Source organism: Ursus maritimus, unplaced genomic scaffold (genome assembly GCF_017311325.1).
Source record: "Ursus maritimus isolate PB19 unplaced genomic scaffold, ASM1731132v1 scaffold_19, whole genome shotgun sequence".
NCBI classification, from domain to species: Eukaryota; Metazoa; Chordata; class Mammalia; order Carnivora; family Ursidae; genus Ursus; species Ursus maritimus.
The window spans coordinates 28,398,927-28,470,680 of NW_024424341.1; the positions used below are offsets into that span (position 1 = coordinate 28,398,927).

General features: G+C 43.6%; 2 protein-coding genes and 1 pseudogene across 3 annotated transcripts in view; all 3 read right to left on the minus strand.

Moving 5' to 3' along the window:
• Positions 1-6,649: 6,649 nt before the first annotated feature.
• On the minus strand, positions 6,650-49,389 carry RFWD3 (ring finger and WD repeat domain 3). Of its 2 annotated transcripts, XM_040633581.1 has the most exons (13): positions 48,602-49,389; positions 43,211-43,736; positions 32,780-32,982; positions 27,974-28,041; positions 26,101-26,292; positions 25,910-26,001; positions 18,588-18,702; positions 17,856-18,081; positions 15,138-15,288; positions 13,787-13,963; positions 11,873-12,087; positions 11,011-11,222; positions 6,650-9,120 (listed from the first exon to the last, which is right to left on the minus strand). In XM_040633581.1, the coding sequence occupies exons 2-13, from the start codon at positions 43,732-43,734 to the stop codon at positions 8,977-8,979; spliced, it is 2,319 nt and encodes a 772-aa protein (XP_040489515.1). In that variant the 5' UTR covers positions 43,735-43,736; positions 48,602-49,389; the 3' UTR covers positions 6,650-8,976. The 2 variants fall into 2 exon arrangements, with proteins under 2 accessions (XP_040489515.1, XP_040489516.1); XM_040633582.1 differs by lacking the exons at positions 27,974-28,041; positions 43,211-43,736; positions 48,602-49,389 and having other exon boundaries at positions 32,780-32,912.
• Positions 34,648-39,777, minus strand: LOC103662107 (annotated as a pseudogene).
• Positions 49,390-65,211: 15,822 nt separating the features above from the next.
• FA2H (fatty acid 2-hydroxylase) overlaps positions 65,212-71,754 on the minus strand; it is a 49,185-nt gene continuing 42,642 nt past the window's right edge. Inside the window, exons 5-7 of the mRNA XM_040633583.1 lie at positions 69,875-70,047; positions 68,053-68,305; positions 65,212-66,672 (exon numbers count right to left, since the gene is read on the minus strand). Of these exons, the coding sequence (XP_040489517.1) occupies positions 66,593-66,672; positions 68,053-68,305; positions 69,875-70,047 (506 nt within the window). The 3' untranslated portion in view covers positions 65,212-66,592. The remainder of the gene's footprint in view (positions 66,673-68,052; positions 68,306-69,874; positions 70,048-71,754) is intronic.

Consider the following 71,754-nt stretch of genomic DNA (forward strand, 5'->3'; position numbering starts at 1 on the left):
TCTCTTATTTAATACCGCATCCTGAAGAATGGCACCCCAGTCTTTGATGAGTGTTTCTTCTCAGCTACTGCTTCGGCTGTGCCTTTAGAAGGTCATTACCAGTATTCCATTAGCTGGCTGCTTCTGGATGGTGTAATATATGATATGACCAGCAGATCCAGTGGTCATGGGCTCACTTCTGCAATCCCTTCACTGTAAAGTGGGTCCCCTGGGTGAGATGTTACGCCGTGTGGCAATCCGTGTCTCAATCAGACATTCTGCTAGCTGAAGCTCTGAGAGCAAGAAAGGCAAATCCATACCCAGAATAGGTATCTAGCCCTGTAAGGATGAATTGCTGGCCTTTTCGGAAGGAGGGAGCACATTGCAGCTGACTTAACCTGACACAATTGCTTGATCTTCTCTAGGAATAGAGCCAATCAGAGACCCAGTGTTGTTCTCTATTCCTGACAGGGTGAACCTTCAGAGGCAGCCTTGGTAAGCGGGAGTCCATTCTTCCATATGGACTTTGGGTCCATATGTTGCCTCCATCTCTGTCACCATGGCCGCTGTGTTCATGTGCCCAGCCTATCAAGTCTGCAGGGGCTGAAGACTGGCTAATGTGACTTGATCTATCATTTTGCCTGCTTGATTGTTCAGTGCCTCTTCCATGGTGGAGGCTTTCTGGTGGGCGTTGTCATCTGATAAAAATTACGTATTGTGCCTTCTTCCATATAATTCATCCACAGCCACCGTGCCGTTGAACCCTGCCCAAGAACCTGTCTATATCATCTCACCTTAGACCACTCGTCCTTCCATATAAAGTGGAAAACCAAGGGCACGGCTTGCAGTTCCCCTCCTTAGGAATATCTTTCACCCTGCCTCTTTCAGGGTCACACTTGTATCCTTCCGGTCTTTAATGGTGGCACTAATCACCACCATCCTCCATCCCCTAGTAAGACATTGCTTTTAATTTGCTCTTTTGGCCAGTGATGAGAGCAGTCTCCAAGGTTCACATTTAGCCTTCCCTGTTACAATTCTTACCACACAGGCCAGAAACACAATGTGGTATTATTCTAGATTTCCAGTGATATATTTGGGGCCTGGGGAAATGATCCCCACCTATCCATTGGGGCCACTATGAGCCATACCTTAGCCAGGACTCCATTTACTAGTGAGCCCCAGAAGCCAGGGGGCTGATGATGCCTTTGGTCTCTGAGTGTCAGTGTCAACTCAGACCAAGTGTCCAATGGTCCTCAACATACTTGGTTATTTCCCTTTTGCCAGTGTATGGTCACCCAAGTAAATGGCCATGAGTCTCTTTGGGGGAGGGACAGAGGGAATCATAGTTGGGGTATATATCTGCCATGGTGTTGCAGGGGCTTTGTTCCTAGGCTCCCAGCTCCTTATTCATCAATGGGTTCTGGTCTGAAAATTGGCTCAGGTCTCGAAACTGAGCATGGGAGCATGACTTACTGGGGATAGCTACCCTTAGCCTCCTGCTCCTCCATTCTTGTGGGCTTTTTTTGGTTATGGAGGTTAAAAATCACCCTTCTTAACTGAGTCTATTTTGCCCCTAGGGATGCTATCTTTTATTAACCCTCTCCACAACTCCCTGCTGATTGGCCCCTTGGTTGCCTTTTCAGTCTTGCTGGTAATAATGGTAATTGTGGTCTCCTGGCTCTTATTATTCGGGGTCCCATCATCCCCATCTTACTCCCTGTTTTCTGGAACACTCCCAGCACTACTTCTATTACTCTGGGTTTGCCAGGAAGCAGACAATAAAAGGGAATTAGCCATCAACAAAAAAACAAACAATCCAATTAAAAAAACGGACAAAGGACTTGAGTAAACATGTCTCCAAAGAAGATATAAATAAGCGCATGAAAAGATGCTCAACATTAATAATCACAAGGCAAATGCAAATCAACACTACGATGAGATACCTCCTCACACTCAGCAGGATGGCCACCATACCAAACAAAAAAAAAAAAAAAGAAAGAAAGAAAGAAAAGAAAACTGGGAAATAAGGGAGCCTGTCTGGCTCAGTCAGAAGAGCATATGTCTCTTGATCTCGGGGTTGTGGGTTGAGCCTCATGCTGGGTGGAGAGATTACTTAAAAAAATAAACTTAAAAAAAACCCCAGAAAATTTAAAAAAAGGTGGGCGAGGATGTGGAGAACTCGAACCCCTTGTGCACTGGTGGTTGAAATGTAAAATGGTACAGCAGCTATGGAAAACAGTATGGCAGTTCCTCAAAAAATTAAAAGCAGAATTACCGTAATCCAGCAATTCCATTTCTGGGTGAAAAACACTGAAAGCAGGGTCTCAACGAAGTATTTGTACACCCACGTTCATAGCAACCTTACTCCCAAAGGCCAAAATGTGGAAGCGGCCCAAGTACCCACCGACAGATGAATGCATAAGGCAAAGGTGGTCTACTTATACACCAGAATATCTTCCAGTCTTAAAAAGGAAACTCTGACATACTCTGCCACATGGGTGAACCTGGAGGAAATTGCACTAAGTGAAATAAACCAGTCACAAAAAGACGAATACTGCATGATCCACTTGTATGAGGTGATTAGAGCAAGTACAGAGACAGAAAGTAGAACGGTAAAAAGAAAGAAAGCAGAATGGTGGTCGCCAGGGGCTGGGAGGAGGGAAGAATGGGGTGTTATTATTTAAAGGGTATAGAGTTTTGGTTTTACAAGATGAAAAATTATGGACACAGATGGATAACAGTGTGAACTTAGTACACGGAACCGTACTTAAACCCATGTACTAAATACACTGAACTGCACTTAAAAATGTCTCAGAGGGTGGGACGCCTGGCTGGCTCAGTCAGTAGAGCATGCAACTCTTGATCTTGGGGTCATGAGGTCAAGCGCCATGTTGGCCATAGAGTTTACTTAAAGTAAATGAATAAATATGTGTAAGATGGTCCATTTTGTCATATGCATTTTACCACACACACACACACACACTCTCACACAAATTGGATGAAAAGGAAGGGGAATTAGCCATGCAAAAATTTATTAAGGGTAACACCTGTGGGAAAAATTGGGTGAGTGAAAGAGCCATTAAACATGAGGCAGGTCTGACCTGGACTGAAACATAGAGGGAGGGAAGGTTGGATGGGTGGAAAGAACTTAGACTGAACTTAGACTGCACTTCAACTCTTAAGAAGGTTTGGCTCAGGGGGCACCTGGGTAGCTTAGTTAGTCAAGTGTCCAACTCTTTTTTTTTTTTTTAAGATTTTATTTATTTATTCGACAGTAGAGACAGCCAGCGAGAGAGGGAACACAAGCAGGGGGAGTGGGAGAGGAAGAAGCAGGCTCATAGCAGAGGAGCCTGATGTGGGGCTCGATCCCATAACGCCAGGATCACGCCCTAAGCCGAAGGCAGACGCTTAACCGCTGTGCCACCCAGGCGCCCCAAGTGTCCAACTCTTGATTTTGGCTCAGGTCATGATTTCGGAGTCATGGGATCAATTTGGCTCTGCCCTCAGTGGGGGGTCAGCTTCTCTCTCTTTCCCTCGCCCCCTGCCCCTCCCCCCAGTTGTATGCACCCTCTCTCTTAAATAAATAAATACATCTTAAAAAAAAAAAAAAAGGTTTGGCTAAGGCCATGGGAGACTCCTCAAGCTAAAGTTGCCTGTCAGGAGTTCAGCCTCTCCTAGAAATGGGCCTGCCTCAGTAGCCCTGCTGTTCTCGGTCACTGGCTGGAGCAACCCTCAGGAAGGGCCCTCTAGCTGTGGAGGCACTAGCGGATTTTCAGGGCTTAGCAGCTGGAGCAGCAGGAGCAGTCGGTTCTGCGCCCCTCGTAGGGAGTTCTGAGAGGCTCATTTTCACGGCCGCCACACCTGGGCCAGTCTGTAACTTCTCTGGGCATTGCTTTCATATAAAAGCTGTACCGCACCATTAGGACTTAAGGGATGAAAAATGTACTAACATGCTTCCGGGCACCCCCAAATTATGCAGCTAAGGGACCTGAACATGCCTGTCACAGAAACATCCGTTGATTATCTACGCTGAGAATCTAAGACCCAGAGAGGAACTCAGCAGTTTAGAGTTTGGATGTCCTACCTCCCTTACAACAATTTGCCACATTGCACAAACTGTGGTCCCTACTGTAAAGGAATTTCATGCCTTTTTGGGGAGAGGGGTCTTGATCAGAGGCGTAAATGTTAGCATCTGATAAGGTAGGTTTCCTTTCCTTGACTCAGGTAGGAAGTGACTCATGTGAGTTGGGCGAAGAGGCATATTGTTTGCCTAGTGCAGTAGTCACTAGCTAAACAGGACACCGTCCTCATGAGCGGCCTGGTGTCAAGGCCAATTCTAGAGCTTCCATTGGGGTACAAGTCAGGTTTCAGCACTTTGAAGGGCTTAAGTTTCTAGAACAATTTCTCCTCTCCTGACCTCAACATTCTTTCTTAGGTTAGGCCCTCATTCCTTCCTATCTATTGCTGGCTAATGATTTTTTTTTTTTTTTTTTTTTTTTTTTTTGAGAGGGCACAGGGCACCCAGATATGAACCAGGGACCTCTTGATGAACAATCGATTTTCTACACCATGTTTAAGAGAAACAATTGAGCCACACCAACATGCAACACCCCTACCATAGCTCAAGCCTAGGCATTTACCAGGACCTTTCTCGAAGCACTGCTTTAACCTAGTGGTGGCATTTTATTTTATATTTCTTCCCCTGGTGGTGGTATTTTAATCAGATGGCAAGGTATTTATCCAGAGGCAGATATTCCCTCCTTCCTTCCAGGAACAGGTGGTCTGCCAAGCCCCCACTTTTATTAACCCACAGTCCGTCCAACCGTTGGCAGCTCACACACAACTTAGCTTATATAACAGAACCTCCAGGTCTTTTTACCCAATCATGTTAAGTTCTGCACTTCCCGTTTTCCTCTCAATGGGTAACATTTCGTTTTAACCAAACTCAGATATTGTTAGTTTCGGCCCATGTCCAGCTTCTAGGTGAGCCCTTCCTAGTGTGGCTGTATTTGGCTAAAGCTATTGTTAACTTTTTAGGGGCGAGTGAGGGTTCATGGCATCCCTCCTCACATCCCATCTCAACAGCAGCTTCCTTATTCAGCCGGCCCTGCACCTGCTTTCGAGAGCAGACAGAGCAGCTCCACCACTCTCTTTCCCTCTTCAGCTGACCTATGAGCGCTGAACTGAGCGGTTCTAGCCATGGGTCACGGACCCTTGTACCGGGCAGTGGTGTTCGCAGCTTCGGCATCCACAAGAGTGGAAAACTATGATAATATTCGGGACTGTCAGCTTTATTTTCATTTTATTTTATTTACCTTTTAAAAAAATTTTATTTGAGAGACAGAGTGAGCATGAGCAGGGGAGAAGCAGGTTTCCCGCTGAGCAGGGAGCCGGACTTGGGGCTCCATCCCAGGACCCTGGGATCATGACCTGAGTCGAAGACAGATGCTTTACTGACTGAGCCACCTAGGAGGCCCTTTATTTTCATTTTCAATGTAGGAGAACTGAGATGTGGGGAACCAGCCGAGGCTGCTGTGGAGCTGGAGATGTCAAGAGTGGAAGTGAGCTGTCACCGCTTTCCCAACTCCTGCTTCATGATCGGTAACGCCAAGTATAGGATGTAAACATGAGGACATGTAAAATTTAATTAAATGCTATCTAATGCCACTCTCCTTTAATAGGATTTTTAACTGCTTCTTTCCCTGTAAATTAGAATAACAATACTTATTCCATAACATTGTTTAAAAATTAATCAATAGATTAGGAAGGGACTTTATAAACCCTAAAGGGATAAAGAGAAGCAATTGTTACCAACGTACCAAAGTTGACTCGTTAAAAGACAAAGACACACAAATGTCTGTTTCCAGAATTTCACCTGACAGCCGATCGGAGATGGGAAACGAGTACTGTAGAAAAGAAAAAAATGGCGTTGGGGTTCTTAGTAATGCAGGGGTTCCTTCCACCCCAGGACCTCTGTCATTTACTGTTGGAGCACGAGGCTCCGTGACAAGAGCAAGCCTCCACATATGGGTCCGGTCCTCCTCGAGTCTAGTATACTCCATTTGTTGTTCAGCCGGAAAACATTTTCAGCCTTTCCAACCTAATCCCAGAAGCATGATTTATGGCAACAGAAATTCCTGAACTAAACAGAACAAAGACACTGAGGCAAGAGGCCAGAACTGTGCAGAGCAGGAACCCGGAGTCCAGGCTTGCCCAGAGCTGCTGTCCCTGCCCCAGTGCTGCCAAAGACTAAAAGAAATAAAAGGGTAAGTCCTCTCTTCCACTCCCCCCTCCCCCACATTATGGTTTTCTGGCTTCAAAGAAAATACCAAGGAAGCCAATGGGCAAAGGGAGTCTGGGAAATGTAGTTTCCAAGATTAAGCCCCTTGGATTTGAGAGCAAACGGACAAATAACCACTGTAGGTTAAGTTCTTAAGAAACAAACATACAGTTTCCCATTAAGCAACAGTAGAAAAGAACTGCCAGTTAAAGCACCTCACCAATTTAAGTAAGATGTTTACTTCAGTCCAGAGACCTATCCTGTGTAATCTGGACCCAGTACTGCATGAAATGACGAAATCTACCAGGCTGAGATCGTACCACTTTCCCAAGAGGCAGACATGCTCTTGCCTCTGGCAGTCCGAGAGACAAAAGACACCAGGAGCTAGTACACATGGCAAATGCTTTATTTTCATGTTAACAGTAACACAAACATTAAAACACAGAACATGAACAGAGATCCGACTGCCCTGTTTGTCAAAGCAGGTACAAGGATATATACATCAATAAGGTTTCTGGAGTCTGCTTAACTCCAAACCCTCAAATGGGAGAACTACCTTAGAGACAGGGGTGAGGGGACATGTTGGGGCAGAGCCTGGTGCTGCACGAGAGACTGGAGCCTGGGTCTACAGAGGGGATCTCCTGCGGGCTATGGGGGGCAGGGGTAGGGTGGCTGGGGGCAAAGTCTTTTCCTTTGGAGAAATCAGTTGAAGTTACATAAATTGGTTTCTGAAGCATTCATATTTACAGGAGGAATGCAAGAACTGGCAAGACCTGAGACTGATCCAGCCTCCGTGGTAATTAGTTCCCTGGTTCCTATGCTTGGTGTGTGTGTGTGGGGGGAATCAATCAGCATGAGCTGAGTGTACTTCCAGGCCTAGTCAAATCCTAACCCCACTCCAGGTTTGTCCCTGCCAAAGACAAAGGCAGCCAGGACCGGCCCGACCGCATCCTCTCTGACAATCTGCTGAAACCAGATGAGTTCCGCTTTCAATTCAAATCCCTTCCTGCCACTGATGCTCTAGGCCCAGGCAGTCATTCTGAATCATCGACACAGTGAAAGGAGTATCTCCTCTGAGAAAACAGGGCTCTCTCCCAGGCTCGGGAAGCTGGCTTTTTGAAAGATGTACTAAAATAGAAGGAGGCCCTCTTTAAAAAAAGGCACAACTAGAACTTGGAACTCTGGGGAAATCTGCTGCGATAAGCCTTGCTGGTGAGAAATGCTGGAAACAGCTCAGGACTTGTCAGGCCAGAACTGTGCTACAATAAAAATAATAACATTTCCAGAACAATTATTTAAGCAAGTCACACTGCTGGCCATCCTGCTTCTAAGAACAGGGCACTGGCCACCCACACCTGTAGCACGTCCTGCCGTGGACTGCGGTTTAGCAGAGCGGCCTTGGGCAAAGCAAAGAGACACCAGCTGAACCCTCTCCTGGAGAGAAGTGCAGCCCGCAATGTTGGACAGTCCACGGTCGGAACGAAAGCTGGTGGGCTTCCCCCTGCAATCCACGCAGGTCTCCAACCACTCTTATCTTCCTGAGATTAACTATTTTTCTAACAACTTTTAAAAAGGTTAGGAAGGGAGGCAGATCAGAGGAAGTTGAAGCCAAACCTCAGTTTCCCGTGAGGAAGGTTTTGCCTGGGAACCCCAAACACGCTCAAGAACAGCCCCCACTCTGAGAGCTTGGCTTTATTCAGATGGGAACTCTTTCCAAGTGGAAGAGACAGGCCCTCTCCCGTTCTCAGCAGTGGCCTGACAGCTTCTCTTTTGTAAGCCTCTCCTGGTTAGCCCCTTGCTCTTGATCTCTTTTACTGGGAGAGACTCAAGTACGAGCTTTCACGTATCACTCATCTTTTCCTAGTGTCAGGGAAAAGGAGTGGTTTTCAGAGCACTGGCTTATATAAAACCAAGTCTGAGATCTCAAGCTAGCTAGAAAAAAACGAGGCTTCCCCACTGCTCAAACAACCGGTCTCTTTCCTCGGCTCCCACAATGTGATGAACTTAATGCACTCAGCATTAGGGAAGGCTCATCAGCCGCCTCCATCGCTGGGCTTGCCAACATCCCAGCACTGCACACCTGGAATGAATCTGTCGCTGCCACAAAGCAGACCAGATGTGCTCTACCACACACTTCTGTGCAGATGAGACCAAGTCACTAAAGCATTGTCAACACACAGGGTCAGAAGTAGATCAAATCCTCACCAGGTTGTATAGCGCCCTCTTGTGTTCAAATGAAGATTCGCCTGCATCCACGCTGCATCCAAGCAACACGAAGATGGTTAGTCCTTTCCGGGATGCAAGCGTTCATCCGCAAGTCACATAGCTCCAGTGACAAGACCACTTAGGTGGGTGTCACATCCTTCAGAAAATGCCTGGTGTACACTCATATCCTAAATGACTGCTTGGAGGATATTCTCTCAGGTCCAGCAGAATGTCTCATCAGAAACAGAGATTCTCAACAGATTCATGAAGGATTTTACCCCAAGACATGAATAAGATGGGAGAACCAGTCACTTACTCTTTCGATGGACACTGCAAATACACAATCTGTAGTGTTTCAATGACTGGAGTCTTTGAGTCACATCAACCCAGAGGAATCATGATTCCAGAAGTTCTAGGCCACAGACAATAAGCAGGGATCTTGCTCAGGGCTGCTAGCTGCTGGCAAACATTTAATGTAAACCAGCAGCATGCCTGCCAAGTTCCAGACACAGTCACTCCCACCTATAGATGTGGACCATCTTCTCTGTTAAGGTAGCCAAGTAGCTGCTGTGGTTCGCCTCAAATGGGCAGATGTCCAAGACAGGCTGATCGGCCTGCAGTTCCTGCAGCAACGAGCCACTGCCAGCGTCCCACAGCTACAGAAGACAGAGAGAAGGGTCAGGAGTCATTCAGTTCAGCGGGGGGACTCGCTTGCTTGGTCATCAGATAGCTTTGTGGGTTTTTTTTTTTAAAGATTTCATTTATTTATTTATTTGAGAGAGAGGGAGGGAGGGAGAATAAAGAGGGAAGGGAGAAGCAGGCTCTCCTCTGATCAGGGAGTCCCACGTGGGGCTCGATCCCAGCACCCTGGGATCATGACCTGAGCCGAAGGCAGACGCTTAACTGACTGAGCCACCAGGCGCCCTTTTGTTAAGTTTTTATTTAAATTCCAGTTAGTTAACATACGGTGTGATATTAATTTCTGGTGTACAATAAAGTGATTGAACCATTCCATACATCACCCCGTGCTCATCACAAGTGCCCTCCTTAATACCATCAGACAACTTTGAGAGAGCTGCAGAGAGGGCACTGCTGGGGAGGAAAACTGACTGTTCCTAACCCTCACAAAGCCAGGATACGCGACATAGTTTAGGCGTGGCCTCTGCCACTGTGATAGGCAGTTAGTCTATCTGTGAGTGGATCTGAAAACCAAGCTAGCACTCAGCCCTTCAATCAAGCCCTTCCACCGAGGGACGGAAGAGTCAACAAGACAAAAAGTCCCTGTCTCTGCCCTCATGAAATTATCATCTTTTTTTTTTTTTAAAGATTTTATTTTATTTATTTGAAAGAGACAGCCAGCGAGAGAGGGAACACAAGCAGGGGGAGTGGGAGAGGAAGAAGCAGGCTCATAGTGGAAGAGCCTGATGTGGGGCTTGATCCCAGAACGCCGGATCACGCCCTGAGCCAAACGCAGACGCTTAACGACTGCGCCACCCAGGCGCCCCTCATGAAATCTTCTAACTAGTGCTTTCTTATCCTTTTCACAAACTTTTTATTATGAAAAATTTTTATTATGAAAAAATTTTTTTCATAATAAAAAGTAGGGTAATACACTGAACTACCCATCACCCAGATCAGTAAGCTTTTTACCATATCTGCTTTACTGATTCTTTGTTTTTTTTCTTACTTCATGTCATTTTACCTTTACTCTACAGTGGTGCTACCCAATAAGGTGACCACTAGCGACATAAGGTTAAAATTAAAAAAATATTTAAAAATTAAGTTAATTCACACTACTCGCGTCTCAAGTGCTTACGGGCTAGCGCAGCGATACTGGTCGGCAGCACTCTAAAGCCTGATTAGGTTTGGGCTCAAGGGCATCTCGTAGACAGTGCCATGCGCTTCATAGGGTCTTACATTAAGAGGCACATTATTTCTTGTTAACCACTTACAGTCACGTTAAGGTTGATCAATGTGTCCAGGTCGTCGTGACAGACTGACCCCCCCCCGCCCTGTACAATTCCCCATCAACCATTCATTTGTCGGTTTCACCCTGAAATGATGGAATTGGTACCTGAATCAATTTATCTATCTCTTTATTGTAAAAGATTTTACTTATTCATTTGACAGGGAGAGAGCACACAAGCAGGGGGAGTGGCAGAGGGAGAAGCAGGCTCCCGATCCTAGGACCCTGCGATCATGACCTGAGCGGAAGGCAAACAGTTAACCAGTTGAGCCACGCAGGTACCCCTGAATCAATTATTTTATAGGGGTTTCAGCAGTTCCTTTTCTTTTTTTTTTAAAGATTCACAAGATGCCCCACAGGACACTACAGCTCACATAAAAAAGACTGAGGTGAATCTACAGATATTTAAATGGAAAGCTATCCAAGCTAGGAAGTTAACGGGAGAAGGACCAATTACAGAGCAGTATGTAAACTGTGACTTGTGTAAAAGTAAACAACCCCCCCCCCACATGTACACAGATACGTGCACTTACGGACAACTTTGGCTTATACACTTCAGTATAAAAAATAACAGGCTCACCAGGGCAGAATTTGATGCTTCATCCCCAGTACACACCAGGATGCTGCCATCATTCTCTGGGTTTTGGAAAATGGCACTTTTGGTGAGTAGTTTGCAGGTGGGTCCGCCAAGGAATGTTTGTACAGGACGGCAGGAACAGACTGGCTCTCCTGCATCGTTCAGCTTGTAGGACATCTCCATCAGCACACTTCGTAAAGTGTTGTGATTTTTATCTACGGGACACAGACATCAGTGTTGCTCCATGGGGATGATCCAAAGAAATTAATGAAGTACCTGAACCTCAGGTGCTTACAAACTCCCTGAGTGGAAGGGCCACAGTTTATTAAACCATTAACAATAGATACAGAGCAACCACAGTAACAAGTGACACAGCACACACGAAATTCAGAACCCCAGGCTAAGAGAAAGCAAGTTAGCTACAATAGATTTTTGCCTATGAGGGAAACAATTCTGAGCATAAGTTATCCTTTTTAGTAAAATCACTGTATCCTGCCAGACCCCGGCTCAGGTTTTCATCTTCCTTAAGGGCAAGCAGAAGACACGAAACTGCACTGGGGGTGACTCACTGGTCTCAATACATGAGGCCTCCTCATTCTATTACTGTTCTAAATCACAGGGGCTCCTCAAGTGGCTGACTCACTGCACGGAGTACCTGGCAGAATCCTCCGACAAGTGAGAAGCAGAGGCAGGCGCCAGGGAGGAATGTAGGGCCACCAGCCTCCATGCAGTAGCAAGAGCCACTAGTCTGTGAGGGCCTTCCCAGTGCCACCTGAGGGGTAGGGCACGCTCTCCTTTCCTCCCCTGAACCAATCCGCTCCCGGACAAACCACAGGAGGTCCCACAAGGACGTCCCAACACTCACCAGGCCTATAGGTCACAAGACAGTGCCGGGTGCTGCTCTCTGTCTGAAAGTCTACGCAGCCCCCTGGCTCCATGGGCAGCACATGAGGCCAATGGGAAAAGCCCATTTTGAGCTCCCAGAAGGAAGCGTTCTCCAAGGTTCCGGCCAACACCCCACCATATGGAAATGCAGCTGAGGCAGCTCTCGGTATGTATGACAGGGATACCAGCGGGCATCTGAAGGGGAAGAAAGGAAACCATGTTTCACATTTCAATACTTGTACTGCTCCAGACCCCACTGCCAGGAGCCCGAGCACAGTCCCACCTCTACAGAAGAGGCTGAAGACCTTCTGTGGGTCACTATCCTGTGACATTTGATACAAACTACCAACCCACTCTGCAGAAACAAAAGAATATATACCTATCATCTCTGCACTCAATTTCAGAGGAGATATCACATGTGTAAAAAACAGTTAAAAAAAAAAAAAGGACAAGGAAATTTAATAATACAAGATCACAAATACAAGGAAGAGTGACCGGTGTAAACTTTCTAGTAATGGGGTTAGCCACATACACAAGAAAGTCAGAAAGGAAATGCAGCTTACACATCTAAGAAAGCTTCCAAGAGGTAACTGACAGGCCCTTCAAATATTGCCTGAAGCAACTGCTTTTTTTTTTTTTTTTTTAAGTAACCTCTACACACAATGTGGAGTTCCAACTCATGACCCTGAGATCAAGAGTCACATGCTCTTCCGCTGAGCCAGCCGGACGCCCATGAAGCAACTACATTTTAATTCAGAAACAAGATGGTTCCTTTAGAAATTTTCTAAATCTCTCTCTGCAACCGTATGACCAGAACTGTATGCCAAGAATCCTGTCAGAAGTGTCAGCCTGCCAACTCTGTTCCAACGAACTTTGTTGCTGCTGGACTTGCCAACGTGGCCACTTTGCCTGCTTTCCTTCATCGTCCTGTCACAGGGAAGCAAACTGAAGCAGAGATGAACGCTCCATACAAATACTCTTTCCTGGCTCGTTGCTGTCTTACTGCCTGCTCGGCCCGGGTCCGTCAACATCAACGGCAGTCCCCATGTTGGCCAGGAGCTCACATCTGTCATCTTCAGGCCCAGAGGCCACATAACTGAAGTATGAGTCTACCCACCTGAATGAGAAGACCCCAAAGTGTGGAGCCGAGGTTTAGTAACCTTTATTGTATCATTACTATAGTGCTATCTTTATGTTTAGGTCCCCATGCTCCCTTTTTAATATATATTCACAGTGGAAATGTCAATTATCTTTTAAGATACTTCTCATTTTGACCTACGTCAGATTCCACTTCATCTTTTGAGAACTTTATGCCTTCAGGACAGTATTACACCCAAAAGGTACTCAACAAATTCTGAGTCACCATGGTCCTGGTGGCCACCCACCCTCAGAATCTGGGCTGACGCTATAAACCTCCCAACTCTGGAACTGCATTATAAACATGGCATCTTTAGACCAACTTGGTTTAGCTAGAGATTAGGGAAATTTTGAATCATTTTTATAGGCCTACCCTTCACTGCTCTCTTCCTATGCGCTAGACACGTGGCTATTAAAGCAAGTCTCTGTAACAGGCCAAGAACCGTGACCAAGGTCACACAGCTCCTATGCAGTGGAGCCGGGTTTTCAACACAGATCTGACTTCATTTTGCCACGTTGGGTGATGAGTGACTATGAGCCTGGCTATACTTGGCACCAGGGCTTTCTACCATGCAGAAATCTCACAGACACAGAGAAAAGATCTTACTGAGTCCAAAGTGAGAACACATCACTGCACGCGGAGAACTGCCCTCATGAGGAATTCTGTCTAAACGTGAAATGCTCTCAAACGAGAGGATTCATATGACGGTCCAAGAGAAAGCAGCTGCCTATAGGCAAAAAGTAAGTGGCTCCCTACCTGGCTTTCTGGGGTACTAATTCCTGGATATGACAGCTCGTGTTTCGAAGGTCATACACCAGGATCGAACCGTTGACCAGTCCAGCATAGATGTGATTACTTTCATCAAGACACCAGCAGCAGCTCCAGACAGGACGTCCAGCATTGTAAGTCTGGACCACTGTATTTGTCTCCAGGCTGTGGAGACAGAAGACTTTTACAACTATGCATTAAGAAAATCAAATATATAACAAAGATACAAAAATTATCATTTCAGTGATAATCTTTTAAGAATACACCCACACACCCAAACTATTTGGGATTCCCAGTTTCCTCTAGGGACTGCCCAGGTAACCCCTTTCAATTCCAAAATATTTGTTTTGGAGGACACAGGCCTTCCTCTTGAAATGTAAGGAAAAAAAAAGAGTAAGTTAAAGTGGTATTTAAACAGTACATTCCCCACTCTACCCCAATTCTCCATAATCGTCTATTATACAGGGAATCAATATTCACTGCTGAAAAATTAGAACATACCTATGAGAAAAACAAAAACTAACAATCCAACCACCCACAGGCAGTCATTAATAACACTTTGGTCCTTAACCTGCCCTCTTTCCACCTATTTTTTAACACAACGAGGAAAAAAAATCCTTTTATACCTACGTATAAACATAATGCTATGTTGACTTTTGGGGCTAATTAAACCGAAGCATTCTTGAAAAATCAAAAGGCTTATGAGGCCTGATAGTGGTATCATGATGTCCCTCAGATTTAACAATGGAACAGGAAACCAATTATCAGACATCCGATCAGAACTACTTTCTAAGATGAAGGCACTGAGTGCATTCAGATCCGGTTCAGAGCAGTTGCAGGGCACATGAAGGATAAAATGCAGTAACTGAAGGTTACTGACGAGAGAAGTTGGGGCACTCCAGGGCAGGGAGCTCCTCAGAGAGCATTTCTGTTCAGCAGGATGGTCCCGGTAACAGACCAGGAAGAAGCAGGTCCAAGCTGGTATGGTAACCCCACGGTACCCAGTACCAAGGCTCCCTCCACATTGTCATTCGACCATCTGTAGGGTGTTCCTCTCCTCTACCTGGCTTACGATGTATTTTGTAACACAAATAATTTTTAAAGAAACAGGACATTGCACATACTGTTGTGTAGCCTGTTGTATCAAAATGTAAAAAGCAACACATTTTAAATTCAATGTACCTGGACCTTAGAAGACAATGCCTCAGACAAAAAACAAAACAAAACAAAACAACAAAAAAACAACAAGCACTCTAAGGCCATCCTAACACAGACACTAATTTCCATGCTGTTCAACACCAAATGGCGCAGGCCCCCACTTCCTCCCCGAAGCACTCACCTGGTCAGTTTAACAGTGCTGTCTAGGGAAGCCGAGAGCAGTAAGCCTTTGGACCGACTGCTGAAAGCCAGTCCGCGGATCTGTTTGCCATGCATGGGAACGTACTGACTGCTTTTCATGTTGGCAGTACTCAACATCTTAACACCAAAGCCTGCCAAAGACAAGAGAGCGTGAAATCACTGAAAGTCCATTTAAGGCAAAGCAAACTACCTTTTCAAGTAGTTCCTTTGTTCGGTTTTCCTGGCATATAAACCCCTGGAAAACAGCTGGTCAGACAAAGAAAATAAAAATTCCCCAGGGTTATAATTATTTTACAAAGTATATTCCACTCCAAATGTCCAACAGGTGAATGGTTAAACCACTATATGTACATGTGCACAGAACAAACTACTCCCCAGGAATACAAAGAAAAACTACTGATACAATAATATGGATGAATCCCCACAACTCGATGCTCAAAGAAGCCAGACAAAAAAGTTAAAACCGTATGATTATGTAAAATTCGAGAAACCGCAAACTGATGGATACTGATAGAAAGCAGATCAGTGGCCACCTGGGGATGGGGAGAGGAAGGAGGGGCAAATGGGAGATAGATTATAAAGGGGATGAGAAAACTCTGGGTCAATAGATATGTTCATTACCTTGATTGTGGGGATGGTTTCAGGGGTGTTTACATGTACCAAAATCCACCCAACTATATTTTCAGTATGCACAATTTATTGTATGTCAGTCAAATTTCAATAAAGCCATTAATATAGAGATCCACAGACAGTGAAGATGCAGAGAGAGTGAACAGTAAAGAATGGAGATAGGTGATTTCCATGTCAGGTGGTCGAGATATGCGACGTTTGTCTGAATGGAATAAACACTTCAATTTGCATCATTCCTGAAGGGGGAAAAAAATCCCTCCCAAACTTATCCTTTTTAATTTATTTGTTACTCTGTTCTCTTCCTAAGCTCTAACAATGTATTTATTTTTACTAAGTATCTACTATTATCCAAGTCATCCACAAACAGGATTTGTCAAATCCTAGATTCAGGATAGCCTCGAGTCACACTTCAGCTTCTCTGGGAAACGAAGTGGGAAAAGTTCATTGTGTTTTCTCCTGAAACAGAATTAGGAGAGCTAGAGAGACAAACAGGGAAACCATGGGCTTTAAATGAACACGAATACTGGCCTAGTTACTGATCAAGGGAAACAGAGAAATTAGCATCAACAGGCTATCAAGGGCTGGCGGTGCCGTGTGGAATAGATGCATTAAGGAAAAAGGAACAGATCAGACCCAACTGGGGGAACAATCCAAAGAAATGAATATTTTCCCAGTTTGCAGGGAAGGTTTTATTTGATAAACCTTTTATTAAAGATGTGGATGAGACACAGAAACATTATAAACAATCCTTTCATATTCCCCTTAATTTAATATGAAATCCTTTCATATTCTTTCAACTGCCAGCTATCAATGAATAGAAAAATATACAACCATCTAGGAATTCTACGTCTAATCCTATATACACCTAAGTTTAGGGGGACACAGTTTTGAAGCATTTGAATGGAACTTCTAAGTGGGTAAACAGGAAATCAGGCTGAAGCAAAAGGACCTGACAGCTGGGAAAAACCATATGCTGAAGATCGTAGAAAGAAACACCTACTACAATTAGGAATGATTTAACTGGGCATGTGAGGAGGTTTTCAACATTAAGACAACCTAAAATTAAGCTTTTTAAAAAGCACAAGAGAAAATTTAGAATTTGCTGTATTATCAGTAATTAATCAATGTATTCCAAATTCTTTTATTTGGAATTTGTCAATTTGAATACTGAAAATAAGTATTAAATCTTGTTTCAACTTGAATTAGCCCCGGGATAGTATTTTTTATTTTTAAGATTTACTTATTTATTTTAGAGAGACAGAGAGCGAGCAAGTGAGAGAGTGCAAACAAGCAAGGGACAGGGCAGAGGGAAAGGGACAGAATCCCAAGCAGACTCCCCACTGAGCACGGAGCCCAACATGGGGCTCGATCCCATGACCCTGAGATCACGATTCAAACCAAAATCAGAAGTTGGACACTGTGCCAACTGAGCCACCCATACACCCCCGGGATAGTGTTTTTAAAAATACTTCCAGTCTAGGGGCACCTGTCTGGCTCAGTTGGTAGAGCATGCGACTCCTGATGTTGGAGTTCTAAGTTTGAGCCCCATGTTGGCTGTAGAGATTACTTAAAAAAAAAAAAAAAAGAACAAAACCTTAAAAAAATTTCTAGTCTAAAATGAATCTGTGACCTTATTTAATTTACATTAAAATTTTTTTTCTAAGTCATCTTTACACCCAACATGGGGCTCAAATTCAAGTCTCACACTCTACAGACTGAGCCAGTCAGGTGCCCCCATGAATCTGTGACTTTAACGAGACATACAGGGAGTGCTGTCCTCCTTGGACTGTACCAGTAACCCATGCTTCCAAGTACCCCATCTTCTCTTACTTTATCACAGTTATTAACCAACAATTCTGAGCTCTTGGTGAATACATTTACAGAATGAAGCCAACGGACACTGAAGGTATCTTTGCAGCACCTTAGAGTATCTGCATTAACACATTAGGAACGTGATTTGGTGCGCTGTGGTCAGCGTCCACCCACTAGCGAGTCTTGGATTCTACAAAGACAGGAGAGAAATGAAGTCCAATAATGAACATGAAAGCTGAGGTTCTGGATTGTTCACCTGGCAGGAAGGAGGCCTGAGGAGAAGGCTGTGATACCACCAGGCAGCTCAGAGCATCACAGTATGTCATGATTCGGCAGTTTCCTGTCGGAGACACCGTGAAGGTCTTCTGGAAATGGTACTTGCGCTGGTTCTGGATGGAAGGCAGGCAGTTCAGGAAACGTGCTTGGGAGCCGCTGGGTGACTGTGAAATCTGATCCCGATGCTGCACAAGTTTCTGCAAGTCCTACAATGAAAAAAAGGATGTAAATGTGAAGCCTTTTCGTGTGATATTGCCCTCATGCACAATTCCCTCATTTAAATGGGACATTTCTTATCCATTCTATGGAAATGCTGACGCAAATCCCTGAGCACCCCGGCCGTTCTCCCTGTATTTCAACAAGCAACTGAGCCAACGAGAGCACAGATCAGAAATAGGAGGGCTCAAAGTCTTTAATGGTCATCTTGGCCAAACCCCTCATTTTACTGGTAGATTCATGGAGGTAAATGACTTAAAATATGAATTATCAGCTGGCTCTTTAATTTGTTCAAAGTTCAAATTGCAGAATTCATCCTCAAGTGTCTACACTTCCGACAAATGCCCTAATCAAAAATAGAATAAAGAGCTGGTCTTCCCTACTTCCTGAAAAACTCGGTAAATCCTTACTTGTACCTGGGATGAACCGAAGTTCTATTTAGACTCCTTTTCCTTTCCTACACCAAAGTCCTCTGGATTAGGACGGGCAAACCTACCTGGACACGACTATGAAGCTTACTGCATTCATCAGTGAGGACTTGAAGTTGGAGCCGGCACTGTGCTGATTCTAACTCGGCCTGCTTCCTCAGCATCTGCTCCTTCAGTAAGGAACTAGAACGGGAAGCCAGCAACAGGTGAAGATCAGGAAGGCCACAGAAGACTTCCCAACAAGATGTCAGATTAAGTTCACGCTGTGATACACACGCTTTGCTGTAAATATGTCATGACGGTGAATAAAATATAACAGAAGAAAAAATTTTCACATCCAGAAACACTACAGAAAAGTAGCATGCAGGGCTGAACTCACGAATCACTGGGATTCAGTGTTAACGCAAGCAGTGATGACCAGGAATTTGGCTCTTACTAGGGAATGAGACTAAAAATGCAAAAATGCCAAGCAAGGGCACAGAGCCAAGCTCAGTTCTCGAGTTAGGGCCAAATTATGAGTAAAATGACGATGTTAAAAGACCAAGGTTATTTGTTGGATTAAAAGAAAATAGTAAGTTACCAGCTGTTCATCAGATACTGAAATTAAATAACACTACAAAAGCAAGGCTGAAGTTAAGAAGAGAGAAGGTATATACTGGGAAAATGCTAAGACCGGTTAGAATTAAAAAGCATGAATAGGCATTAGGAGGAACAATGCATAATGAAAAAAACACATTCACCAAAAATAAAAATTACAAATTTGCATGTAAAGACACTTTCAAAATATGCAAAAAAAAGAAAAAAAAAGAAAGAAAGAAAGAAAGAAAGAAAGAAAGAAAGAAAGAAAAGATTTCCACTTAGTAAGATAGGATAGAAAAAAGATGAAAACTGGAAAGGAAGGGATAAAGCTGCCGTATTTATCTTCATGGAAAGTTCAAGAGAACCCACAAACTATTCAGCAAGGTGCAGGAATTAAGATCAAGAAAATTAGATTGGGGCCCCTGGCTGGCTCAGTCAGAGAAACGTATGACTCTTCATCTCAGGGTTGTTGAGTTCAAGCCCCAGGGTGGGCATACAGAATACTGAAGAAATAAATGAACTAAAAAAAAATTAGATCAATAGCATTTCCCATATGCCGCATAACTGATTAGTAAATGTAATAGAAAAAAAATCATTCACAAGAGCAATTCTAACAATAGCAACCTAGGAATAAAGTTAAAGAGCATGCAAGACCTTATGAAGCAAAGCACACTGGTAAAAGGCACACGAAGACCGTGAGCAAGTGGAAGGATATTATATAATGTTCACAGCTGGAATGACTCAAAACCATGAAGATAGGCCTTCTCAAGTTACTCTAAAAATTTAATGTAATTTCAGTCAAGATTTCAAAGGGAAAAAGTTCTCTTTGAAATCTTGATTGAAGTTGCATCAAATGGAACTTAGGAAACTAATTTTAAAATTAAGAGCAAAATGCCAAGAATATCAAAAACAATTTGAAGAAAATGCCAAGAATATCAAAATCAATTTGAAGAACAAAATCAATTTGAAGAACAAGGTGGGAGGAGGTATTTTATTTATTTTTTATTTTTCTAAGATTTTATTTATTTATCTGACAGAGATAGACAGCCAGCGAGAGAGGGAACACAAGCAGGGGGAGTGGGAGAGGAAGAAGCAGGCTCCCAGCGGAGGAGCCTGATGTGGGGCTCGATCCCAGAACGCTGGGATCACGCCCTGAGCTGAAGGCAGACGCTTAACGACTGAGCCACCCAGGCGCCCCAGGGAGGAGATATTTTAAAACTAAAATAAATTATAACTTCAGAATACTGGGGCAAGAATTAACAAAGAGACCATGGACCTAAAGTGGTCCATTCATACACAAAAACAATCTAGGATTGAGGTAGCAATGAAAACTTATACAGGAAGAACATATTACTTAATAATTATGCTATGACACCTGGTTATCCATAAAACTATACTTAAAAAATATTTAAAACCTACATAAAAGACAAAATTTTTAAAGAACCTTTAGAAGATGCTATGTCTTTACGACCTTGAAGCAGCGGAGACCAAAAAAACACAAAACGAGATAAATGACTGCATTAAAATTGAAGACTCACATTCAACAAAAGATAACATAAACAAGTTAAAGAGACAAGCCACAGACTGGGAGACGCTATTTGCCATATACACAACCAGCAAAGAATCAGTACAGGTGACCTGACCCCTGAGCAACATGGGTTTGAATTGCGTGGTCCACTTACTGTGGATTTTTTTCAATAAATACATTGGAAAATATTTTTTAGAGAGTTGCAACAATTTGAAAAAACTCATAGATAAACCTAGGAATGTGTAGCCGTGTAGCCTAGAAATGTGGAAAACATTAAGAAAAAGTTAGGTATTATTTTAATGATAGAGTGCATAACACATGTAACATATAAAATATATGTTAATCAACTGTTTATGTTACCAGTAAGGTTACTAGTCAAGAGTAGGCTATTAAGTTTAGGTTCTGGGGAGTTAAAAGAGTTATATGTGGATTTTTGACTGGGTGAGGGGTTGGTGCCTCTAAACCCCCGGTCAACTATGTAAGTAAAACACAATGAACTAATCAATAAGAAATAAGTAACATATCTTGCACAATACAAATGAAAAAAAGATAAAAACGAAATTCATAGAAGAGTATGTCCAACTTCATTAATAATTGAGGATATACAAATTAAGTAAATATTACTTGACTCCGCGAGACTGTCAAAATTAAGTCTGATAATATAAAGCAAACGAGGGTATGAAAAAAATGAGAAATCTTACTTTTGCTGGTGGGAGTATAAATTGGAAACAGCTTCTTGGAAGAGCAATTTGACAGTATCTAGTAAAGTTGAAATTACATGTGACCTATGATAAAGTAATTCCATTTCTAGACCTAAAAAGACTCTTACCCATCTCTCTGCACCATGGCTTATATTCATAAAAACTGGAAACCGCCTTAACTGTCCACCAATACAAAACAGGTATAGGGAAATTCTAAATTAGAGAACTAGAACACTCTACAGGAGTTAGAATGAATAAGCTAGAGCTATCCCAACTAGGATATGTACCCCAAACATAATTCTATTTTTTTTTTTAAGATTTTATTTGACAGAGAGAGACAGCCAGTGAGAGAGGGAACACAGGCAGGGGGAGTGGGAGAGGAAGAAGCATATTCTTTCCTGCTATGTCAAAGATTGATTGTGTAATTGTGGATTCATTTCTGGGTTTTCTATTCTGTTCCATCGAATTGTGTCTATTTTTGTGAGAGTACCACACTGTTCTGACTACTACAGCTTTGTAATATAACTTGAAATCTGGAATTGTGATACCTCCAGTTTTTTTCTTTTATGATTCCATACAAATTTTAGGATTGTTTGTTCTAGTTCTTGTAAAAAATGCCGTTGGTATTTTGATAGGGACTGCATTAACTGTGTAGATTACTTCGGGTATCACAGACATTTAAAAATACTTGTTCTTCTAATCCATGAGCATGGAATGTCTTTCCACTTGTGTCATCTTTAATTTCATTCATCAATGTTTTATAGTTTTCAGAGTACAGGTTTTCCTCTTTAGTTAAGTTCACTCACCGGTATTTTATTAGTTTTGGTGCAATTGTAAATGGCATTGTTTTTTTAATTTCCCTTTCTGCTGCTTCAATATTAGTGTATAGAAATGGAATGGATTTCTGTACACTGATTTTTCGTTCTGTAAATTTGCTGAATTCATTTAACAGTTCAGCAGTTTTTTGGTGGAGTCTCTGGGTTCTCTACATACAGTATCATATCATCAGCAAGTAGTGAAAGTTTTACTGCTTCCTTACCAATTTGGATGGCTTTTATTTTATTTCTCTTGTCTGATCACTGTGGTGAGAGTGGACATCCTTTTCTCGTTCCTGACCTTAAGTGAAAAGCTCCCACTTTCCCCCATTAAGGATGATGTTAGCTGTGGGGTATTTCATATAAGGCCTTTACTATGTTGAGCTATGTTCCCTCTAAACCTACTCTGTTGACTTTTTATCATGAGTGGATGTTGTACTTCTTGTCAAATGCTTTTTCTGTACCTGTTGAAGTGATTACATGGTTTTTATACTTTCTCTTATTGAGATGAATTACTATCACATTAATTTGCAAATAATGAACCACACTTGCATCCTGGAAATAAATCCCACTTGATCATGGTGAATGATTTTTTTTTTTAAAGTACTGTTGGATTTGGTTAGCTAATACTTTGCTGAGGATTTCTGCACCTGTATTTATCAGAGATATTGGCCTGTAGTTCTTTTTTTTATGGTGTCTTTATCTGATATCGGTATCAGGGTGACACTTGACTCATAGAATGAATTTGGAAGTTTTCCTTCTTATTCCTTTCCTCTTCTATTTCTTTTTCTTTTTTTTTTTTTAAAGATTTTATTTATTTATTTGACAGAGATAGAGACAGCCAGCGAGAGAGGGAACACAAGCAGGGGGAGTGGGAGAGGAAGAAGCAGGCTCACAGCGGAGGAGCCTGATGTGGGGCTCGATCCCAGAACACCGGGATCACACCCTGAGCCGAAGGCAGACGCTTAACCGCTGTGCCACCCAGGCGCCCCTCCTCTTCTATTTCTTGAAAAAGTTTGAGAAGAATTAGGTATTGGGGTGCCGGGGTGGCTTAGTCAGTTAAGCGGTCGAATCTCGATTTTGGCTCAGGTCATTATCTTGGGGTCCTGGGATCAAGCCCTGCGTCAGGCTCCACACTCAGAGGGGAGTCTGCTTCAGGATTCTTTCTTTCCCTCCGCTCCACTCCTAAAATAAATAAATAAATCTTGCAAAAAAAAAAAGAACAGGTATTAACTCTTCTTTAAATATTTGGTAGAATTCACCTGTAAAGCCAACTGGTCCTGGATTTCTGTTTGTTGGGAGTTTTTTGAGTAATCAGCAAAGTTTTAAAAACAATCATACATTAACAAACCAAGCCTAAAAGTTAGCTTTTTCAACAAAATTACCCTGTTCACATAGCTGCCACGTAAAAACACTAAATATTTATTGGACCAAGTAAGTATTTGTTGGACCAAATGAGAAAAAAATAAGGACGAAAATTTAAATCATCTATAATTCCACCACTCAGTGACTACCTGTAGTATTTTTTCTACTTCACAAAAATATAATCACCATAATGTGCTTTCACATGACAAAGTATTACGTGCACTTTAACATCAGTTTAAATAAATGTGTAGTATTCCACCATATGGATATGCCAGAGTTTACTCAACCAGTTAATCCTTTCAGTTTGGATTAACAATGTTTAAATGAAAAGTCTCATGAAGTAAATCTTGTATTTTAAAAATATGATTTCATTTATTTATTTATAAGATTTTATTTTTTATTTATTAATTTGAGAGTGAGTGAGAAGAGCCAGCATGAGTAGGGGGAGGGGCAGACTCCCTGCCAAGCAGGGAGCCCAACCTGAGGCTAGATCCCAGAACCCTGGGATCGTGACCTAGTCAAGGTATAGGCTTAACCAACTGAGCCACCCAGACGCCCCTATTTATTTTTTAAAAAGATTTATTGATTCATTTTAGAGAGAGAGAGAGAGCACGTGCTCATGCAGTGAGGGAAGGGGAAGAGGGAGAGAATCTCAAGCAGACTCCCTGCTGAGTGCAGAGCCTGATGTGGGGCTTGATCTCTCCACCCATGAGATCACGACCTGAGGTGAAACCAACAATCAGTTGCCTAACCAACTGAGCCACTCATGTGCCCCTCAGGATTTTACTTTTAACTAATCTCTACATCCAATATGGGGCTCGAATCCCGAGGTTAAGAGTTGCACAGATTACAATCCTGAGATCAAGAGTTGCACACTCCACCAACTGAGCCAGCCAGGTGCCCCCCATTAATAAATCTTTGCACACATTTCTTCACAAATTGTTTCTTTAGAATAAATGCCTGAAGTAGAAATACTTTTAAATGCTTCTGAAGCATAGAGCCAAGGGTCTCTCTAAATATTTGTGTCAGTGTACATTCTTACCAGCAGCTTTGTGAGACAACCCATGTCCCTGAGCTCTCTCCACGGATATTTTTATTTTTTAATGTTCTTCAAGTTTATTTTAAGCAGTGTTATTAGCAATTGTTCTTGGGCTTCCAAAATCCGGATACTTTCTTACATTGCACCACATGTGCAAAGCTTCACTTACAAATCTTCTGTGCAGCGTGCTGTTGTAGGAGGGCTTAGGGACACGAGGAGCAAAATAAGGCAACACTTAAGTAATGTGCCAGATCCTCTTTTTTGTTGTTGTTTTGTTTAAGGTATCTTTAAGCCTATTGTGCAGAAGAGGAGACTAAGACTTGGAAAATGTTCCAAGTGGTTATAAATTGTCTATAAAGAGTAAGACAAGGAATCCCTGATTAAATGTTCATGGTATTTAGAAGCAGAGGCAGGCAGTAAATGTAATCCCTAGGGAAGAATCTTTAAAAGCTACAAAAATTCCAGGGAACCTTTCTGCTTGGGTCCGCTGCCCACACCAGGTGTGAGGTATTACTGGAGGGCTGTAGGTTTTTCCATGACTTTTGATTTGGGGAGGCCGTAAAACACCACAGTCTCGGCTTCCCTGGGTCCTGTTATGGCTGGCTTAAGTATTAGAGCTGATTCTAAATTGGCGGGGGGAGCTAAGTGCTCCTGCAGAAGGAACAGCTGCTCTGTTCCTTCTCAATCTGCCTGTTGCAATCAGCATGCAGCGCTCAGGCTCTGAAAGCAGAGCCTTATAAGAGGTAGAGAAGACAAAAAGGAGTAAGTGGCACAGTCCACCACCTGTCATCCTTCTTCTATCTTTCCCTTCTTTCAAGGAGTGAGTTTCTCATGACCCAGGTGTCAGTCTTCCTAGAATGAGAATGTTATGCGGTGAAACATCGGTCAGTACTCCCTAGGTTATATGCAGAAACTTCATTTAAGCTGGTAAACTAAAACTGAAAACCAACGTACTGACTTATGTAACTGAGAAATCCCCTGGAGTCTAACTTCAGGCATGGCTGAATCAAGGGCCAGGAATCTGTCTTTCCCCACTTCTCAGCTCTGCTTTCTTGTGCATCAAACTTCATTGTCAGGGAGGCTCCCCCATTCAATAAGCCTGGGGCCCACACTCATTGAGCTAGCTGAAGTCACACTTAGTTTTTACTCCAAAACCTCATTTTTAATGCTGTGTGGAGAGCAAACTATGCAGACTTCCTTCAGAAGAGAAGAGACACGTATTATAAATCACGATGTGAGACAGATTGCCAGTGATCCCCCAGACATCCCCCGTCACAGTCCAATTAAAGCCTTAAAACCACATTAAGAGTGACTCATACCTCCTTTTTCAGATTTGCCAAGTAGGTAGATTCTTGCCGCCTACCTTTTCATGAGCTCATGTTCACTGGTGTCCAGAGCTCTCAGGGTTCGGGCATAAAGAACAACGATGTCACTGTGCTTGGCTTTCTTGTTGCACTAAAGAGCCCAACAAGATAAAATCAGTGTGGTTTTAGGAATCCTCCTGACTTAACATGTTGACTGTGCACACGCTCAGTCCTTATCTATGGTTCTTACCTGGGGACATTTTCGTGCCTGGCCCTTGAGCCACTTAGAAATGCACTTATACCCAAAGAGGTGCCCACAGCGTAATGCTGAGAGTCGGTGATCCCCAGCATTGGTCCAATGCTCAAAACATATTGTGCAAGTGTCCCCTTCTTCATCATCCATAGAAACAGAAGGTAGGAGAGGGTTGGTCTTCTGGGGAGACTGGATGGAAACCAGAATACATTCAAATTAGAGCAAATATAAAATCAGTCTGAAGAGGATGTGCAACTCTATCAAATCAACAAAACCACACAAAAACAATATAAACCCAACTGAAGACACTGTAGAAAAACGTCACCTCCTCTGAATTGCTTCTCATTCTTTGTAAAATGCAATCTGGTCAAATGTTTTATACAAGCCATGAAAATATTACTTCCCTTTAATCTTATGAAATTCTTGGGATTTTTTTCTCATTCAAATGAAGAAAAGGAGCTATCTTAACAAATACATAAAAATAAAAAATAAAAAACTAGTAGTTACCTGGATAACCAACAACAGGGAAAAGTAGGTTTGTTATACATTCAAAATTAGGTTAATAATCAAGTCAAGTAGTTATAAAATACCTGAATAGAAAATAAATAAAAGAAACCCAGAAAAACAAAGACAGGCTATAAACAGCTTACGAAAACAACAACAACAACAAATGGTTCACAGGTGTTCATTTATAATTAAAAAATGCAAATTAAGTAAGAGACCATTTTTTCATTTATTAGATAGTATAAACTGATGTGTGATGACACCAAGCAATGTTGAGGGTTAAGGAAGAAAGAGGCATGCTTCTATATTGTTGCTGCAAGGAGAAAGTGACACAAATTTTCCAAAGGGCAATTTGGCTTTATCTTATCAAAACTAAATACATCTATCTTTCCTTTCACAGAGCAATCTCTCTGCTAGAAATATACCCCATGAACAGTCACAAGACAACTGTACAAAGATGCTTATTAGTGCAGCATGATTTGTACCAGGAAAAGAACGAACGAAAAGAAAGGGAGAAAGGAGGAGGGAGGGAGGGAGGGGAACAACTCTAGTGTACACGACAAAATAAGAGTTAACTAAAAATTTATTTATGATTGAACACTATGCAGTGATTAGTAAGAATGAGATTCCCTTTTGTGTAAATTTAAAAAAATAGAACATTTATGTACACAAATAAATTTACATGCACACAAAATTTTTCTAGAAGAAAAACATAAAAACATGGAGGCCATATAGAAACAAGCAAAAAGTAGGTCAATGATGTTTTGAGATTGGCGGAGTCCATGGCCGATATAAATAACTCTTATTAAAGACTATGTGTTGGGGCGCCTGGGTGGCTCAGTCATTAAGCGTCTGCCTTCGGCTCAGGGCGTGATCCCGGAATCCTGGGATCAGGGAGCCCCTGGGATCCCGGAATCAGGGAGCCCCACGTCAGGCTCCTCCGCTGGGAGCCTGCTTCTCCCTCTCCCACTCCCCCTGCTTGTGTTCCCTCTCTCACTGGCTGTCTCTATCTCTGTCAAATGTATAAATAAAATCTTTAAAAAAAAAAAAAAAGACTATGTGTTATCTTTGTAAATAAAAATTGTTTAACACATAGCAATCATATTGTACCAGATATTTCATACACTGCATTCATATCCACTATTTTAATCAACACTTAACTTTGTTAGGTAGGCAAGACAAGTTATCCTCACCTCTATCCCTGCTTTTCTAAACCTAAGAGGAAGCAGTCACACAACTGCGTAGGATGGACAGGACTCACGCCCTGACCGCCTGCCTACAAGGTCTGCAAGCTTTCCACTTCAGTCCGCAGCCTCTTCTTCAAAGGCAAATCCAAACATTCCATTCAAAAGGATGTTCATATTACCTGTTTGGGGAGGGTCTCTCCTCCACCGACACATGTAACTTCTTGCTCTGCTGCGGTACCTCCTTGCTCTGCCAAGTCATTTCCAGGAACGGTAGAACAGGTAATGCACAAAAGAAGACAGAAGTCAGGTACGAGAGGCTAGCAGGAGAGCCTAGCTCACCATAGCTTTCCATTTCTAATTGGTAATAATGCCGTAAATTTCCCCAAGTAGTAATAGGGAATTTATTTTTTAATTTATTTTGGATACTTTCAAATATAAATAAAAAGTAGACAGAACATTATAATTAACACACAAGTACTCCTCACCCAATTTCAAAACAAATCAGTATTTTGCCAATCTTGTTCAAAGCTCCCAACCTCATTATTTTCTTTTGTAATGCTTAATAACACTATAAAATGTCATTTCAGTAATAAAAATTTTTGTAATACTGGTAAGGATTTTTTTACGTAAATACTATCATTATCATACCTAACGAAAGTAACAATAACCCCTTACTAATATCCACGCAGTTCATACTCAAAATTTCCCAATTGTTTTCAAGTTGTTCTTTATAGCGCATTTATTGCAATCAGAATCTAAGCAAGGCCTTCGCAAGGAGCTTGATTGTTGTATCTGGTTTTTTTTTCACTCTAACAATTCTCCTTCATTCATTTTTTTAAAAAAGATTTTATTTGTCAGAGAGAAAGAGAACACAAGCAGAGGGAGTGGCAGGCAGAGGGAGAAGCAGGCTTCCTGCCGAAGAAGGAGCCCAATGCGGGACTGGGATCATAACCTGAGCTGAAGGCAGACGCTTAGGTGACTGAGCCACCCAGGTGCCCCTCCTTCATTCATTTTTATTCCCTCCTTGTCACTGACTTGTTGCAGGATCCTACATCCCACATTTGACTGACTGCTTCCTTGAGGTATTGCTTACTTATTTGTTCTATCACCTATATTTCCTATAAACCGGCAGTTAAATCCAGAGGCTTCAGTAGATTCAATTTTGTTGTCTGGCAAGAAGAGGGGCAGCAAGAATCCGTCTCTGGTTGTTTGCTTCTGACTGCAGCACGTGAGGCGGCTCACGCCGGGTTCGGGTGGTACCAGTCTGACCCCTGGACTGATTATCAGGTGCCTCACCAACCTTTCAAAACTTCCATTAATGGTCAAGGAGGTATTAATTTTTAATCATTTTGCTTTTTGAGGCTCAGTGTATCCTCAGTATTTCATTCAGGGAATTCTCACAAACTGAACTATACACCAGAACATTACCAAAAACCCCAAGGGTGCCTTTTATACCTTATGATCTCCTTACTTCTTGGGGGTAGAGGGAAGATGATTTGCCCCCACCAAGGGTAACCACCTTAATAAATTCTAGGATCATCTCCTGACTTTTGCCTGTTTCTGTATATAAATAGCACTTCAGCGTTATTCAACTTTTTTGTGTCAGCCGCTTTTACTTCACATTGTTCGTACAATTCTTCCACAGTAACATATGGAGCTGTGGTTCATTGATTTTCACAGCTGTGTAGTGTTTTATTGGCAAATGTATCAAGTTTATCTGTTCTGTTGCTGATGGGTATTTGGGTAGTTTTCAGTTTTTTGCCATTACAAACAATGCTGTTACATTGTTTCTATTGAACACGTGTACTCCTTTCGTACATACCTAGAAGTGGAACTGCTGAGCCATAAGTTTTATACATACAGATGAGTTTGTAAAAATACCACGTGAATATTTGTACCAATTTACACTCCCACCAGCAGCATACGAGAGGTCTGGTTGCTTTATATTCTTTCCAATGCTCGATATTGTCCGTCTTAAATTTTAGCCCTAGTGGTGAATGCTTATTAGTTACCACACTGGGGTTTTAATTTGTATTTCCCTGATTGACTAATGAAGACTTTTTACATGTTTAGTGGCCATTTAGCTACCCTCCTTTGGAAGTACCTTTTGCCCATTTTTCTGTTAGGCTGTAAAAGTTATTTATACATCCTAGATATACGTCCTTTCCCGGATGTATGTATTATGAATGTTTTCTCCAGTCAATGCGTTCCCATTTCATTGTTCTAATGGTGTCTGTCGATGAACCTAAGTTCTAAATTAAAATTCACCTCATTTGTCCTTGATTTGTTTGAGAAATCTCATCATTTGTCCTGTAAAATGTCTACATCCTGGATTTGACTGATTGCTTCCTCGCAATATTAACTTTTATTTACAGTAAATTTACAGAGTTGTGCAACCAATACCACAATCCAATTTTAAAACATTTCTATCATCCCCTAAAGATTACTCATGCCAATTTAGAATCATTTCCCATCTGCACCAGCAGCCACAGGCAACCACTCATCTACTTTTTCTCTATAGATTTGCCCTTCCTAGATTTTAGGTAAGTGGTATCAGTGTCTTTGCTGGCTCACTGTCATGAACTAAAACAGAATTTTTTTTTTTGAAGATTTTATTTATTTATGTGACAGAGAGACAGCCAGTGAGAGAGGGAACACAGCAGGGGGAGTGGGAGAGGAAGAAGCAGGCTCCCAGCGGAGGAGCCCGATGTGGGACTCGATCCCGGAATGCCAGGATCGTGCCCTGAGCCGAAGGCAGATGCTTAATGACTGCGCCACCCAGGCGCCCCTAAAACAGAATTTTTTAATGCAATTTTCTTATATTGCCTCTAAATTTCAAAGTACTCCTTACTTTTGGGTTTTATCACTTACATATTCTCCTTATACTAGGATGGTTTTTTGTTTTACACTAGGTCTCTGAGCCACTGGTATCTTATTTTCTAGTATGAGGCATGAATCTAGTTTTATTGTTTTCCAGTTAGCAATCCAGTTTTTATAACAGTACTGATTTAAAAGTCTATCTTTTCCCCACTGATTTGAGATATTCCCTTTACAATATATGAAATTTTTTTTCTAAGATTTTATTTATTTGAGAGAGAGAGTCTGTGTGTGCAAGAGCAGGGTGAGGGGCAAAGGGAGAAGCAGACTCCCTGCTGAGCAGGGAGCCCAATGTGGGGCTTGATCCTAGGACCAAGGATCATGACCTGAGCCGAAGGCAGATGCTTAAATGATTGAGCCACTCAGGCGTTTCATATACATTTAGATCTTTTTCTAGATGTTCCATTTGTAGACTGTCCCACATTTTTAGATTTGAATGGTTGCATCTTTCACTTACTTACTTTGTTCCTCTACTTCCTGTACACTGTGCGACCGGTTAGTATATCTAGAGTCTTAAGTAGATGCAGGATCTTTTGGGGGGCAGCAACAGTACTTCCTAAATGCTATGGATATTTTTCTTTTTTTAATTTTATTTGAAGTCATCTCTACATCCAACGTGGGGCTCGAACTTACAACCCCAAGATCAGGAGTTGCACGCTCCACTGACCGGGCCAGTCAGGCACCCCTCTGGATATTTCTGATTGCAACATATCAAAATGCATGTAAGGTCTGGTGGCGCCAGCCTGGTCCCTGTATTAAAAGGAATCCCAACAACCTTTCAACCTAATGGTTTTAGGATCCACTGCTGATCTTTGCCTAGAAATGTAACTTCATTAGGAGTCAGGAAATTACGACTTTTTCCTATCATTCCTGCTCTAATACTAGCTGGAATTTTTCGTTTAAAAAAACTTCCCGAGCAGTAGGTGGGAGGAAATAGCCAGAGCAAAGAGAATTTTTAGGGCAGTGAAAATATCTATATAATGATGGATTATGTCATTATACATTTGTCCAAACCCATAAAATGTATAACCCAAGGTGAACTCCTAAGGTAAACTATGGACTTTGAGTGATTCTGCTAACAGATCACCATTCCGGTGAGTGATGCTGATAATGAGGCAATGCACGTGTGGAGACATGCATGTGGGAAATCTCTCAGCCTTCTCAATTTTGTTGTGAACCTTAAACTACTCTAAAAAAAAAAAAGTCTTAACAAAAAAACAAACCTCCTTCATCAACTATTTGGTTTTCCTGAATACAGTTCACACAGGAAAAACAGGATAAATGCTCAACCCTTTATTTACCAGTTTCCGGAGTAACGAGTCAGGGCTCTAGTAACTTAGGATGCTGATAAATGAGGTTTTAAAAAGTACATAATTAGGAATTCATAGATTTTTCACAGATTTGATGCATTTTAACCTACACTTCAATCCATAATCCAAAAATACATTCATTATTCATTTTGATGTTTAAACTGTCCCATCTTAAGCCACAAGGAGCCCTTTTAAGGTTGCTCCCATGCCTATGGACATGATGACTCCATGAGAGATGGCTTCCTTGCTTTCTGGCACAATCAAATGCCCTAGGCTCACCTTGTTTATCTCCTATCCCAGACTTGGAAAGCCGTTTCTCCAAGAAGCCCTGGGTCCTTTAAGTGGGTAAAGACCACCATCTGGGGTATCAGAGGACATATGCTCTAGGGGCTCTGCCCACTACTGCTAAACAAAGTTCTACCTGCACAATACATAACATTATACAGGACTTCAAAAGTGGCAGACTAGACAGGGTACTGAATTTATAAAGCTTTTCTTTTAAATAAAGAAGCTATTTCCTGCTCAGACGTTCATTCAAAGAAAATGAAAGAAGATGTAAAATGCCATTACAAAGTGACCAATTCACTGGGTCACAAATCACATTAAATTTCAAGTTAAATCAAATCCTCTATATAGGACTATGGCCAGTGAAAGCTCTGTACTATATAAAGCAGGAATCTATGACATCTGGGGGGAAAAGGGAAAGTATCAAAACACAAGTCGAGAGTTCCTAGCCTTCTGGAGGCTAAGCTTCCCGGGTGTTAGCCTTGTGAGTCCAAAACGGAATAAAACACTCACCTTCTGAAACAACAGCTCTAGTGTCCTCCGCCTGGACAACAACCTCTTCGTACTCTGCGGAGCTCTCACTGTCAGAGCTGGAACTACTTGAGACCTGCAAGTCTTCAGAGACAGGATTCCTGGTCTCTGAATCCTGAGATGTGCTTGGCAAATGAGGCTGGGTCCGGCTCACCTGAAAGTAAGCATCCAAGGGTGCTCTCGACCTGTGTATGTAGAAAGACAACAAAATGACAGTACAATGGACCATCATCACAAGAAAAATGCACAGTAATCCGAAGGTAAATCCTAGTCACTTCAACCCATCTCCAGGCAATTAAATGCTGCCTTTCAACACTGACGCAGAAATAGCAGTTTCAGGCAGAGCTGGCTAGCCTGGATATTCTCTTTTCCACTCAATTATTACATTAGCCACATTGGAGGTTGACTCTTGCTAAAAGCAAATTCTACTTTATTGGCTTTTGGCCATGTGTCAATATCTTTTAAAAGACGCAATGCAACAATCTGTCTACTGGTGTTAGGGGGTTGAAAGAGAGTGGACAAGGAAAAAAAGGGGTCTGTTGATCAAGTATGGCCTCATAGGATTCTGCTGCTGCAACAACACAGACCACGGTCTTTCCGGGTAAAAATGAAGTCTGGCTTCAGTCACCATTGCTTTACCTCTCACTTTAAAACATTTTCTTTTTAAGTTTAAATAATGTCATGTTTAGGTTAAAAACACAGCATGATATCCAAAAATAACTCAGGATGAGAAGAGCTGGGAGCAGATTTAACACTTCAATCTCTTCTGGCTGGCTGAGTTTTAACCACACCCACTACCTTTTTGCAGTTACCCCGCACATTCAAGCTAACACACCACACCCTGCTTCCTGCACAGAATAACATTCAATATTAAAAATCAAAAAGGTGTTCTGTACTTTAGAACATACTGCCTAGCTATTAGTTACAAAGTATTACCGAAAGGTGACCTACTTTTAAGTTTTAATAATTGTCTTTATAACATTAAGATATTCCCCAGAAACATCGATGGAGACTGTTCATACAGAAAAAAATTGATTTCTCATAGTTTGGCTGCAATCTATGGCAAACCAGGGCTTTCTATTAAAAAATGAGGATAGAAAAAATAAATGTTATTTGGTGTCCAATTCAACAGTTAGAAGATTCACCTTTGTAAGAAAAAAAAAAGAAAGGTGAATAAATTGAAATGAGAAGTAGCAACTGTGAATCCTTTTTGACTCACAATTTAAGTGTACAATTCAGTGGTTTTTAGCATAACCGTAGGTTATACAACCATCATGACTATATTATTCCAAAACATTTTCACCACACCTAAAAGGAACCCTGTACCCATATTAGCAGTCTTTCCTTCTTTTCCCCTTTCCCCGACCTCTAGCGACCACTAATTTCTTTTCGGTCTCTATGGACTTGCCTATTGGACATTTCATAAGGATGCAATCATATGATATATAGCCTTTTGGGTCTGACCCCTTTTATAATTTCATGATATATACAAAGACCACGTCATCTGTCTATAGCTATAGTTTTTCGTCCTTTCTAACTGGAATGCCCTTTTTTTTTTTTTTTTTTTTTTTTTTTTGCCTAACTGCTCTGGCTAGAACCTCCAGTACAGCAGTGAATAGAACTGGCAAAAACAGACATCTTTGTCTTGTTCTTGATCTTAGGGGTAAAGCTTTCAGTCTTTGTCCATTTAGTATGTTAGTCAAGGGTTTTTCATTGGTGGACTTTATCAGGTTGAGGAAGTTCCCTTCTGTTCCTAGTTTGCTCAGTGTTTTCTTTTTATCATGAAAGAGTTTTTGCCAAATGCTGCTGCTTCTTCTTTTTTAAAAGATTTTATTTATTTATTTCAGAGAAAGAGAGAGAAAACGAGTCATGGGGAGGGCAGAGGGCAAGAGAGGCAGACTCCCCACTCAGCAGAAAGCCCAATGCGGGGCTCGATCCCAGGACCCAGATATGAACTGAGCCAAAGGCAGTCACTTCACTAAGCCACCAAGGCTCAAATGCTTCTCCTATATCTTTTAAAGGATATGCTCAATCAAATGCTTCCTCTGTATCTATTGAGATGTTCATGTTTTTCCCCTTTATTGTATTAATATGGTATATCTCACTGACTTTTTTATATACTGAATCAGCTTTGCTTTCCTAGAACAAATCCTGTTTGGTTATAGTGTATAATGATTATTCAGTTTGCTAGTACCTTGTTGAGAATTCTTTTATCTATATTCATAAATGATATTTGCTTGTAGTTTTCCTGTGATGTCTTTATATGGTTTTAGTATTGGAGTAATACTGGCCTCATAGAATCAGGAAGTATTCTCCCGCTTCCATTTTCTGGAAAGGTTTATGAAGTACTGGTATTATTTATTTTATCTTTTTTCTTTTTTGACTGGGAAAATAAGTTTATTTTCTTCAGGCATGTGGGCAGATGTCTACTCTCAGAACTTCTGGAATTGCTTCCTGGTACCAGTGGCCTTCGTGACTTTGGGCACGTTGAAGCACACAGTCTTGTTCAATGGCAGGCATTCACACACTGTGACAATGTTGCAGACCTGGATCTCCCTGAAACAGGTGCACGGACATGCTCTTGTGGATTTCTCAAAGTGGTTGTACTTCTGGATGTAGTGGCGGATGACAACGTCCTCTGAATCTTCATCTTGGTCACAACACCAGACAGAATCTGCCCTTGGATGGAGACATTACCAGTAAAGGGGCATTTATCAATGTTAGTGCCCTCAATGGCTTCCTTGGGTGTCTTAAAGCCCAGACCAATGTTTTTGTAGTATTGTGGGTGCTTCTCCTTGCCAGTTTCTTGAAGCAGAACCCTCCTTTTACTTTGAAAGATGGTTGGCTGCTTCTGTCAGGCACGCTCAGTCTCAATGTCCTCTATCTACCTGGCTGCCTGAATAACGGAGAGCACCGAAGCCATCTGGGTTTCCTTATCCACTGCCTATTTGTTTCATTTTTTTTAAAGATTTTTATTTATTTGTCAGAGAGAGGGAGGGAGAGCACAAGCAGGGGGAGCGGCAGGCAGTGGGAGAAGCAGGCTGCCTGCTGAGTTGGGAGTCCGATGCCGGACTCGATCCCAGGGTACTGGGATCATGACCTGAGCCAAAGGCAGACACTTAACCAGCTGAGCCACCCAGGCGCCCCCTATTTATTTCATCTTTAAACATCTATTTCATTCTGCTCTAATGATCATTATATCCTTCTGTCCACTTGCTTTGAATTTTGGATTTTTTTCCTTTCTTTTTCTAGTTCCTTAAACTAGGTTATTGATTTGAGTACCTTCTTCTTTTTAGAAGTTTTATTTATTTATGTGATGTCTACACCCAGTGCGGGGCTCGAGGTCATGACCCCGAGATCAAGAGTTAGATGCTCTACTGACTGAGGCAGCCAGGTGCCCCTGCTTTCTTTTTTAGTGTGGCATTTAACAACTATAAATTTCCCTCTAAGCATTGCTTCTGCTGCATCCTGTAAGTTTTGGTATGTTTTCCTTTTCATTCATCTCAAACAAAATATTTTCTAATTTTTCTTGGGATTTCTTCTTTGATCTATTGGTTTTTTAGGAGTTGTGTAATTTCTACATACTTGTGAATTTTCCCAAATTCTGTTACTTATGTCCAGAACATACTTTGTATGATTTCAATCCTTTAAATTTACTGAGCTTGTTTTATACCCATATGTTAGCCCTAACATATGATCTATCCTGGAAAATGTTACATGTGCACTTGAGAAATAGATATGTTCTGCTGTTGAGTGGATGTCCTATAGATGTCTATTAGGTCTAATAGGTTTATAGTGTTTTTCAAGTTTTCTGGTTCCCTGTTGAGTTTCTGTCTAGTTATCCTCATTGTTGAAAATGGGGTACTGATACCTCCTACTATTACTGGAGAATTGTCAATTTATTCCATCAATTATGACAGTTTTTGCTTCATGTATTTGGGGGCACTGTTACAGGTATACATAGGTTTATAATTATTATATCTGCTAAACAGATTGAACCTTTTATCATTATACAACATCCTTCTCTGACTCCTGTAACAATCTCTGTCTCAGAGTCTATTTTGTCTGATATCAGTATTGCAACTCCTGCTCTCTTGTGGTCACTGTTTGCATGGCATATTTTATTACATCCTGTTACTTTCAATCTATTAATGCCTTTCAATCTAAATTGTGTGTCTTGCAAACAGTATACAGTTGGATTAAAAAAAAATTCTGTGCTGATCTATGCCTTTTGATTAATGTTTAATCCATCTGCATTTAAGGCAGGATTTATATCTACCATTCTGTTTTTTTTTTTTTTTAAAGATTTTTTATTTATTTATTCGACAGAGATAGAGACAGCCAGCGTGAGAGGGAACACAAGCAGGGGGAGTGGGAGAGGAAGAAGCAGGCTCATAGCAGAGGAGCCTGACGTGGGGCTCGATCCCATAACGCCAGGATCACGCCCTGAGCCAAAGGCAGCCGCTTAACTGCTGTGCCACCCAGGCGCCCCCCATTTTGCTGTTTTCTATATGCCTATGTCTTTTTTGTTCATATAGGAATGTCTCTTACAAATTCTCGTAATAGAAATGTGTAGGGGTGCCTGGCTGGCTCAGTCAGTGGAGTGTGTGATACTGATCTTGGAGTTACACAATGGAGCCCCACACTGGGTGCAGAGATTACTTAAAAATTTTTAAAAATCTTTAAAAAATGTTTATTGCTCCATCATTGCCTTCTTTTGTATTATTTTCAAGTGCACCATTTTAATTCTCTCATTTCTTTTACCACATATAAAGTTAATAGTTCTATTCCCTCCCCACTTTTGCTGATGATTTTATGTACATCAACACAGATTTATAGTTATTTCTTTATGCTTTTTCTAAATCAGAAAGAAAAAAAAAGAATTATAAATAAAAAATACATGTGTATTGTCTATTTTATTTGCCTATGTAGTTATCTTTGCTAGTGCTCTTTATTTCTCCTTGTGAATTCAATTTATTTATGTCTGGTATTTTGGCGGGGGGGGGGGTGGTTCTTTAATTTCAGCCTGAAGGACTCTCTTTAGTAATCTTGTAGGACAGGTTTCCTTTAAAGAATTTTTTTTTTTTAAATCCTAGAATGCCTCATTGTTCCTTCATTTTTAAGGGGCAGTTCTGCTTGACATGGAATTCTTAGTTGAGTTTTTTCTTTTTTTTTTTTTTTTTAAGATTTTATTTATTAATTTGACAGAGAGAGAGACAGCCAGCGAGAGAGGGAACACAAGCAGGGGGAGTGGGAGAGGAAGAAGCAGGCTCCTAGCGGAGGAGCCCGATGTGGGGCTCGATCCCATAACGCCGGGATCACGCCCTGAGCCAAAGGCAGACGCCCAACCGCTGTGCCACCCAGGCGCCCCGAGTTTTTTTTTTTCTTTTAAAACTCTGAACAGGTCAGGGGTGCCTGGGTGGCTCAGTCAGTTAAGGGTCTGACTCTTGATTTCATCTCAGGTCATGATCTCCGTGCTGGACATGGAGCCTACTTAAGATTCTCTCTCTCCCTCTGCCCCTCCCCATCCCTGTCTGCACGTGCTCTCTTAAAAACAAAACAAACAAACAAAAACAACCCAATGAAACCTCTGAACAGGTCATTCCACTGCATTCTGACCTCCACTGTGTGTGATGATAAATCGGCTGTCAAATTTACTGAACACCCTTTGTATATGATGAGTCAGTCACTTTATTGCCGATTTCGAGATTCTTTTTCCTTGGCACTAACGGTTTGATTATGATCTACGTAGGTGTGGATCTCTTTGAATTTATCCTGTTTTATAGTTTGTTAAGCTTCTTGTAGATTAATGTTTTTCATCAAATTTGGCAAGTTTTTGTCATTTCTTCAACTATTCTTTCTGCCCCGTTCTCTCCTCGCCTAGAAGGACTTCCATTATGCATGCTGGCATACGCTTGGCGCTGTTCTACGGGTCTCTGAAGCTCTGTTCATTAGTCTTCATTTTCCCCCTGTTCTCTAGGCCAGATAACCTCAATTCATCTATCTTCAATTTTGCTTCTTGACTCTTCAAAGCCAATTCTTTCTTTTGCCTGTTCAAACTTGCTGAGCCCTCTAGTGATTTTTTTTTCATTTATTGTACTTGTCAACTCCACCATTTCTATTTTGTATATTTTTATAACTTCAATCTCATTATTAAAATTGTCTATTTGGTGACACAATGTTTTATACTTGCTTTAGTTCTCAGAATATATTTAAAAAGGAGTTTTAGGGGCATCTGGGTGGCTCAGTCGTTAAGCATCTGCCTTTGGCTCAGGGCGTGGTCTCAGAGTTCTGGGATCGAGCCCATACATCAGGCTCCTCCGCTGAGAGCCTGCCTCTTCCTCTCCCACTCCACCTGCTTGTGTTCCCTCTCTCACTGGCTGTCTCTCTGTCAAATAAATAATTAGAATCTTAAAATAAATAAATAAATGAATAGATAAAAATAAAAAGCAGTTTTAAAGTCTGTTTGATTAAGTCCAACATCTTGGCTTCTTCATGTAGTTTCTGTTTTTTCTTTTCTTCCTATGTGTGGGCCATACTTTCTTTCCATGTCTTGCATTTTTTTCTTGACATCTGGACATTTCAAATACTATAATGCAGTAACTCTGGAAATCAGAGTCTCCCCCTTTACAAGGTTTGTTATTGTTATTTCCTACAGTTGTTACTTTTTGTTTAGTGACTTTTCTAAAGTGATTCTGTAAAATCTGCATTCTTTGTTGCATGTGGCCATTAAGTCTATGAGGTTAGCTTAGGGGTTAGTTCATGCCTGGACAGATTTGCTTAAACACCGGGGACCAGTAAGTCCCCTAGTCTTTGCTGAGTGTGACTGTGTGTGTCTGTTGGGGCACACCCAGGAATCAGCCAGGCAAGTGACCATTCTTCCTGATTGTGCAGAGCCTCAAGGCCAGCCAGAATTGAGAAATTAGTGCCTTCTTAGGTCTTCCCTGGGCATGAGCACCGCTGTACACAGCCCTAGGCATGTCTGCGGCCTTCTAGATTTCCAAGAATATGTCAGAGCTTTTCAAAACCCCTACAAATATCTCACTCCTCAGCTTTTCCTTTTAAGCTCTTTAGTTAGTTTGCCCCATGGTTATGCACCACCTCAGGTAGCCTCTAGGGAAAAGGCTTTCAGCTTTTTAGACTGGGCATACTGCTAAGTCAGAAAGAGCCCTGCAAGTGGCATCTTCCAGGAAACCACCCAATAGGACAAAAAGAATTCTCTGGGAATGAAGCTTTGAAGGAGCTCCAATCCCAATCTACTCCCTCTTGTGGCTGTCAGGCTGCTTGCTGGTTTTCACTGTGACTGCAGGCACCTGGTTTTCACCGTTACCATCAAGCTGAAGACGGATATGGGAACAGAGAATGCCAGGAAGCTTACTGTTCCGATATTCAGCTGTTTTTTAAATATTCACTCCCTGAATCACTTTAAGCATCTGCTTAATTTCCACAGTCCTGAAAGTTGACTCTGATTTTGCAGTTGTTTTGGAGGTCCTAACTCTGCCATTTTTTATGTCACTCAGGTTTTCTTTTTTAAAAATGCTAATAAGCACATCTACCAACTAATTTTGGCAACCGTGTGCTAACAGCAGCTATAGCTAACATGAGAATCTGCACATAAGAACAGTGTCTCCTAATTATCATTTTAATCAAATGAAATCCACACTAAAGTTAGGCTAATAGTTAGGCTACTGGCATGCATATTGAGCATTCTGCAATAGAAACTGGTAAAAATTTAAGTGATTAAAAAAACCCATACTCATTAACATTGCTTTAATATAGCAAAAGGCATTTCCAAGATCAGATGGGGACAAAGGAAAGGGGAGCTACCATCATCAGGAGGCAGTGCTAGGGTTTCCCTCTGGGTGTACAATCTTGAAACCCAAGAAATCCTCCTCTTTCCCTGCACTTATCATAGCTGAATTAAATAACAGTATAATAAGTTCTTGCCCCTTGCTTACCCTCTGTAGTCCTAGATTCCATAAGCTCCATAAGAACAGGTACCCTGATCTGTCCTGTTCACAATGTATCTCCAAGGCAAAGTTCTGTCTCTCACATAGTGGAGTATTAGAAATATTTGATGAATGAGTGACGACGCTGACAGCCAGAATCAAGCAGCCTCAAACAAAGAAACAGCAAAGGAGTCTGTGACCTTGGCTGAGAAGCCTGTTGGGAAAAATACCTCATTACTCAGCTCCCCCCAACTTTGGCTTCTCAGTGGAGTCTAAGGCAAAAGCTGCCCACCCTCGCCAGGCTCTCAACACCTGACCCAGAGATAGGCTGTCAGGCGAGTCAATGCCAAACACCATAACGAGAAATTCCAGTTAAGAAATTCAGAAGGTATAATAAGCAATCAGTCCTAGAAAATCTCCTATTTTTATATGAATTTAGTGTGGAATTTGCTCCCAACACAGTATTTAGGGGAAAAAAGTTTTAACACCACATTTATTTGGCTCCAGAATCCATGTTTTCTCCACTAAACTGCACAATCCCTGGCTGTTTAGGTTTATTTCCTTTTGAAGAAAGAAGCACAACCGTCAGTCAAAGAGCTCAACTGATATCCTTTCACATCTAAACTCCATAACCCAGTCTCTGAGCACAGATTCTACACACGTCAAGCAATTTTCTGATTAGAGTTTAGATTCTCTGTATAAATTTCTTCCAGGAGAATCATGCTGACCATGCCAGCAAGAGACTTTGGTCTCTGTAGCATTTCTATTTCTCTCCGTAAACGGGGATTTGATTTCTAAGTGTCACTCTCCTGTGAGTTGGTTAATGGAAGTCTCCCACCAAAAGCAATCAAATCTGCCCCCACTCCCCCCTGCCGAAAGAAGTATATGAACAACCAAGGCTGAGGAATACTGAGGTCTCTTGGCAGTCAGCCAGTTCCTGTGGACGTCATTTCAACTCTCAGCCCACAGACTCTGAAAGGGCTCCCAAGCTGCACTATAAGGTGCCTTCACCGATGACACTGACATGTAAAATCTTACTCTGCCTTCATAACCAGAAGAAATGACACCTTCGAGTAACAGTAACATGCAGCTGAAACGCTTGTCAACACAAAACCAAGCACATCATCCCTGACGGGTCACACCCAGAGATGACCAGGCTAGAGACTAGAGCCAAAGGAACAGCAGCATCCCCCTGCTCCCCCCCCTACGGTAATCAGGAGCATCCATGGAAAAGGATGCTGAATCTGGGATCAGAAGGCACAATCCCAGGGGTGCTTGGGTGGCTCAGTGGTTAAGTGTCTGCCTTCAGCTCAGGGCATGATCCCAATGTCATGGGATCGAGCCCCGCATCAGGCTCCTCCGCTGGGGGCCTGCTTCTTCCTCTTCCACTCCCCCTGCTTGTGTTCCCCCTCTCTCTGGCTGTCTCTCTCTGCCAAATAAATAAATAAAATCTTAAAAAAAAAAAAAAGGGGCACAATCCCAATTCCAGAGTTACCCTAGTCAGAACACGAATTATTCCATCAGCTTCCTCATTTGTAAAACATAGTCAATAGATGGCCTAGCTATTGCTTTTTAGTATATCTCATTATTTTCACAATGTTAAGAAAAGAAATGGGTATGACTGACGCTTCCTCTATGTGCCTGGATAGAAAATGAGTCAGATCCAGGTTCCAATACCAACTCAACCTTGTCCCTCACAGTAGCTATGAAACCCTGAACAAAACACTTTCTCAGGGTCCAAGTTTCCTTCACATATAAAATGAAGATGTTGAATTCAATCTTTTTAAGCATTATGAAAACATTTAGGAGGCCAAATGTAAAATAAAGTATTTCAAATAAAGCAGGAGGAAGTTAAAAAACAGGCAAGGCATAGCCAGTGGTTATTTTTTATAGTAACCCTGTCAAGACTTGACAGCTAAGCTCTTCAAGAGGCAAGTTCAAATGAAAAATTATGAAAGAAAATTATTTTCTGCAACACATTCTCAGGTGAGGAGGGCTGGAATGTTTCCCCACTAGTCAGATAAGTTCTAAATTAATTCACATTTTACTTTTCACAAGGCTTCTCTAAATCCAGCCCACCTGTCTACCAAAGTCTACTGCACCATTACATGGAGTGCCAACGAACGATGGATACTGGGTAACTAGAGTGTGGGCTTCTAGGTTAAAAGAAACACTTTTCTGATATGCAAATGATCTAAAGAAGAGCCAGCCCCTACAGAAACCATCCCCAACAAACTACCACCTATTTTCAAAGCACATCAGTGTAACTTATTCCTTCAATGACTCTGTGAAGTAAATAAAGCAAGCACTTTTTTTTTCATCTGACTTGTGAGGAACTGGGGGTTCAGAAAGGCTACCTGACTTTGCCAAAAGTCATACTGTCAAGCCTCGGTAGCACTGGGTCATAACCAGTGCTCATAATTCCCAACTTGGCACTAATCCCAAGACTGTAACATATTTTTACCTGGCACTGTCTGTCCTCTGAGACCCCGCAGTTCTTGACCTGCGTGATGCAGACCCCCTCCTCCTCCTCGATCTCACTGGTCCCACATTGTGGTCTGAAGGGGGTCTCAGGAATTCCAGCATGCCATGAAGTCTCTGCAGCCCACTGATGAAGCTGTTCATTGAATCCAATGAAGACACTGGGATGGGGCGGTTAACACGAGATCGCTGCCTATGTTCCTCTGAAGCTCCTGGATTAATGTTCTCCACACGATCTTCTCCCAACAGCTCCACTTCCTCGGTCAGGTCAACAGACAGCTGTGCAGCAGGCTGCAGCAGGTGCGGTCCCACCTGACTGCTGGTCCCTTCAGCAGGAGCAGGCTGGAGCAGGGGTGGCCCCCCTTGGCTGCTGACCACTTCAGTAGGTAGAGGCTGGAGCGGGGGTGGCCCCCCTTGGGTGCTGACCACTTCAGCAGGAACAGGCTGCTCTGCAGCACGATGCTCTAATTGCTCGTCAACATTATATTCCATTGCTTCCTGAGCCATCTCTGGAGAAGATTCGTAAAAAGTATCAGTAAAACAGATAAAACATGCCATATAGCTGATATAATCATATCTAAGTCTTCTAGAACTTCTATTTCACATCATTCTTGGCAAAACTGAGAATCTTAAAATAAGTAACTAAAATCTCCTAAGTCACAAGTGTTTGTTAATCAGTAACTTTTTTCTCCGTAACAAGTACTTATAACTAGTCTTCCAGTTTGCCCTTTGAAAACATGAAGGCATATGATCATAGCACTAGCTTCTAAAACAGAAAGATCTAAGAAAAAAAAGGGGACTGAACTTTTGTGTCTTAAATTTCCCAGACCTCTAGCAGTTCTTTGTTGTGACCCAAATACAGACATTTACCTAAATATATGCTGTATTTGATTTTAGTAGGCATAGGCAATATTCATCTTTCACAGCACCAAGTTACAAAGGATAAACAAAGAAGGGACATTTTTACAGTTGCAAAATTAACTCAATACTAACTCAAAATAGAAATTTACCTAATTTCTCCAAAAAGGCTGACCAAACTTTATTTGCTCTGTCCTTTTCAGTATTTTTGTTTCCCATCTCTAATGCAATTATTAGCCCATTTACCATATTTATCAAGCACCTGGCACGTCCCCTTCATTGTTTCTTGTTTCTAATTCCATTATGTTAATCCACTCAAGAAATATTTATTAAGCACCTGTTAAGTAGTCAGATACCCCACAGAGGTGATGACAGGATACAACTGTGTAACAGATTTTACATTCTAGCAAATGGGAAAATAAATAAATGTGGAAGTTATACATTGTGATATCCGGTCTTGGGAGTAGGAGTGAAGGAGCACCATTTTATTTTATTTTTAAGATTTATTTATTTATTTGAGAAAGAGAGAGAGAGAGAGAGAGAGTGAGAGAGAGAAAGCACAGAGGAAGAAGCAGACTCCCCGCTGAGCAAGAACCCAGATTCGGGGCTCCATCCCAGGACTGTGGGATCATGACCTGAGCTGAAGGCAGACACTAAACTGACTGAGCCACCCAGGTGCCCCAAGGAGCACCATTTTGGATACTCTTTCAAAGAGTGAAAATTGAGCCCAGGCGTGAAGGATTAAAAGAAGGTGGCCATATGAAGAGCCAAGGAAGAGTTTCAGAAGGAAATCAGTACAGAGGTCCCTGATGAGCATGGGTTTGGTGAAACTGAGAAACAGGGCAGATGCAATGAGCACAAGAAGGAAGAGTGCGAGGATGGGATGAGGTTGAGGAGGCAGAACACTAACACAAAAGGCGTCGGTAAGGAGTTGCTTCTGTGTTAGGAATGGACTGCAGGGGGAGCAGGAGTGCAGGGGGAGCAAGGCTGTAAGCAAGCCAACCAGTTCACAGGCTCCTTACGGGGGTGTAAACCAGTGGTCACAGACGCTTGGGCCAGAGTGGGAGCAGGAGATGGCAAGCAGCAGACAGCTTTAAGAACCCTAAGGGCAGACATGCTACTTAAAATCACGGGACAGATTAAACTACTACAGAACAGAGATAGAAGAAAAGTGGGCCAAGGACTCGAACCCAAGACACACGTTATAAAAGGCCAAGAGTTAGGGGCGCCTGGGTGGCATAGCGGTTAGGCGTCTGCCTTCGGCTCAGGGCGTGATCCTGGCGATCTGGGATCGAGCCCCACATCAGGCTCTTCTGCTATGAGCCTGCTTCCTCCTCTCCCACTCCCCCTGCTTGTGTTCCCTCTCTCGCTGGCTGTCTCTATCTCTGTCAAATAAATAAATAAAATATTTACAAAAAAAAAAAAAAGGCCAAGAGTTAGCAGGAAGAGAACCCAGAAAAAAGACTATGAAAGAGGAGGAAACCTGGGAGAGCATGGGGTCTTGGAAGAATGTTTCAAGAACGGAATGGTCAAGTGTGTCTAATACAGAAGAGCGATCACTACATTTAACAACATGGAGATGACCCACAGCCTAGAAAAGAGCAGTTTCCCCGAAGTGATGGGCCCAGAGGCCAGACTGGAGCGGGCTGAGTCAGTAACAGGAATTCCAATAAACATGGGGGATACAGGCACACTTAGCTTTCTTTTTCTAGTCATTCCCGAAAACCCATGAACATGACACATAGCCCACAAAGGCATTTAAGAAAAGATAAATTACAAGACAACTTAAAACAAGTTAAGAGATAGGCAATTTTTACTGGAACTGGTAACTTCTTAGTAGAGCTGAAAAGATCAAACCCAAGTGCCTGCAAAGAAGGGCGGCTGCAGCTCCTGAGAAGCAAGCTGATCCCACTGAGGGGAGTGCAGACACTGGGCACCACAGAGGACAGTGTTGAAAGATGGAGCTGAAAGACAGGACCGGTTGAAAGCCTGTCTCAAGCGAACAAAAAGCCAGCCAAACACACACCTCGTCCGCCTATGCTGTAGAAAACGGGCGGTCCGTGCCAGCCAGGCTTAATACCTGCATGGGTACAGCACAGCAGCGAAAATAAGGAGATGAGTGCAAGTCTACACACTGAACAGTGTGAGCCCTTCCAACTCTTCTCCTCAGCTTTTTCCCTGCTCAGATCCACGACACAATATGCTGGTTTATACACATTCTCTACACAGGGCAGGAGATTAGAGGGCTGTTCACTAGAGAAAACCAGCTCAAGAAAAAAAGATCTATAAATACTGACTGTTGTGAATCCCTCAATAAAATGGCTGAGTCCCTGTCCACCTATTTAACAGTAAAAGCCTACTGGTTGATATGGTTCAGCCACTCATACAGAGTTTCCAATCTGTTTTCTGGGAGAAGGGGACCCTCTTTAAAAACAAACAGCCAAGGATCAATTGACATTTGAGCAAAGCCTCCAACATGAGAGACAGACCAAAGCAGACAAAACAAAAGAAACTTGGAGGGAAGAAGAGAAAACAATGGAAGAAAAACTAAAAAACAAAAACAAAAAACCAAACACAAAACAAAAAAACTCCCTCAAACTTAAAGTAAAAGAATGCACGGGGGAAAAAGGACAAATTAAAAAACAAGAGCTCTTGGAAATGAAAAATCATAGCCAAAATAAAATATTTAATAGGAGGATTGGAAGAGGGGCGCCTGGGTGGCTCAGTCAGTTTAGCGTCTGTCTTTGGCTCCAGTCATGATCCCGGGGAGCCTGCTTCTCCCTCTCCCTGCCGCTGCCGGTTTTGCGCGCGTATGTGTGGGTGTGGGTGTGTGGGCGCGCACGCGCGCGCAAAATCTTAAAAAAAAAAAAAAAAAGGGTCGAGATAAAGTCGAGGAACTCTTTTAGAAAGTAAACTAAAAGACAGTCAAAAAGGACAATAAAATTAAAATGTCAAGCCAGGATACCTGATTAACTGAACTACCAGAAAGAACTCAAGAAAGTGGAGAAGAGAGTAAAGCAAAAATACGGAACCATAAGCTCTCTTCCCATTAAGAACTCCAACACAGTAAACCTTCAAAATTACATCAAACAAAAAAAAGCAGGTTATAAAGGAATCCGCTATAATTCCATTTTTAGGACACTTAAAAACATGCAAAACCATGCTACTACCTGGACTTATAAATATATGCATTGTAGTATGAAACAAGCCCGGGCATGAAAAATTCCAAATTCTGGAAAAGGAGAGTTCAGATACACGTGGGGCTTCAACTACATACATGCATATACATATATATATTTTTTTCTTTAAAAAAAAAGGATGCGATTGTAATTACAGCAAAAGGTCAACGACAAGATCTGTCAGATCTAGATGGTGAGTACACAGGTCTTTTTTTTTTTTTTAATCATTCTGTGTACTTTTCATATGGTTAAATATTAGAAAGGAAATTTCATCCCGTCATAGATTAGATCTGATTAGAACAATAAGGCAGACAGCCGAATCCAAACGATTCATCTTGGTATCCTCCATAGCAACAAGTACACAGCAGGTGCTTAAATACTTACAGAATTATCCACCATATAGCTAAAAAAAGAAATCAAAACCAAAACCACCAACCAATCAACTTCCCAACATCTAAGAACATAACAGCACTGGATAAAGACAGAGATCTAGGAAATAAAGAACATTCTCATCCTGGCAGAAAGTTCTTTGAAACAGCGGCGGTCTAGAGCAGAGCTGGCCGATCCATGTGGGCAAAGATATATCCTCCAGCCCTTGGGCTAGCCGAGAAGAGCCAAAAAGACCGTCGGCTGGGCACGCCAAGCTTGGAGCAGCCCCGTCCTTGACCTCGGCGTGCCATACTAACGCTATCTTCTCCGTGTGACAGGAGACTGGCCGCTTCAAACGTGAACCTCCCCCGTGTCATCTTTCCAAACTTTGTTACTCAGATCAATGTCCGCACCAAGCGGGACGACGGCCGCCAATCACCAGGATAAGGGGCCGCAGCACCGAGTCCAGCCGACCTCGGCTCAAATTCCCGCTCTGTCGCGTACTACCTGCGGCATCTTACGCACCCGGGTTTCCTAGCCTCTCCGTTCAACTTGTTCACTTCTAAAACTGGGATAATAAAAGTATTTACGTCACAGTGCTGCCGGAAAGCAATGACAGGAACGGGCGCTCAGCGGGAGAGCACTCACATTTGCACATGAAGAGTTGGAAGCTCGGCTCGCCCGAGAGCCGCCCGCGGCGAACTCAGCTCCTGCCTTCGCCGCCCCCCGCCCCCGCAACCACAGGCGCCCGCCCCGAGCAAGTCCGAAAAAGCTTGGGTTCGGGCGCCTCGGGCCCGACGGTTGGGGCAACCCGCAGCGGCCGAACCTCCCCAGGCCGCCAGGTTCCGTGCCCGCCCGCGTAACTCCCCTCGTGGGGCATCCCCAGGCCCCGCAGCCAGGGATCAAGCCCGGGAAGTTACCGTGGAGCCAGGGGCCCAAGGCCTGCGCAGTGGCAAACGCCGCCTTACCTAAGGCCTGGAGGACACCGTGGGGCTTGGAAAATCGCCACGGTCGCGGCCGTTTTTTGGAAGAACTCGCACAAACCCGGGCCAACAGCCACTTCCTGAGCAGCTCAAGCGGCCCGCCTGAGTTGCGGGCGCGGCCTGCTCCTATTGGGCAGCAGTCCTAGACGGCGGCCAGTACCCTGCTTTCTTCTTCTTTAGGTCGCCGCTGACTGAAAAAGCGACTCTCTCATTGGCTGAGCCTCGTAAACTGACGAGGCGAGACCACGCGCGAGGGGGCCTCGTACAATTGGTAGAAACCTTCGTCAGTCACCTCGTGCCCAGCCCACAAGGAGGAAAACAGAACTAGCGTTTCACCGCTCTTTATTTGAACTTTCTGGCGGGGTAAAGTTGTCAGGAAAAGATCTCTCGGATCTTTCCGGAGCCTGAGGCGTGGGACAATCGCGTTCATGTATATTCTCTCCTGAGGTTGAAGAGCTCATGCAAAAGAACTTGCCTACACCATCTCTTTAATCCAAACCATTGCAATAAATTGCCTGCTACTGTATCGTCGCATTACTTGACAGCAAACATTTTTGAAGAACCTCACTGAAAGTCGAAATCTCACTTCTAGGAGGAAGACCTAGTAAATCTAAACCTCAGACAGAGACAGCACATTGCCAACATTTTATTTACTCAGCGGTCAATTTTCAGTGGAATTGACGGCATAAATAATTGAAAGTCATGGATAATCCAAGTATTTTCTCCTCTGAACTTGTTATCAAAGCCAGTATCAGCATTTGTACTTTTTCCTCTTTTCCTGCCATCTTAAGAAAACTACTACTGAGTTATAGCATGGCTAATATGAGGAGAAACGAAACTTTCTTTTGTAAATAAACAGGTATGTTATAGAATAGAATGAAAAACGTCTGTACTCTTCTATAAATCCTGCATGTTCAATACAGAAAAATTAGAGGATGCAAAGAAGCAAAAAAGAAAAATTGTCTCTATCCACAGAAGTCATTATTAACTTTGCTTAAAATCTTCATCTACCTAAATACAGTGTTTTAATCTTAAAATACATATCGAATTGCTTTCCATGTTAATGTATGCATAGGCACATCATCAAACACTGAGCAATTCTTTGAAAACATTTTAAATAAAAATAGGTAAAATATCACATGGTAAAAAAAAACTGAACAGGAAGGACTACTTGGTGGGAAGTATACAGAATGTTTCTAAATGATTCTGATATTCATTCATGATTCACTTACCGGCCATGTTTACTAGCTAGGAGAGAAACAGAAAAGACACACACCAGAAATTTATAGTCTTGTCTCCAACTTCCAAAAGTTATATATAGCTAGAGGGAAAAGGTGTTGGCTGTGTTCCATTGTAGGGGTGACATTCCCACCTTTATGGGTGATTACTTCAATGCCAATGTGTCTCTTGGCTCATTTGTAAAAAGACTGAAAAATAAATGCACTAAGAATGAGTTATTTGGACGGATGTCTTTTTCTTTTTCTTCACCAAAAGACATGACCAATGAGTTCTTCTATACTGCATGATAGTAATTAGGACCTGCATGTATAATTTAAAATGCAGAATTTGAAAGAATTGTCAAGGTTAAAAGATGACAAAGAAAGTTTTATACTTGTGGAAAGCCTTATCCTCAGATTCTGGGGAAAGTCATTAATTTTCCTCTACCATTAGGAGTACCATCATTCATTCATTCACTCATTCATTCAGTCAACAAGTATTCAACAACTATTGCAATCCTGGCTATGGTCTGTATGGTATGGATATGGTATATAAGACAGAGAAGATCTTGGGACCCCTGGGTTGCTCAGTTGGTTTATCGCCTGCCTTCAGCTCAGGCCATGATCCCACGGTCCTGGGATCGAATCTCACGTGGGGCTCCTTGCTCAGTGGAGAGCCTGCTTCTCCCTCTGCCTGCTGCTCTCCCTGCTTGTGCTCTCTCTCTCTCTGACAAATAAATAAAATCTTTAAAAAATAAATTAAAAAAAAGAGAAGACCTTGACCTAATAGAACTTCTATCCTCCATGGGGTGCCTGGGTGGCTCAGTTGGTTGAGCTTCCAATTCCTGATTTCGGCTCAGGCCACAATCTCAGGGTTGCAAGATCCAGCCCTGCATCGGTCTCTGTGGTCGAGCCTGCTTAAGATTCTCTCTCACCCTCTCCCCCTGCTCCATGCCCCCTTCATGTGCACTCTCTCTCTCAAAAAAAAAAAAAGAAAAAGAAAAAGAAAAAGAATTAGCATCATAAATGATGTTTGGAAATAGGAAGGTAGAAACAAAAGAAAAAGGTGGGAATTTCACCCCTAAAAACAGAACAAAGACACAAGCCAGAAAAATAAAACAAAAAACCCTTCTAGCCTCCTAAGGAGAGGCAGATCATAAACCAATAATCAAGAATAAATAAGGTAATTTCAAGTAGTAAGTATCATAAAAACAGTAAAACAGAGGAATATTAGTGGGAAGTGCTTAGGAAAGCTACTTTTAATTGAGGGGTTCAAGCAAGGACTCTCTGAGCTGATATTAGAGTTGACACCTGACCACCTTAGAGGAAAAGTTTGAGAAATGATGTAGAGTCCATAAATGACCATAATAAAAAACAGAGTCAGTTAAGTGCTGTGATAGGCATGGTAGTGTCCCAGACAATGCAACTGGGTAGGACTTCAGGACACCCGGGTTCTGCCTCTCCTCTCACAACCACCACTAATATCTACAAGGTGCTGCCCATTTTTGGATCTCTTTCTTTTTTTTAAGACTTAACATTTTTTCTATCTATCTATCTATCTATCTATCTATCTATCTATCTATCTATCTATCATCTATCTATCTAAGAGAGGGGGAGGAAAAGGGGCAGAGGGAGAGGAAGAAAATCTCAAGAGACTCCAAGCAGAGCCTGGTGTCGGTCGGGGGCTCTATCCAATGACCCGGAGTTCACGACCTGAGCCAAAACCCAAGAGTCTGACACCTAACCGACTGAGCCACCCCCTGGATCTCATTTTTTTGCCTGGCAAAATCAGGTAGCTGGACTCAAATGAAAACCTCTTTGTTTAAAGTGCAGCAAATCTGTGAAACTACAAAATGATGCCAAGCTTCAAAGCAGGTTGGGGAAAAAGAATGATCTCCTCCACCAAATCCTGACAACCAGAACAGTGTTGTCCTGAAGTGCTTTTGCTAATACCCATAGCAAAGAGATCATAGACTTAACTGTAAATTCTAAAACTATAAAACTTCTGGAAGAGAGCAGGAGAAAATCTTTGCGACCTTGGGTTAGGAAAAGATTTTTTTTAGATTTGACCCCCGAAAGCATGATTAATAAGGCCAAAATTGATAAATAAATTGATAATCACATCAAAATTTAAAACTCTGCTCTTCAAAAAGGCATTGTTAAGAAAATGAAAAGATGAATTGCACACAGGTAGAAAATATTTGCAAATCATTTATCTGATAAAGGACTTGTATCCACAATATATAGAGAACTCTCAAAACTCAACAATTAGCAAAAAAAAAAAAAAATTAAAATATGGGCAAAAGGGGACGCCTGGGTGGCTCAGTTGGTTAAGCATCTGCCTTTGGCTCAGGTCATGATCCCAGGGTTCTGGGGTCGAGTCTGGTATCAGGCTCCCTGCTCAGCCGGGAGCCTGCTTCTCCCTCTGCTCCTCTCCTGACTCATGCTCTCGCTCTCCCTCTCATAAATAAATAAATAATTAAATAAATAAAATCTTTAAAAATACAAAAAAATAAAATATGGGCAAAGGATTTGAACAGACACTTCACCAAAGAAGATGTATAGATAACAAATCAATTGAAAGGATACTCAACATTATTATTAATCATTAAGGAGATGCAGATTAAAGTCTCAGTGAGATAGCACTCATAATGTATTTATTAAAATTGCCAAAATTAAAAAGCCTGGCCATACCAAATGTTGGCAAGGGTACAGAGGAACTAGAACTCTCATACACTGCCGGTGGAATGGAAAATGGCACAACCATTCTGCAAAAACAATCTGACAGTTTCTTAAAAAGGTAAATGTACCCCTACCATATGATCAGCTACTAATCTACAGTGACAGAAAGCAGGGGCGCCTGGGTGGCACAGCGGTTAAGCGTCTGCCTTCGGCTCAGGGCGTGATCCCGGCGTTATGGGATCGAGCCCCACATCGGGCTCCTCCGCTGGGAGCCTGCTTCTTCCTCTCCCACTCCCCCTGCTTGTGTTCCCTCTCTCGCTGGCTGTCTCTATCTCTGTCAAATAAATAAATAAAATCTTTAAAAAAAAAAAAAAAAGAAAGCACGTCAGTGGTTGCCAAGGGGGTGGGGGCAGTAGAAGGCAGCGATTGTAAAGGAGTGTGAGGACACTTTCGGAGTTGATGGATATATTTACTATGTTCATTGTGGTGGTAATACACACACATCAAAACTTACCAAATCGCACACTTTAAGTATGATAGCTTATTGTGTAACAATTCTACCTCAAAAATCAGAATTGTGGGGCAGGAGGGGATTGTATGGGCATAACAGAATTTTCTGGCATGATGATAATGTTTATTATCTTGATGGAGTTTGGATTACTCATGTGTATACATTTGTCAAAACTCATCAAGTCATATATTTAAGATTTGTGCCTTTCACAACATGGAAAATTTACCTGCCCACCCCCCAAACCCATAAACAATTATTGAATGATAGAAATGCTGAAGTGCTTAGAAACAAAATGTAGTGATGTCTGATATTTTCTTTTAAATGCATAAAAATAGGCACCTGGGTGGCTTAGTTGGTTAAGTGTCCAACTCTTGGTTTTGGCTCCAGTCATGATCTCAGCGTTGTGAGACTGAGCCCCGTGACTGGCTCCGTGCTGGGCGTGGAGACTGCTTAAGATTCTCTCTCTCCCTCTCCCTTTGCTCACCCACCTCCTCTCCCCTGCCCCTACCCCCTGCCACTCACGTGTGCCCATGCTCGCTCGCTCTCTCTCTCATAAAAAAAAAAAAAAGATGGATTAAAGGGTAGAAAGGGGCATGGATATATGGGTAAGTATATGCTAAATATAGTACATTGCCAGTTGTAGAGTTTAGGTGATGGGTACACAGGTATTCAGAGTATAACTCTCCTCACTGACTTTTCCGGGTATTTGAAATTTTTCATAAATAATGTTGGAGAAGAAAATTAGGTACAGGGCCTTCGAAGATAGTCTGTGCAAGAGAAGGACCCTGAATATTAAGGTTTATTAGTTTCACAGTAAATTCACCTCTGTCTGTGGGTCTGCCAGAGTACAAATAGTAAAGCTACAAGAAAGATTTTTGTTGCACTCCTACAGCAAAGACAACAAAGGGTTTTAAAGATGAAAATAGTAGTACCTGAAAAGCTCTAGAAAAGAATAATTTGTCTTTAAAGCAGGCTCCACGCCCAGCCTGGAGCCCAGCACGGGGCTTGAACTCAGGACCCTGAGATCAAGACCTCAGCTGAGATCAAGAGTCAGACACTTAACCGACTGAGCCACCCAGGCACCCCAAAGAGATTAATTTACTTTTCTCCATGTTTTTATTTACAGAAAAAATATGTTCTAGGTTTTTAAAAAATCAAGAATAAGTAAAAGGTAAAAGAAAAAATAGAAATCAGTCACAATTTTTTCCCCCAGAGATGATTACTAAAATAGAATATAAGCTCCAAATGTGTTTTGTCTGTTGTTTCTTCAGTGATTGGAACAATGCCCAGCACGTCTAATGTTGAATGAGTTGGGACGAGTTCTGGGGTAAAAAAGCAACATGCAGAGGTAAGTGTTAGTGTACCCTAGATAAAGCATACGCCATGAGCAAAAGTGTAGAAATTTCGGAACAAATGGGCCACATGCAGGAGGCACAAGAGACACGCATCTGAGTCTGGCAGGGTTTAAAATTTGAGAGCTCCTAGGCTAACATACTGTGTCTGTCCTCTGCAACATTAGAATAATTTTTAGATGCCAACCTTTAAAAAGATGAACAATTTACAGAAAAATATGAATTTTCACTCTTTTTTTTTTGGCAAAATAGAAAGCTCTGGAAACATTGGAATCCCATTCCTATGTGATAAAAATAGGCTGGAGCAAAGTGGAGGCTGTCTTTTTCACCAAGTTCATCTGCTCACTGAAGTCCCTTCCAGGCTCAGCTCACTCATTTAGATCTCCCCCTAGACACTTCAGACAACCAGAATTTGCGATCTCTGGTAGGAGAGCTCTGGGACCTGATAGTGGAAATCAGGTTTAGGTCTGAGATACAAGGCCAGCTGTATCCAAATGAAGTGTTCGTACCCATGTCTAAAGGCTAGAGGAAGGCTTGAACAGCGTTTGCTCAGTTACTACCGTGTGCAGCCGTTCATCCCAACACTTGGTGGCTTAAGACAACAATCTGCGTCGCTCACGATTTTGATCACCAACGATTTCCTGCAGCTGTGAAGGGCAATCATCACCCAGGGGCTCCTGGTGCTGGGCCATGGATGCCAGGTGGCAAAACTTCTTAGAATCACAGCCTGGCGTGAAAACAATAGGATGGTAGGCTTAAAAAGTTGTTCTGGTACTCACACATCTCTCTGGAAGCCGAGGGCGGGAATCAGAACTAAGGACTCAAAGTAATGAAGAACTAAGAGCTTCCAGGGACCCTACAGACCAGCTCAGGCAGTGCTCACATTGAAGAACAAAGCTCCCAGGACAGCACTAGGCACCCCTAGTTATTACGGTTTTTAACGTGTTTTAATATTTTGTATCTAAGTCACCTTTTTAAAAAAGATTATTTATTTATTTGAGAGAGTGAGTGAGATAGAGAACACGAGGAGGGGGCGGGCGGAGGAGAGCAGAGGGAGAGGGGTGCCTGGCTGGCTCAGTTGGTAGAGCATGCAACTCTTAGTCTCAGGGCTGCGGGTTTGAGCCCCAAGTTGGGTGCAGAGATTACTTAAAAAAAATCTTTTAAAAAATTGTAATAACTAAAATATAACTAAAATTATTTAGGGCTTATTAAGTACATTATAAAGATATCAGAAAGATGAAAGGGCATACACATATATACTTTGACTCAACAATGTGAATTTCTAGGAATTTGCTCTGTGAAAAAGCATGTGTATGTGTATATACTGTTTATTGCAGGGCTATTTATAATAAGTAAAACTGCTAACGACCCTAACAAGAACATGTTTATGTTACTTGTAGTAAAACAATAAAGGAAAAAGTTACCAATTTTAAAAGTGAAAAATCCTAAATGGGTAGTAACAATATAAACCCATAAAGCACTCTAATGCCATTTCTTTCTCTCCTCCAAAACAATGGTATCGGACAGCCCTTTAAGGATGAATAGTCTCCTCGTGCCTTAAATGGGCCCCAGAGGGGTGCCTAGTGGCTCATTCAGTTAAGCATCTGACCCTTGGTCTCAAGGTCATGAGTTCAAGCCCGCCTTGGGCTCAGGCTGGGCGTCGAGCCCACTTTAAATAAATAAATAAAACGGGCCCCCGAAAAGGAAGATGGCACTCATGGTTAGGAATTGGAACGTCTATTTCCCACTGACAACCTGGAGTTCGTCTGACTGCTTCTGCTTGGACGATTTCCCCAGGCGCCGCCTCCTCCGCCCCCACTCCCCATCCCCCGTTCTGTTCTGCGCCTTCCCTGGCCACAGCAGGCAGCTCCTGCATCCGCGCGGAGGAAAGGATACCAAGTCGGTCCCGAGTTCCCAGAAATGGGGCTATGGGTCACCCCCACTTCCCACCCCGCGTCCTTCCCTCGCTCCCCAGGATCCGGCTGCAGCCTCCCTGCCCAGCCGCCTCCGGGGACCGCGGACGCTCCGGGCCAGCCCCGCGACTCACCCTCGTCCCTCCCGAGGGCGTCCGATCCGTCCCGTGCACAGTTCCGGGAAGACGCCTCCCGCCGCTCCGACCGCGCGGGGCCAAGCGCGAGGATCCAGTCCCGGCGCCTCCTTCCCTGGGTGCCCTGCGCTCTGCGCTCGGGCGGGTTCTAGAGCTCGGCGCTCTCGCTGGTCTTTTCCCAGCGAAGCGAACCCAGGGGCAGCACCCTGGGCCTGAACCCCACCCCCACACGCGTGGCCCCGCCCACCCAGGCCTGCCGATCGGACGGCGTCCTTAGCTGGGATGTGGGCAGGGAGGTCTCACAAGCCTCCCCCGCGCTTTCCACGTTGTTCGCTGCCAACCGCCAGGCTCACGGTGCCCTGGCTCCCTAGAACCCCTTTCTCGGCGGTTCCGAGCGAAGGCTTCTTCCTTCCTCCTGCCTTTTCCACACTTTCCCAAATTCACTCAGTAACTATGTATAGAGCGCTCACCAGTGCCGAGGGCTGGGGACTCAGAAAGGAATAAGGTCCAGAGAACTATTACACCCAGAATACAGTATGGGAAGGACTGGATGAGCAAAAACACTGGAGAGCTGGAGAAAAGGTTCCGTGACTGCTTTTGTGTGCTTGAAAATATGGGGGTGGGGGTGTGAGCGTGTGACCCCCTCTTAGGTCAGTGCTCAGCTTTCTTTGATAGCATGAGACGTGTTTTTCTAAAGCTAGCTGTGTTTCCAGCTAGAAAAGTCTAAGTGATGTCATTCATTTACCTTCGGGCTGTTTTCCTCTGAAAGGACAGAATCGGATGGCAGTTGGGGTTGGGAAAGCGGAGGCGGAGGATGTCTGTGGTGTTTGTTCATTTATTGTTCGTCTATTGTGTCAGGTTTTCTTCTGATCTGAGGTTCGCTAGAAACAGAATCCGAGAAAGAAATTCAGGTACATGTGATTCATGGAAGGAAGGCTCTCAGGACAGAAGTTAAGACAGGACAGAGGGAAAAAAGAAAGCTAAGCAAGGCTGTGGTCTCAGTGGAGACTACCTCCACCAGATTCCGTGGGGAGGTCTGGAGCTTGAAGCTGTGGAGCAAGAGGCAGTTTCTGTTCTGCGCAGGAAAAATCACACGTTAGGTCATAAAAAGCCTTAACAAATTCAAGAAGATTGAAATCATACCAAGTATCTTTTCTGACCACAGCGGAATGAAACCAGAAATCAGTAGCTGAAGGGAAACCGGAAAATTCACATATATGTGGAAATTAAACAACTCTTGAACAACCATTGTGTCCAAGAAGAAATCAAATCAAAAGAAAACTACAAAATACCTTGAGACAAATGAAAATGAAACACAACATACCTAAACTTATGGGACACAGAAAAAGCAGTACTAAAAGGGAAGTTCGGGGACGCCTGGGTGGCTCAGTGGGTTAAGCGTCTGCCTTCGGCTCAGGTCATGATCTCAGGGCCCTGGGATGGAGCCCTGCATTGGGCTCTCTGCTCAGCAGGGAGCCTGCTTCTCCCTGTGCCTACTGCTCCCCCTGCTTGTGCTCTCTCTCTGTCTGTCTCTCTGACAAATAAATAAATACAATCTTTAAAAGAATTAAAAATAAAGAGAAGTTCATAGTGATACATACATTTAAAAAAAAGCTCAAATAACCTAGTTTTACACCTCAAGGAACTAGAAAAAGAACAACAAATAAAGCCACAGTTGGCAGAAGAACGGAAATAAATATTAGAGTAGAAAGAAATGAAATAGAAAATAGAAAAATAATAGAAAAAGGGGGATCTGGGTGGCTCAGTCAGCTAAGTGTCTGACTCTTGACCTCAGCTCAGGTCTTGATCTCAGGATCCTGAGTTCAAGCCCTGTGTTGGGCTCCATGCTGGACGTGAGGCCTACCTGAAAGAAAAAAGAAAAGAAAAGAAGAAAGAAAAGAAAAAAGGAAAGGAAAGGAAGAAAGGAAGGAAGGGAGGGAGGGAGGAAGGGAGGAAGGAAGAAAGAGAGAAAATAGAAAAAAATCGATGAAACCAAAAGCTGTTTTTTTTTAAAGAAAAGGTAAACAAAATTGACAAACCCTTAGACTAAGAAAAAAAGAGAGAAGAGTCAAATAAATAAAATCACAAATGAAAGACATTATAACTGATATTACAGAAATAGAAAGATCATAAGAGACTAAGCAACTATATGCCAATAACCTAGATGACCCGGAAGAAATAAATACATTCCTAGGAACATACAACTTAAGACTTCAAGACTAAGTCATGAAGAAATACAAAGTCTGAACAGATCTATAACTAATATGGAGATTGACTCGGTAATTAAAAACCGCCCAACAAAGAAAAGTTCAGGGCCAGATGGCTTCGCTGATGAATTCTACCAAATGTTTAAAGAATTAACACCAATCCTTCTCAAATTGTTGTGAAAAATTGAATGAGAACACTTACAAACTCATTTTTTGAGGCCACATTACACTGAAACCAGAGCCAATGATACCACAAGAAAACTAGACACAATATCCTTGATGAATATAGATGTAAAATCCCTCAATAAAATATTAGCAAATCAAATCCAACAGCACATGAAAAGGATCATACAGCATGACCAAGTGGAATTTATTCCTGGGATGCAAGAATGGTTCAACATTTGAAAATCAATGTGATACATCACATTAACAGAATAAAAGATAAAAACGCATGATCTTCTCAATAGATGCAGAAAAAAACATTTCATAAAATTCAACATTCTTTCATGATAAAAACTCTCAACAAACTATATAGAGAAGGAAATTATATCAACTTAATAAAGACCAAATATGACAAGCCCACAGCTAACATCAGACTCAATGGTGAGAAACTGAAAGCTTTTCCCAGGAATAAAGCAAGGATGCCCACTCTCACCACTTCTATTCAACATAATAACGGAAATCCTAGCTGGAGCAGTAAGGCAAGAAAAAGAAATAAAAGGCATCCAAATGGGAAAGGAAGAAGTAAAGCTGTCCCTGTTTGCAGATGGCATGATCTTACATATAGAAAATCCTAAAGACACCATTAAGAAAAAACCTTAAATGTCTATTGACAGATGAATGAATAAAGAAAAAAATGTATATACTTACAATGGAATGCTATTTGGCCTTAAAAAGATGGCAATTCTGCAACATGTACCAGCATGGATGAACCTTGAGCTAAGTGAAATAAGCCAGACAGAAAGACAAATGCTGTAGGACCCCATTTATATGAGGTATCTAAAATAGTCAAATTCATAGGATCAGAGAGTGGAACAGTGGTTGCCGGGGGCTGGGGTAAGGGGGAAATGGGAAGTTACTCATTAAGGGACGTAAAGTTTCTGTCAGGTAAGATGAAGAAGCCCTAGAGATTGCTGTACGACAGTGTACCTACAGTCACAGTAACATGTTGAACACTTAAAAACTTGTCAAAAGGGTAGATCTCATGTTAAATGTTCTTTCCACAATTAAAAATAAAAGAAATGGAAGTACTGTAATACTATGAATAAGTGTATGCCAACCAATTAGATGACCTAGATGAGACAGGTTCCTAGACACACACAAATTTCCTAAAGGACTGAAGAAGGAGTCCAAAATCTGAACAGACCTCTAAAAAGTAAAGTGATTGAATCAGCAATCAAAACCCATTCAACAAAGAGAAGTCCATGTCAGATGATTTCACCAGTGAATTGTACCAAACATTTAAAAATGAATTAACAGGGGATGCCTGGGTGGCTCAGTGGGTTGAGCACCTGACTCTTGGTTTCGGCTCAGGTCATGATCTTGGGGTCATCCATAGGGTCAAGCTCTGTGTCAGGCTCCACGCTCAGTGGGGAGTCTGCTTGGGATTCTCTCCCTCCTATTCCCTCTGCCCCTCCCCCTATTTTCATTCTCTCTCTCAAATAAATAAAATAAATCTAAAAAAAAATTAACAGCAATCCTTCTCAAACTCTCCCAAAAATAGAAAAGGAGAGCATACTTTCCAACCCATTTTAGGAGGCCAGCCTTACCCTGATACCAAAGCTAGACAAAGACACCACAAGAGGGGCTCCTGGGCGGCTCAGTCGTTAGGCGTCTGCCTTCGGCTGAGGTCATGATCCCAGGGTCCTGGGATCGAGCCCCGCATCAGGCTCCCTGATCAGCAGGAAGCCTGCTTCTCCCTCACCCGCTCCCCCTGCTGATGTTCCCTCTCTCGCTGTGTCTCTCTCTGTCCAATAAATAAAATCTTCAACAACAACAACAAAAAGACACCACAAGAAAAAACTACAAACCAATGTCATTGATGAATACAGATGCAAGACTCTTCAAAAAATTTAAAAACTGAATTCCAGAACATATTAAAGGATTATATACTGTGACCAAATGGGATTTATTCTAGAAATGCAAGCCTGGTTCAACACATAAAATCAATGGAATACACTACATTGATAGAACAAAGGGGGAAAAATCCACAAGGTCATCTCAGCTGAGGCAGAAAATTATCTGACAAAACTCATCACCCTTTCATGATGGAAACATGAATAGAAAGGAACTTCCTTACTGTGATCAAGGACATTTATGAAAAACCCACAGCTGACATCATACCTAATGGTGAAAGCCTGGATGCTTTCCCTCTAAGATCAGAAACAAGACAAGGATGCTCATACTCGCCACCGCTATTCAACATTTTACCAGAAGTTCTACCCAGACCAATTAGTCAAGAAAAAATAAAGACATCCAAATTGGATAAGGAGATGTAAAACTATCTCTGTTCACAGATGGCATAATCTTGCACAAAGAAAACTCAAAGAATCCATAAAATATGTTTTACTAGAGCTAAAAATGAATTCATCAGAGTTGCAAGACATAAGACTAACACAAAAATCAGCTGTGTTTCTAGAAATCAGTCATGAAAAATACAAAATGGAAATTAAGAAAACAATTCCATTTACAATAGCAGCCAAAAGAATAAAGTAGGATTAAACGTGACCAAATGGGTGAAAAAAACTTGTACACCGAAAAGTCCGAAACATTGCTGAAGAAAACGGCAGAGCTGTAGGAGTGAATACCTGGATTCCGCTCCTCTCCATCCTGCCAGTACCTTCAGCTACCTCTACTTGCAGCCGATAAGCAAAGAACACAGCAGTGCAGCTCACAGAGGGTACAGAGTGGGCTGGGGAAAGATGCACAGTGAATGTGGAGAACAAATGGAAAATAACTAGCACATCTCATGATACCAGTGTGTGATGTCTTCGTGAGTGCGTTTCCGTGGCATCTTATTTCTATCAGCTTTTACTCATGGTGCCTTTTTTCCTTGTGTGTTTTGTTTTGTTTTTACTGTGAGTTTATAGTCCTTGGAATTTCATCTGTGGGAGTTTTTGGAGGCCTGACTGACGTTACATTTCTCCACAGAAATTTGTAAATCCTTCTTCTGAGAGCCTTGAGGTCTCACCAGTCAGGCATACTTTACACTAAATTTTTGACTTGAGGTGTCTGGGACCACACGGTTTGCATAAATTCAGGCTTCGGACCTCCGTAAGGGCTATGCCTGTGGTTCTACGTTCCCCTTTCTCCTCACCATGCAGGCGATGCCCGGGGAAGGTGGGTTTATTGCTGGTTCACTCTCGTGTCGACAATACAGCCCTTTGGCTCTGTGTCAGATACGTATGGTGATCCTGGTCATATCCCTTCTGTCCTCCTCTGGTCTTCACTTCAGTTGTGGGGGAAGGTTCTTTCTGAACACGGCCTCAGCTTTGATTTCGGCCACAGTTCTCGTGGATATTTCCAAGCAAGCTCTCACTCACCTTATCCCGACTGCACCCCACTTTGAGTGCACATAGCCATCTTTCTGCTTTTGCTCCAGGACCTGTGTCAAAGCCAAAGACTCTGGTCGGCTTGCACACCTGGACAGCTCATATGTGAGGAGGGAGCTGACACCCCTGAGTACAATCCTCAACCAAGAGGAGAGGAAGCTGGTCGATAAATGTTCCAGCCTCTTGTCCTTTAGGTGGACAATCCTGGTAGGTATTCTGTCTGCGTCTCAGGACGCCCCTGCAGAATCATCTGCATGAGAACCTCACATACTCATCCTTATATGGCCCCCCACTTTCCCTTTCTAATCCTTCCCAATTTCTCATGATTTCTGAAATTGTCTTCCGAATTAACTACTATATCCATGTTCTCATTTTAGGGTCAACCTAAATGAAAACCGGATCTCACCTTTATGCTTTTGCTAAAACAGGATTTCTTCTTCTCTTTCGTCTCCTCCTTCCCCTCCTCCCTCTTCTTCTCCTTCTCCTCCTCCGCTTCTTTCCCTTCCCCTTCCTGCACCTTCTTCTTTTTAAATAATTTCTTCTTTCTCCCTGCTACAAACTTATAAGGTATCTGGGATGGAGTGAAGATGAGAGTTCTGGCATTTTCCAAATTTCACATTCAACTTGTAGCATCCTTAGTAGATAAAAGTTATTCGTTGTGCTATTATCAGCTCACTGTAATGAAAGCTCCAGTCGAATTTCTGCAACCATCATATCTTCCTGGAAAATTAGAACCGGAAATTCATGCCCATAGTTCCAGATTTCCCTCAAAAACGGTCAACAAGTCAAAACAGTAAGTCAAGAGAACAGGTAAAGTGGAAAAGTGCTGGAATTTTACAACCATAGACATCTGATTTCAAAGCAGTCACTGTGAGGGCGGTCATAAGGGGCAGAGCCTCATGCTGTCACCAGAGGGCAGCAGAGGCCAGGGAAGAGGTGCAGAAGCATCTATCAAACAATGTCACCTGCCAGAGATCTGACAGAGACAAGACTAACATTTATTGAGGCCTGTTACAAGTTGAGCATTGTGCTGGGCACAATTAGAAATGGTACAAAGTTCAAAGGCAGAGATCAGACGCCAGAACCAATGAGCAACGGAACAGAGTGGAGTTAAGAGGGCAGTTCTTCAGGTCAGCCAAGAAACACCCAAAGACAGCATATCGGGAAGTACAAACACAGTGCCAGAAATAAACGTAATGGCCATGGGCCTGTCGTCTGCCAGGGCAGCTGGGCTGTTGTGACAGAATCAAGTAAGGTAAATTTCGAGGATCCCTGAGAGTCAGTCAGCCTGGATATTTACACCAACCAGAATTTAAATGGCCCTTTGCCCGAGCAAACATTAAACTTTCTTGATGATTTGTGAGTCTTCTCTCACTATAGAAATAAACATAATCAGGGGCGCCTGGTGGCTCAGTCAGTGGAGTGTCCAACTCTTGACTTTGGCTCAGGTCAGGGTCTCAGGGTCGTGAGACCAGGAGATCCAGCCACATCAGGATCCCCGCTCAGTGGGGAGTCTGCTTCTCCTCCTTTCTCTGTCCCTCTGCCCCCGCCCCGTGCATCCATGGGCTTCCTCTCTCTATAAAGCAAATAAATCTTAACGAAAAGCCACACACATACAAAAACAAACAAGAAACATAATCATGTGCCATGAGTTCCAGACTTTCCCATCATGCTAACTGTGCTGGCATTTTGATCATGTCTTTGACTCTTACTTATGTCTCTTGCACTTGATGATAAAATCCCCAGACTCTACTAGACGGTCACGCAGTAGGGAATGCACTGTGAGTGCCACCTTGCTGAGGTTAATGGCCTCATGGCACTTACATGCTTTTCTGTACAGTGAGGCTGTCTTCCAAAGGCTCTGTGGAAATTCCTAACCCCCTGGGAAGTTCTAATGGGCATAACAAGAAGCTCTGGGGGAATCTGTCCAATGTTCACGGAGTAGAACTTTTCATTACTAGATTGGCTCGGTTTCACGGTTTTTTCCCTCTAAATCTTCTTATCACCATGCTACAAACTCATTTGGATTTTGGTGTTTCTTACTTGCTCTGTTTCAACCTTTTTACGTAAATTGTTGTTGTTGTTTTAATAATTTTTTTTTTTTGCTCAAACTTGCTCACCTTAGACTTTTCTCTGGTGGACTTGCCCATTTACACCTAGTGAATCTCTTCCTTTGCTCCTCCTTTTTGTTTCTTCCTATCCTTTGGGGGCGATGTTCCGTGGTCAGATTTCTGGCACCTCCCAGGAAGTGGAGGTTGTGATTTCTGCCGCTTGCACGGGCCTGATTCCAGGTGTTTGTGGGTTGGGTGGCTCGGATAGGTCACACGCATCACAGGCTGGGAGCCACACGGATAAAGCCACCGCGTAGCAGCTGGAGCAGGGACAGGCAGCAGACGCCTGGACTTCTTCCGGGTTGCCAGAGCCTCACCAACATCAGCGTCCTTCCTCTTCCTCTTCCGCTTCCACTTCCGGTTCTGCCTCTGCAAATCCAGTCCACCGCCGCCAGTCCGATCGAATTAGACACTGAGTGTTGAGGACAGGTTCCCCAGGTGGGAACTGATGTGGGTGAGAAGACCTCTTGAGAAACTCTTTTATCTGCCCTGAGCTAGCCTGATTTTCTAGTTCCCACTGTGGGCATTTGTTGTTACAGCCTTCCCCCTTTGTTTTGGAAAAGTCCATTGGAATCTCAGTTGGGGTCTGATAAATCCCAGAAGAAACGATATCCCCCGCGGTTGGTGGGAGTGACAACCCTCCAACCTCCACCCCAGGCACCAGCAGTGAGGGGAGGTGTGGTCTGCGGAGAATTTTAAAAGTAATAAGACCGCATAAGAAGATAAGACTTGATAAGCTTTTCATCTTCACATTGCTCCTGCAAGTCTACACTGCCTGGTCAGTGATAAAATAAATGCTCTCTCACGGCTGGGCCAGCCACGCCCATCCCCCCACCTGGCCGCCCCTCCCCCAGCTATGAAGGTCCGGTGAGGCACCATCAACAAGAGCAACAAACCTTCGTTGATTTTCTTTTTCAGCGTTTTTATTTTTCAAAATATACAATTTATTTACACCTTTATTTCACAATTGTAGTTTGCATATTTATTCTGAAATCTTTAAATAACTCCACAGTAAACAGTACAAATCACAAGATCCCTCACACTGCTTCTCTTTAGCCTTTACGCTCCACAAGTTTTCAGAAAATTTCAAGTAGTAACGGCTTGAGGGTAAGAAGGGAACAGGAACAGGACAAAATTTTTTACATAAGCCTGACATGTAGGATTAGATAGGGCAGTCTGGGCAGCTACTGGGTCTGGGGCCAGACTAAGGGCATCTATATGGTTTATAAATAAGACTCTCGAATGAGCAGTGAGGGTTTTGGTTATGAGGAAGAAGGGGCGGGAACCTCATCTGCTGGGGGTGGTGCAGGGAAGCCAAAGGGGAGGGAGATAAGGCACCGCATGAAGGCCCCTTGGTGTAAGGAGGCACTAGCTGGAAGGGTCCTGAGTGAGGGGGGTAGAGGCCCACCTATGCCAGGTGGAGGTCAAGAATGGCCAGACATGGGGTGGGGCTCCTACCCACACAGAGGCCTCTTTAGCCTCCCTTGGGGAAAAGCTTTGTGATTCTGAAGGCAGGCAGGAGGAGGGGTAGAGAAGCTGGTGGTTCCTAAAGAAAGGGGCCTGGGCTCCCATCACCTTGGAGGCCACGCCAGCTACCCCCCGGCCCATCTGCACAGTCAGGTGAGGACCGTGCCTGTGGGTGCTGGATGAGTTGCAGCCTGAGGCATCTGGTGCTACAGCTGGCATTTGTGATTGGCAGGGGACAAAGGCACTGCCCCCGGAACTGGAGGTGGCCTGTGGGAGGCATCATGTTGTCTCTTCTTGTGAGAGCCCTTCATCCACCTCAGTGTTCTCCACGCATCAGGAGAACAGCAAGAGCCACCAAACCCTCCCCAGGAAGGGAAGGTGAGGAAGACAAGGGTCACAGGCCCTGCAGACCCGCTCTTTGCACTCCACCATGTGGGGGGCATATGTCCTAGGGAGTCCAAGGTGCTAAGACACAGGTGGGACACAGGCTTGACCCCAGAGGTCAGTTTCCTTCATTCCCCTCGGGAAAGTCCCCATTGGCCAGGGCCCGGAGCAGCCCCGTGGGCTCAGGCTCAGGGCAGGGATGCTAAGTGGAGAGGCCGGGATGCTCCAAGAAAGAGCTAGTCCCTGAGAGCTACTTGGTGGGTCAGGAGGGCAGTCTCAGGGTCAGTCCCAGTCTTTCTGCTCTCCCCAGCACCCCCACCAAGCACAAAAGCCTGACAAAGGCTGTCCTCCCTGGCCAAGCAAACCTTCTTTGCAGGGTCTGGATGGGGGTGGGGTGGGGCAGGGGCCACGGCTGGGCTGAGGGCAGGACGGTGGGGCTGGGAGTTGTCATTGCATCTTCAGGTGGGGTTCTTCCGGTATAAGGGTGTGGAAGAAGTGATCCCACAATTTAGTGCTGATGCCATATCCTAGAGAGGGAGACAAATGGGGAGAAGATGAGGCACTAGTGAAGACGTGTGAGGGATTTCCTCGGGAGGGGAGCCTGGGGAGGGCCAGCACGTAGGTGAGGTTTGAGCCTCTGTCCCTGCTGGCCTTCCCAACTCTCAGGGCCATCCTGGCAGATGAGAGCTTGGTACTTGTGTTTCCAGACTCCGGAGGACGCCACTGAAATAAACCCAAGTTCCTTATCCATCCTGAGTTCCGGAGAGAGCCTGGCCCCTGCCTGACTCTTCCCCTCTCTCTCACACTTTCCTGCTTCAGAAGCCAGAACAGAGGCTTTGCACCTGTTGCTCCTGGGATGCTCTTTCTCTGGACACTGGACACTGGTTAGCGGACGCCTCAGCTGTAAAGACAGCTTTGCACTGGCACCTTCCCGGCCCACTTGACCTAGTGCTGTGCCGTCCCGCGTGCCTGCTGAGCACCGACCGCGTGGCTAGAGCTATGGAGGCACTAGATTCCTAATTTCATTTTATTTTAATTGACTTACATTTCAATTTGAAAACGTAGTGTCGATTGAGTTACTGGAAAACTTTTAAGCACGTTTAGGACAACTCACATATATGAATCTACCTTTTTGGCTTTATTTGCAGCCAATTTTATAAACTCTAAATATAGATCAAGTATTTCTAATGAAAACTTAGCACTTGAATCGAGATGTGCTCTAAGTGCAAAGTACACACCAGATGTTGAAGACGTAATATACGAAAAAGAATGTAAAATATTTCATTAGTGATTTTTTACATTGGTTACAGGTTGAAATGATAATATTTTGGATGTAATTGGCTTAATAAAATATATTATTAAAACTAATTATATCTGGGGCACCTGGGTGGCTCAATAGGTTGGGCGTCTGCCTTTGGCTGAGGTCATGATCCCCGGGGTCCTGGAATTGAGTTCCGCATCAAGTTCTCTGCTCAGCCGGGAGAGTACTTCTCTCTCTGCCCCTCCCCCTGCTTGTGCTTCTTCTCTCTCTCTCTCAACCAAATAAATAAAATATTTAAAAAAAAATTTTAAAAACCTAATTATAGCTGTTTAATTTTGTCAACGTAGCTACTAGAAAATGTAAAATCACATCTGTGACTCTCATTATATTTTGTTAGACAAAGCTGGACCCTCCCCCACATCCTGTTGGTTTCTTTTCTCTGTGGCCCTTAACACTGCCTAAAATTATCTTTGCTAATTTATTGATTTCCTTGTTGGTCTCCCAGTGAGCACGGTGGGAGCCCCAGACTTGCCTTGCCGTGGATCCCTGGTACCCAGAACAGTGCCTGGCCCTCGCTAGGGGCTCAATGGTGGCTGTCAAATAAATAAGTAAGCAAGTGGGGGAGGCAGGGACGTGTGGGCCTCACCTGACTGCTGATGTGCAAAGTGATGCTTGGCGTGGTGGGCCTTCATGTTGTACAGGTAGGAGCCCTTGTGCGGTGAGCCGAAGTGCAGGTAGTAATGGATCATGTCATAGATGACGTAGCCCAGGAGGCCCCCGGCAAACATAGTGCCCGCCACCGCCTCGGGCAGGAGGAGCCGCAGGATTATGTAGAAGAAGGCAATGCCCAGAGAAGCCGGCACGGGGGGGAAGACCAGGCGGGATTCATCGAAGGGTGCCTGTGGATGGAGAGGCTCACATGTCAGAAGACAGCCAGGCCAACCTGCCTGTAGTCTCCGAACGGCAGAGGATGGAGACAGAGCAGCCCGCCCATTCCAGCGAGGTGGCAGCAACCTGTCATGCATGGGGGAGCCTGGTGCCTTCGATGGCTTTGGGGAGGGTAGGCTGCTGTACTTGAGAGCCCTTGAGAGACTGTCCTGCTCCCATTTCCAAGCCAGCTTGGGACCTGGAAGCCTGTCCAAGAACATGGTGGTGGACGTGATGTGGGTGGGATGCTCACGGCTCAGAGTCCTGCGTTATGCTCATAAGGCCACTTTGGCTCTGGAATTTACAAAGTGCTAGAGAAGAGCCCCACCACCAGATACTGCCCGGGGTCCTCAGACTGAGGCCTGACGTTGTCCGGAGGGCAGCACCCTGGCAGGCTGAGGTTAATGCAGGCTCACAGGGAGGAATGGTACTGGAAGTGTTCATGGATACGTTTTCCCCATCCCCACATCCTAATGGGCGCCCTTTTTAGTTCCGAGGGGGTGTGGTCATGGTGACCCAGAAAAAGAGCCAAGCCTGGCACTGGGGAGCTTCAGAAGCCAAGGGCCGGGCATAGAGGGAAGATTTCAGAGATGCCTTGGTGAGTATTCTGAGAAGAGACAGACCCTCTCTGAGCTGGGGAGGGGGGAAGAGAGAGGGAGCAGGTGATAGCCATAGAGCAATGTGCTGATGTGGGGGAAGGAGGAGGAGGAGAAGAGGAAGAGGAAGAGGAAAAGAAGAAGAAGAAGAAGGGGAAGAGGAGGAGGAAGAAGAAGAAGAAAAAGAAAGGAGGAGGAGGAAGGGGGAGAATTAGAAGAAGAAGGAGGAGGAGAGTTAGAAGAAGGAGGAGGAGGAGAAGGAGAAGAAGAAGACAGGAAGGGAGGGAAGGGGGAGGGAGAAAAGAAGAAAGGGATGCCCTGGGAGAGGCAGAGAACAGCACCGCGCAGGAACGGAGAGGCAGCCGGGGGACACAGCCTCCTCCGTCACCCCTGGCTTCTGCTCTCAGCCTCTGGATGACATACTGTCTGTCCCGGAAGAGCCCCAGGGTGGTGGAGGGTTGAGCACACAGACTCTGGAGTTCACAGAATGGGGCACCACCTCCTGGCTGTGCCAGGTGTGACTTTGGGCAAGTTCCTCCATGTCTTAATTTCTCCAAGTCTCGGTTTGGTGCTCTGTGGACCGGGGAGAACCGCAGCACCACCTTCAGAAGGAAGCTCCACAAGGGCCGTGACTTTTTACTGTTTCGTCCAATGGTGCCTCGAGCAGCGCCCACACCTGGTGAGCACTGGGTGCCGTCTGCTGAATGAATGAACGAACGAACTCGTTGCTGTGCGGGTTAAAGAGGATCTCTCAGATGCACCTGCCGCGGGCCTGGCGTCAGTAAGGACGGCGGGCGGGTTCACACGCTCGCGCTGCCCACGCCCGGTTCAGATGAGGACCCAGTCACCCCTCCGAGCACCCTCGAGTGCCCTGACTTGGTCCCCAGCTGACCCCCACGAAGCGGGGGCAGCTGGCAGCCCCAGGCGGGAGCCTGCGCCGCTCACCTTGTGGTGCTGGCCGTGCAGCACGAAGTGCAGCATGATGAGGTAATGGCTGTCGCTGGGGGGCTTCATGTGGAACAGGAAGCGGTGGATGAGGTACTCCATCAGGCTCCAGAGGAGCATCCCCAGCACGAAGAGGCCCGGGAACGCAGACTCGGGCATGGCTACCGAGTACTCTGCAGAAGGGCGGGAGACAGAGGCGGGGTCAGGGCGGCGGCCCCAGCGGGCGGTGCCGGCGGGCGGCTCCAGGGTCCCCTCTCGCTGCCCGGCTCCTTGGGAGCGGCTGCGCTCCACCCGGCGGCTGTGGGGCCGGGCCACATCGGACGGGGCTCTTGGGTCAAAATGGGAAGGCGGCCGCCAGGATCTGCGCTGGGCTTGGAGGGGTCCTGCCCTGGCCCCTGCCGGCCGGAGGTCTGAGATCTTCCTTGGGGGGACTAAGGGGAGCAAAGGTGCCAGTGCTGGACCTTTCCCTGGTGCTGTGGCCTGAGTGTCCCCCCCGCCCCCAAATTCTTATGTGAACCGAAACCTCACTGCCTCACTGCCAATGTAAGGGTATTGGGAGGTGGGGCCTTTGGGGGTGCTTAGGTCGTGAGGGTGGAGCCGCCACGAAGAGGACAGGTGCCCTCATAAAATACACCCTACGGAGCTCCTCCCCCTTTCGGCCACCTAAGGATACAACAAGGAGTTTGGGACCTGCAAGGGGGCCCCTCAGCTGATCAGGCTGGCATCCTGATCTTGGACTTTCAGTCTTTGGAACTGTGAGCAATCAATTCCTGTTTTTTACAAGCCACCCAGTCTGTGATGTTTTGTTAAAGCAGTCCGGATGGCTGACATACCTGGGAAGGGTGACCTTGCTTTAGTGGCATAGGGGAGAGGGACGGATGCCCCTCCAGGAGAGCCAGGAGACTAATGATGAAAAATAACAACAAGGGACGGGGGAGGGAGGGGCAGGAGGGACAAAAAAACCCAAGTAGGGAAATCTTAACAGACAAGACTTGAAATCAGCATACAAGGGAGATGCGAAAAACCTGGAGATGATTCGTCCGGAGACCAGAAGACCAGAGAGATGGAATTGTCATCAAGTGCGAGGTTCCCCACCCCCAGCCCTCTGATGACAGCCCGCAGTCTTGCAAGCTCTCATTTCTTGTCCCCACTCGTTCTTGGCTTCACGGGGACGCCAGCTCTAGTCACTGTTTTCTCTACGCCTCTTCTCACTCTGAGTTGTACTTTTCTCCACAAGCCATTGCTTTGGCCAGGCTTCCTCACCCTTTTGAAAAATGACAGCCTTCTTGAAATATAATTCACACATCCCATAATTCACCCCTTAAAGTGTACAATTTAGTGGTTTCTTTAGTATATTCAGTATTGTGCAACCAATCACCGGGCAATTCTAGAACATTTCTGTCACCCCAAAAAGAAACCCTGTCTCCGTTAGCAGTCACTCTCCATTCCTCCCCACTCCTGCTGTTTCCCAGCCCCTGGAAACCACGAATCTGCTTTCTGTCTATGGATTTGCCTATTCTGGACATCCCATATAAGTGAAATTCTGCAACAAGTGGTCTTTTATGACCGGCTTCCTCTACATGTACTATTTTCAAGGCACATCCATTCTGCAGCATGTGCCCGACTTCATTCCTTGTTAAGGCTGAGTATCTTCCATGTGTGTGGATGGACCACCTCTGTGTGTCTCTTCCTCCGCTGAGGGACATCTGGGCTCTTTCCACTTTGGGGCTATTACGGATAATGCTGAGCATTCAAGGACAGGTTTTTGTGTGGGCCTGTTTTCAGTCTCCTCTCCCTGCCTGCTTGGTCACTTGGCTTTTCTCCTCTTCTCTAGATGCCCCTTGTCAGGGACCATCATGGAAATGCTGCCTCTGTCCCCT

Excerpts from the sequence above, each read along its gene's own strand:
- RFWD3 (XM_040633581.1), bottom strand. The coding sequence starts at position 43,734 with ATGGCTCAGGAAGCAATGGAATATAATGTTGACGAGCAATTAGAGCAT. Across the intron at positions 11,223-11,872 it reads TCTTGTGACCTATAGGCCTG|ATAAAAATCACAACACTTTA; the intron begins GTGAGTGTTGGG and ends TGTGTCCCGTAG. Across the intron at positions 9,121-11,010 it reads AAGCATCAAATTCTGCCCTG|CTGTGGGACGCTGGCAGTGG; the intron begins GTGAGCCTGTTA and ends TGTCTTCTGTAG.